The sequence below is a fragment of the Vicugna pacos genome, chromosome 14 (assembly GCF_048564905.1).
Source record: "Vicugna pacos chromosome 14, VicPac4, whole genome shotgun sequence".
NCBI lineage: Eukaryota > Metazoa > Chordata > Mammalia > Artiodactyla > Camelidae > Vicugna > Vicugna pacos.
This window is the reverse complement of record NC_133000.1, coordinates 69,708,641-69,780,729: the sequence shown is the minus strand read 5'-3', so window position 1 is coordinate 69,780,729 and position 72,089 is coordinate 69,708,641. Positions and strand designations below refer to the sequence as shown.

The 72,089-nt window shown below is 42.5% G+C and overlaps 1 long non-coding RNA gene across 1 annotated transcript; it reads right to left on the bottom strand.

The window, feature by feature from the left end:
* Positions 1-14,959: 14,959 nt before the first annotated feature.
* Positions 14,960-48,874, bottom strand: LOC116283184 (uncharacterized). The gene is made up of 11 exons (XR_012080121.1): positions 48,792-48,874; positions 42,552-42,716; positions 38,298-38,393; positions 37,091-37,310; positions 36,088-36,242; positions 33,045-33,193; positions 29,442-29,572; positions 25,689-25,740; positions 24,586-24,728; positions 21,254-21,336; positions 14,960-16,664 (listed from the first exon to the last, which is right to left on the bottom strand). It is a non-coding gene; the product is annotated as an uncharacterized lncRNA (long non-coding RNA).
* Between the last annotated feature and the right edge of the window lie 23,215 nt (positions 48,875-72,089).

Below are 72,089 nucleotides of genomic sequence, written 5' to 3'. Positions count from 1 at the left end.
TGCATTAAATAAAAACATCTGAAGGGAAAAGTAACAGCATGAAGGATTATAGCTTCTTTTCCAAGGTGATTTCTAAAGACCTGGTCTGCAGGTGTGTGGCCTGCCAGTGTGGCAGTTACATAGACCACCACTAAGACAAGCTGCGTGAACACCCAAAGGCTTCTAACGCTTGCCTAAAGGTAAGGACCCAAGTCAAGTTCAGTGATGAATGAGGGCAACTCTAAAGGAAACAGGATAAGAAACTGCACAATCATGCACCATCAACACACCCCAGCAGCCTTCTCTGGCTTGGTGTGATGTAGGTTTTTGAGGGTGTGTCTCCCCTTGTCCCATCCCCCATCCATGGAAGGAGAGCTTCATACCACATACCTTTGCCACATTCAGTAATGGCAGGTGGAAGCGACGAAGTTCCGTGGTGTCAGTGGTCAAGGAACTGTGGTCACTGCAGATGTGAGGAATGTGGACCCAGATGGTAAAAACACGAACAAGCAGCAGATAGACAATATGCTGCAGGACATGCATTTCCATAGATCGTGGTTCTGTGTGTTTTTCTTTAAGAAAAAAAATACTTCAATCAAATTGAGTTAAAGTTCTGTAAGACAGGGTTTGATGAAAGCAAGCTTGTTGATCATAATTTAATATGTAGCAGGTTTTTCCTTCAATAAATCATGGATATGAGTTTACTTTAAATACGTATGTTTTTCTCTAGAGTGTTCATGGAGACAAAGATATTCAGATTTTTGAAGAGATGTTTTTCTTTCCCTGAGGAAAACCCCTCCGCAACATGATTTAAAAAACAAAACATTACCATTTGTCTCAGGGCAGGTTAGTTCCCTTAAGTGAACAGGAACAAAATAAACAGGACTCTGGCCGCAAGGGGCACTTCTTGCAGTTTGGTGTCAAAATGTTTTGTAGCCTTTTTGATTGTGTATCGTGTTCCTCTATTGGATACACAAGTGGGATTTTTCAAGCACTTTCGGTACTTGTGAAATGGAGGGATCTCTCCCAAGAAGAATTCTGTGACATAGAAAAAAGAACCACAAAGCAGAGAACCCCCAGCAGTGGGGGCGGATGCAGTGCTCGGATGAAGAGGACCCCAGGCACAGGGGCCTCCTTCTCACAGGAAGGAGGTCATTCTACCCAATCACAGGCCCCTGCTCTGCCATGAGCCTAGGACACGATCTGAACCAGCGTGCCTTTGGCCAAAATACATAGGACTTTTTATGCAAATAATCAGATGGTGAATTCCGCTTGGGAAAAAGAACAATCCTCTTAAAACATAAACATCAGCAAGAACGTGGGGAGAGGGTAAGAGAAGTAGCTGCCTTCAGGAACGTCCTCTTTTAAAAGCGAGCAGCGAATCTTCCACTAAAACCGCCCGTGACCTTCATAAAGCTGCCGTCTGCAACGCGAGTGTTTCTTTTCGAGGGATTCAAAATGACTGGTTTCGTCTTTCCATTTTCTGGCATTTGGTGATCAGAAAACATGAAAATGTACACGTGGGAACTTCTGTCAGGTGCCTGAGTGACAGTGTGGAAGAATGTCTGGGGACAGAGAAAATCAGTGCATATGGGACTGAGTGACAGCTTCTTCAGGGAAACCTAAAAAGGAGATTTCCAGCCAACACGTTTAATTTCCACCTAATCAAGGCAGGCCGAGCCATCTGTTGGCTGAGATCTTGTCCCCCACCTTGGGGGGTGCCTGGTGATTGGCTGGCCGTGTGTGAGAGAGCCATCTCCAACTAACGTCTGTCATCTGTCAGCCCCCCGACTGTAATGATGGGCAAAGTTGCTAGCGGCTGTCATAGGCCATATGGGATGACGAGGAAAGGGACAGACCACGACCGCACCACAGACGCAGGGTGTTTCACTGGCAAACCAACCCCTCACCGGCCACGCCAGCCGGGATGGGAGCCCCAGGAGAGGCTCTGGTCGAGAAGGTAAGGGGAGTGGGGTCACGTTAGAAGCCATCTCGTCTTAAATCTTGACTGGAAGGGTAAGTGGAATAAGTAAGTAAATAAGTCCATAAATAAGTCAGTCAGTTAACTAACAGATGCACGCGTGTTAGGGTGGAACTACAAGAAATCCACACGCAGAGATCCGCTACCATCAGCGCCAGCAGTGTTGTCAGCAGGAAAAAGTCTGTCTTTATGGCTCTGTTGGACAACTATCCATGATCAAGCCTTGAATATTGTCTTCCTCTGTTTTAAGAAGCTTCATACAGACCCCCAAATGGCCGCAGGAGAATGTTTTGGTCTAAATATAGACAAAGGTTACTTGAATGCTTAACCAATGAGGCTGCAATTTTTTTAATATATAAATTCTGTTTTTAAATTGACATATAGTCAGTTTACAACGTTGGGTCATTTTCTGGTGCACAGCATCATGTTCCAGTCATACATATACATACACATACTCCTTTTCATGTTCTTTTTTATTGTAAGTTACTACAAGGTATTGAATATAGTGCCCTGTGCTGTGCAGAAGAAACTTGTTGTTTGTCTATTTTATATATACTAGCTAGTATCTGCACACCTCAATGTTAGGTTCATGTGGCATCACACGGCCCCAGTAGCCTTGCACACATGCTCACGTTTTAAGATTCATTCAGGAAGGCTTACTACAGGGAGCTACCTAATTTAAAGCGCTCTCCCTAGCCTTTGAACTGTGGTCTGCATTCATGTCACCTAAATTAAGTCAGAACTTGGTATGGCACCCAAGCCAATAGTCATTTCTGGAACTAGCGACGAGAGCAGGTGGGTGGTAGCATCTGTTTATAACTGAGGAATCACCTTTCCGTCCCAAGTTCTTCAACCCCATTTAGTTGTGGACACTAACGAATTCTGCCTGGTGGTTCTCAATCCCGGCTACTCACTGGACCAATTAAATAAAACCTGTAGGAAGTGGGACCCAGCTAGAAATATATTTTTTAAATGTTATGTATCATTCAATGTACAGTTGAGAGGCAATGAACGTAAGTGCAGTTCAGCTGAATTTCGAGCTGAACCTGAAGGAGCTGGAGGGCGGCGTGAGACCCACGCTGGCGTGGCGGCGCGTGCAGGGGCCGGTGCGCCTGGAGGGAACCGGGGCCCTGGGGCTCAGCGAGGTGCGGGCTTCCTCCAGCACTCCCGAGCACAGCCGTTTGGCACAAACCGTTTTCTGCTTGACTGTCCAGTCCTCTCTGTGGGGACCAAAGCTTGTCCCTGAACCAGTCCCGTCCAGACTTGCTCATCCTCATAGCAAATATGAGGTAAGAATTAAGGTAAGGAATATTGTCACCATCTTGAAGACAAGAAACAGACCCCCTGGAGAGGCCCAGTAATTTGCTTGTGTAATTGCAGCGCTAGAATTTATCCCGGGCTTGTCTGACTCCAAAGCCTACACTGGCCCGTTTCAGCCACCGACACTGAGCTCCAGCCCCTTCCCTCAAAATTGGATCTAACTTCTCCTGAGAGAGGCCGTTCTGCAGCTCTGGCCCCAGCCAGCTCCAGCCACATCCAGCGGCCTCCCCTTCCCCACAGTGACATTCCAGGATCCCACCCCATCATCAGCTGACTTATAACAGGGACCAAAACCACACACCACCTTCCTTCCTCACCACCACTGACCAATCCAGCCTCTTCTGACCCTCCTACAGCTTGGATTCTCCTTTTCATGATTGTAAGAACATTTGTTGGTTGCTTTTCAAATGCTTTACGTTGGATCAATTAAATAAAAAGAGCCTCATAAATGATTGCTTTCTCCCTTACCTTTGGAGCAAGATTTTCTCCTACTGAATCTTGATGATTTTCGTTAAAAGTTTTGAGATTTATTTTCCTTAAAATAAGAGAAAATGTAATTCTGGATTAAACATTAATAATAATAGTAATTACATTTACACAGAAGAAATAAAATTCTAAGTTCAAAGTAAACAAGACCATTTGATTTTTTTATTTAAAAAAAGTGAAAGAAATAAACAGCACCATAGGCTGAAAAACCACTTCATCTCTCTCATTAGTTCTGAGCTCTTTCTGGAATTAAAGATATTTGTTTGATACTTTTATTACATTAATTTGCTTAAATTGTTATATAATGTTTTTGTTTTAAAAATGATACAAACTTGTGCTATAAAAATTTGGAAAAGTAGAGAAAAGAATGATCATGAGAAAATAACTTAATATTTTAAAGTATTACATTTCATTTAAAAAAATTATTGAAAAAAACTGAAGAACTTGCTAAACTTAGAATAAAAGTTTCTTCTCAACAATCGAAATAAATTCTTAAATATCCCAATAAAGGTAAAATTTTAAAAACCTTTAGAAAGTGGGTACTTATGTGAAAAACAATAACTCAAACTCTAGAAAAGAAAATCATGGTAAAGTAATTATAGTCGTGGCTCTCATAAATCCACAGTGGTTCTACCTAAACTGAGAATATCTATCAGCCTTCTCTTTTCCTATGAATTCGAATTACCTGGGCAGTGTTTGTTTGAGTTTGTTATTTCAAAAGACACTGTTCTTTAAACCCCATCAGCTATTAAAAAATGATGTCAAAATTTCATTTGGGGACCATGATTTATTTTCCTCTTGCTTTTCTTTAACCTCACTTTGTGATCGCCTTTCTTTTTTCTTGACAGGAAAGAGAATCACTCATTTGGTGTGGCGCTGTCTACTTTCTTCTTAGACATTTTCACACAGCCCTCAGACCTCACATCCCAATTTGGAACGATTATTTCTACACCAGCAGTACAGGAGTTGTTCTGAGCTTTAGCTTTTCTTCCCAGGGTAAGTGAGTTTCACCTTAAAACTCATATCCTCTTCTTTCTCAGATTTCTTTTTGGATTTGTTTCTTGAATTTATCTTGTTTAGTGTTTTTTAAAATGATGCATGGCCAAATAAACTTTCTCTGAGTCTTCCTGTGTTGGAAAGCACCTAATTTTGCTCTCATGCTTGAATGCTACTTACATTTCCTCATACCAATGTTACTCCACTGTTGTCATGCATTAGATTTTGCTAATGAGAAGTCTAGTTTAATGCTTACTCCTACTTTTTTAAAGAAGATGGAATTTTTCTCTGTCTGTGGAGTTCTGTAGTGCCCACCAGTCCACACTTACACGTGTGCTGTTTTCCTTTCTACCTTCCAAAAACTCTCCAAAGTTTTGGTTTGCTAAAATCCCTTCCTTTTCACGGTCTGTTCTGTTTCTGTTACTATTAATATTAAGTAATACGGTCAGTGCCCCATCATGAACTAGAATTTCATGTTTGCTCTTTTATTTGGCACTAACTACTCTAGGAAACACAAAAATTGGTAAGACAGCCCTCTTCATCCACAAGAAGATAAAACAGCAAACAAATTATAAGAATTGCATTTCTTTACTAATAGGATGTCTGAAGTGGGCAAACTCTCTTCCAGTTGTAATAACCAAGAAAGGCTGCATACAGAAAAGATAGCATCTGTGTAGAACAAGCAGGAGTTAAAACAGTAGAAAAGAATCCAGCCTGGACGGCCAAGAAGGGAAGAAGAGAAAGAGGTTGGCGGGGAAGAGGGAGTCGACGGGGGTCAGTGTGGCACGTATTCTTGAGGCAGAGACTAGACTTGCTCAGCTGCGGTGGAAACGCGCGTGTCAGGAACCGACCAGATGTGTAAACTGGGAGGAGTGTCACTCACTCACCAAACGCCTGAGCACCTGTGGGGAAGCAGGCAGCAAGCCGAGCGCCCGGCAGTCCGTGGAGTAAATGACATGTAATCAACATGCACAGGTTTACAAGGTGACACACATTTGTATAACTATATATATGATATTAAAATTATAGATACATATGGGGGTATGAACATAGTGATTTTCTTGGGAAAAAAAGTGGGTTAGGAGTTGGGGCTAGAATGTGGGTGTCATTATTGAGCATAAGGCTCTGAAAGACTTCGGTCCTGAATCAGGACACTGGATGCCGTCAAAGGCTTTCGTGCCTGGGAAAGATGATATAAAACATGTTCAATAAATCTATCAGTGGAATATCACAAAAAGGAAAAAATTACATTAAAAATTTTTAAAGAATTTTAAAAATCATTTAAAAAGCTACCAGGTGAATGAGAGTGCTGTTAGGGAAGTTTATTTCAGAAATTCAAGAGTAAATAAAGAAGAAAGGAGGGGGCAAGTACAAAGGTAGGTCAGCAAGACAGGCAGGTATCAGCAGTGGTCAGGGGTCGGGGAGGAGGACGTGGGAGTGACTGTGGTTAACAAAAACTGAGATTTTTGATCTTAGAACTGGAGGATAATGATGCTCTAAAAACCAGAAAACTCAAGGTACCTCATGATGGAGAGGAAACCACACGGGCGGTGGTTTCCTCTCCATCTGAGGAAAGATGGTGGATCTGATCACGTCATGCCTCTAACTGTTATGGAAGCTTTGATGAGTGCCTGCCATCTCTGGGTACCGTTTTCCTCATCTATAACATCGGTTGGCCGTAAGATATATATCTATATATTTTTTAATTTTCAAATTAAAATTTTATAATTTTACTGAGTTTACACATTAGTTTTGGTGTCATTTCGTCAGTATCTTTATGCCATATATTCATAAGTAACATTAATTCTACTTTATATGAGCAATGATTCTAATCTTTCACCTGTACATCTTAGCTTAGAAAGGGTTATTGTCTTATTTTTATTTTTTAAAAACATAGTAAGAATAAGATAACAGTGAAATAAGCCTGTAAATTATTTGAGAACCAAGGAAGGGTTATTTTTTTTTAAATGTCCCTTGTATTCCTCTTCAAATTCCAGAGCAGGAGATCAAGTAGAAGAACTTTAATGTGGATTTCAGTTTTCTATATAAATCATTCTGTTATTTTGGCACTGCAACTCAGCTGCCTCATATTAGCTGGAGAAGATCATGAATAAATTTGCAGCATACTGCACATGGGATTCTGTGTACATGAAATAATTCTTATTGGCAATTGCTTTCACAATTCACTGCACAGAAGATGTAACATGCGGGCACAGAATTTCATTCCTCACACTAGAGTGGAAACTGAGAGCCACAGACACAGACGCTGAAGAGCCGCTGCCCTCCTGATCAACAGAGCTTCTCTGCAAACCCACTCAGCTAACCTGATTCAACACCAGAAGTGCACAGTTCTGTTGGCCATGATCTCTCAGTGATGCCTGGTCTCGCATAAAATCATGATGCTTTAATCTGGTAATTGAGTTGTGCCACACTCTGACTCTAATCCACTCCAAAGCCTTGCCCTAATTTGGACTGTTCTTGTGCAAGAATAACGAGCAGGTGATGCGTGTGTTGACCTCTGCCCCATGCCCATGGAAGGCACCATCACTTAGCTGTGGCATTTTCACACTGTGTAGTAACATATCTTCTCAAACCTTCTCTCTATCATGTTCCAGGAAGTTACTAGCAATCGATCAGAGTAGGCATCAAGTTTAAAAATGTCTGCTGTTCTTGGTGGCTTCCTTCTCCTCTAATTTTCCAATCCTCGTGGCTAAGACCCCTTAACTTACATCTTGAATTCAAGTCTAGCCCAGGCTCTGAGGTCAAGCTTCCCAGTAAGGATAAAATGTGACGGAGCCCGAGGCTAGTATTTTTGAGGCTCAGAAACAAGTCATCTTCTTAAGTGGCTCCTTTCTGATCTTTGGTCTTTTAGTTCTGTTCACTGGACTTTTGACTTATTCCTTGGAATCCTTTGTATATGGTGCCAGACCTGAGTTTATATCTTAGTTACTCGCTGAAGATACAATATTTCTTTGGGATTTGGGTTTTCCCTTAACTCTTGTCTCTTCAGATGGCCAGAGTCCTTTCCCTTGATGCCAACCACTTGCATAGCTGTGTATTTCCTGGAATCTTAGACAAGTTCCTAGCTCTCTGCTTCTGCTGGGACACACATTTTTGGCCAACCTTGGACCTGACCATTACCTCCCACCAAGCTTCCTGACATTCCAGCTGGCAGTTCAAATCTCTTGGTGAAAATAAAATAACATTTAACACTTGTATGGTATTTCTCAGTTGATAAAATTTCATCTCTTCCCATAGATTATATCACACTGTACCTCATTAAGCCCAATTTTTATACAAATCCACATGAATCTTTATCTCAGTCAAACTAACATCTGAGTGTGTTTGATGATTTTTTTTCCTCCTCTGCAGATTTCCTCTGAACACTCTCCCAGTCCTAAATATCCTCCCAAGTCTTCCTCCACAATTGGTCTCCTGACTATCATGCTCAGAGCCTTTCACCTTCTTTGAAATTTGCTCTTCGGACCTCATATCACAATTAGTGTTATAGCTTAATAATTGGGATTTTGTCTCAAAAACATAAATTCCCAGGTTTTGGAGGAATACTGTAGGCCAAGTTGTTTAAAAACCAACCCGGTGCAATGTATGAGCTTCCTACCCAAGTCTCCACCATGTGTATACCTAATCTGTACTCGAACATGCCAGTGACAAGGCACTCATTACCTCTTACATTTTGGTAAATAGTTAACCATCAATAATCTACTTCTCAGTTACCTTAGATTTATTTTCAGTCCTAACTTTACCCATAGTGGAAACACGCCCAAATATCTAATAAAAGTGCCACAGAATGGTAGTGCCTTAAATATTGAACACAGCTCTAATGTGTTCACTAGCTTCCAGCCTTAATCCTCTAAGACTTCAGTTATTTTTGATATTGTAAAGTTTCTGCTTACCTCATCATTCTGGTCCTGCCTCATATGACTTTTCTTTTTTTTAGTCTTCAGATCGACTTATTGCAGATTGTTCCATTTTTCACTGTGCTCTCTGCAGTGATCATCCTCCTTGCTTGGAATAAAGCAGATGCATATTGTAGAACTGTTGATTAAAACTGACTATTTAATGAGGATCTATAATTCATAGGCTAGTACAGCGTGTGTGTGTTTATATGTGTGTGCTCTATAGGAAGACTGGTTAAATGAGACTTATCAAGGCTTCACTTAGCCAGCCTGAATTTAGTGGGCCAAGACTTTTGAAAAATAGGATGCATTTAAATAAAACATAAGTATGGGTAACTTATCATTACCCATTTGTTCTATATTGGAAACAGAAACTCAAAAGCTGAAATAAGTAAATAGCCTTATAGACATCTGGTATCTTCTAAAAGCTTAAATTATAATGTTCAAACTGGATTAGGCTGGGATAAGTTCCAGTCAATGCATCTGATGAAAAGATAAGTTGAACTGTAAGGTGAATTCATTCTCAGTAAACATCTAATTGAAGAATTATCGTTCAGGTATTGCTGAAACTAAACAGGACATTAAGCCATCAGATAAGTCTCAGTAAATTTAAAAGGACTGAAGTCATACAAACTATGATCTCCAAACACAATGGAATGAAAGTAGAAATCAATAACGGAGGAAACTCTGAAAAGTTTACAAACAGATGGAAATGAAAAGACATGCTCCTAAGTAACCAGTGAGCCAAAGAAATTAGAAAATATTCTGACTGCACACCAGAAATGGACACACTGTAGCTGACTGCACTTCAATAAAAATGAAGGGAAAATTTTTTAAAAGAAAATATTTTGAGATAAATTAAAACAAAGACAGCATACCAAAAATTATAGAATGTAGCTAAAGAAGAGCTTAGAGGGAGATTTACAAATGCCCATATAAAAATAAGAAAGATCACAAATCAATAACCTGACTGTCCTCCTTAAGAAGCTAAGAGGAGCAAGCCAAACCCAAAGCAAGCAGAAGAAAGGAAACGATAAACATTTGATTTGAAAAAAATGGAGACGAGCAAAAATCAACAAAACCAAAATTGATTCTTTAAAGATCAACAAAACTTACCATCATTAGTTCAACTGTCCAGAAAAACAAAAGAGACAAGATTCGAATTACGAAAATCAGTAATGAAAGGGAGGGAATTAGTATCGGCCCTACAGAAATAATGAGAATTATAAAGAGATATTCTGAACACTTTTATGGCAAAAAATTCGGTAAGTTAGGTGAATTGGACAAATTTCTAGAGAGAAACAAACTAAGAAAATTGACTCAAGAAGAAATAAAAGATCTGAATATAACAATAACAAATAGAGATTAAATAAATAATAAAAAGAAATGTTCCTCAAAGAAAATCCTAGGCTTCACTGCTGAATTCTACCAAATATTTAAATAAAATGTAACACCATTCCTGACCAACATTTCTCAAAAAATAGGAGTGAACAATTTTCAACTCATTTAGGAAGTCAGCATTATCCTGATATGAAAACAAAAGACATCGCAAGAAACAAAAACTAAACCCCAATATCTCTCTTATGAATATAGACACTAAAACCCTTAACGACTACCAGAAAAGTGAATCCAGTAACATATTAAAAGCAGTATACACCAGGAATAAGTGGTATCTATCCCAGGAATGCAAGGTTGGTTTAACACACAAAAATAGTCAATGTAATATGCCATATTACTAGACTAAAGAACAATAGCCACATGTTAATCTCAATAGATACAGAGTAAAGTATTTGACAAAATCCAACATTTTTATGGTAAAAGCACTCAACTAACTAGGAAGGGAACGTCCTTAATCTGATTAAATTCTATATATGAAATGCCCACAGTTTATAACATGCTTACTGGTAGAATACTGAAAACTGTCCACATAAAATCAGGAACAAGACAAAGACACTTTCACTACTATTCAGCATCAAGTGGAGGGTCTAGTGAGGGAAATCAAGAAAGAAAAAAAATAAGGTATCCAGATTGCAAAGGAAAATGTAAAATAATCTCTTTTTTCAGATGACATAATCTTGCACACAGAAATTTCTAAGGAATCCACATGAGAAATTATTAGAGATACTAAATAAGTTCATCAACATTGCAGGTTACAAGATCAATACACAAAAATCAATTTTGTTTCTATACACTAGAACTGAACAATCCAAAAATGAAATTAAGTAATCAATTTCATTTACAATCAAATGATTGTAATTAATTTTGCAAAGAAACAGCAAGACATATACACTGAAAACTGTAAAACATCATTGAAAGAAGTTAAGAACCTAAATAAATGGAAAGCTATTCAATGTGCACCAAAGGGAAGACTTAATGTTGTTAAGATGACAATACTTTCCATGCTGATCTACAGATTTGACAAAAACGCTTATCTAAATCCCAGCTGCCATTTTTGCAGAAATTGACAAGCTGGTTCTAAAATTCACATGGAAATGCAAAGAACCCAGAATAGCCAAAACAATCTTGAAAAAAATGAAGAAAATTGGAAGAGTCATCCTTCCCAATTTCAAAATATACAAGAAGCTGCAGTAATCAAAACAGTGTGATGTTGGCATAATGATAAACATACAGAATATATCTATATTATATAGAATATATAGTAAAATGGGATATAATTTAGAGTCCAGAAATAAACCCAAACATTATGGTTAATTGATTTTTGGAAAAAGTGCCAAGATGATTCACAGGGAAAGGAAAATCTTTTCAACAGAATAAAGTTGAACCTGAGTTCTCAGCATATTCAAAACTGAACTCAAAATAGATTCAAAACCTAATTGTAAGAGATGAAAATAATAAATAAAACTAGTAAAATGAAGCATAGATGTATTGATTCATGTGCTCAGTTGAATTCATTATTTCAGAAAAGCCCATGATGCTGTCCATGGTACTCACATCACCACCAGGAAGTATCTGAATCAGTCTGCATTTGTGTCTACCATATTCACGGAGTCTCCACACAGGGGCAAGGATCTGATTTTTTTTTTTTTCACAGTAGCTTGCCTGAGTTGAACCTCAGATATTTGAATCTTCAGTTGGATTAGTTTAATCTTTTGCCTTTCTCTGGGCAAAAGATTATTTTTATTTTATTAATAATAATCCCTACCCTTGAGCTTCTATGATGTCTAAGCATCAAACTATATTCCACATATTATCTCATTTAATCCCCCCCCTACAGCAAACCCAGTGGTAGGTAGTTTCGTCTCTGTTTTACAGAAGAGTTCAGAAAATCTATACCTTAAGTGGTTAAGTCAGGACTGAAGCCAAATTAATCTGACTCAGAGGCCCTGCCTTTCTACCACCCCACCTCCTTTTTCAAGTTGTAGCATCTCAATCCAAATAGACGTCTCATTGGCAAAATTTCTTGCAGAAGCACAGAGTGAGATGATACATTTTATGCACTGTGAGGGCAATATTTGGGAGCAGAATGCATCACAGAACTATGCAATACCTCCCTGAGAAAATCTTCTGCTTAGGGATGGCATTGTCCCATGATCACATGCATCTCAAGTGACATTTTCCACCTCTTCTAACTGTCATATAGCCACAGTTGAGCCAGGAAAGAAGGAGATCTCTGTGGAAAGTCATATAAGAGCCAAGAGGCTCACCTCCTTTATTTACGAGGAAATAAATTAGTTAAATTCTTCTCCCAAATTAGGAACTGCTTATTACTTGAGGAAGAAAAATTAGAATCAAATCATTATAATTAGTGAACTCCAAGCCTCCCATTAGAATCACAGAAATTTTCCCATTTAAGAATTCTGTTTCGTCTTTGTTTTTTCCAAAATAGTAAAAGGATTCACAAAGTAAAGTTTCAGTACACTTTGATGACATTAGTATTGAGAAATGGAAAAAGTAGTCCAGAAACCTTCAACTCCTCCAAACGCCAAGCGACAGGCAAGAACAGGAAGCAGGAAATTGCGACCTGCACTTTCGCCAGTACTGAGCACAGGCTTCGTTCAGCTGCAAATCCTGCTCTGGACGTGCATGAACCGTGTGCTCAAGTTAGCGCCAAACGTATCTTGTTTGGCACTGTTTAACATTTTCTCTCCTGATTTTGTCTACCAGTTTTTCAAAAAGAATATTTTTAACCATCAGTCACTGAAAATCTATGCTTGTGTTTGATTCATAACCTTATTTTGGCATTGCGGTGTGCTGGGTATTCAGAGGACTAACCAGTTTGTGGAACTATTTATATGGGCATTAGATCATTTATACAAATTTGATTTTAATTCAGTACTGGTAAATGGGCCATAAAAATAAACGGTGAGCCAACAACAAAAGGAATATGGTTTACTGCCAGAAGGAATGCCTAGGGACTGTGGTGGCTTGATAAGTTAATAATAGCAAAACATTAGCTTCCCCCCAAGGCTTTGTCATCTGGGAAAGTGAGATTGTGTGATGCCCATTTATAGACGTGCACTTTAAATGTATACTTTTAAAGAGAGAAAATACAAAATGCAGGGAAATTGGGAGACTTCCTGCCTGAACAATGAAGCTGAAAGTTCAGGTGTGCATTTCTTCTGCCCCGCATCCTGAGAGGACATTCCCTCCATTTCCGTCTGATGGAAAAATCCTGGCTGGAGATGGATTTTTGGTCAGATGTGCTGGCCATACATTATAAGAAAGGACAATGACATTTTTTTCATGTTTTAAGAACACCGTATGCACACTTACAATGAAACTAGTTTAATTTTTTGTTTAAAAAAGGAAAAAAAAGGTCATTTTCCCCGAGAGTTCTAACAATGGAGTATGTTCGCACAAAGTTGCTGAACGAGATCTACTCAACTCCCCTGCGGAGCTGACCTCGGAGGTTCCGGTGGAGACCAAGGTATTGGCTGGGGTGAGGGTGCCTCCCCTCCCTCCAAAATAGGTAAAACTTTAAAAAAATGTCCTCTGATTGAGGCTAAAGGGTTGTCCCTAAACATTTTATTCTTAGAAGCAGGAAATTTGATAAAAAGTGGAGAAACAAAATAAGATACTACTTTAAACATTTTTCCTATCAATATTATTTAAGTGGCGTTTGGCTGAAATCAGAGGCCAAGAACGCAGTGGCAGCAAGTAGAAATTTTGGATGGAAGCATTTCCAAAGCCCAGAGATGTGATGATGGACTGAACATAAAATCACAAAGGTGGGTGAACAGTGGATGCACGCAATTTGGTTATGGATCGAAGTTCTTTAAAGAGAGGAAAATAATTTTGTTGGAATGAAAATTGAACTTTAAAGAGTCTCTTTTGAATGTAAAATACTTTGAATACTTGCATTTTACAAAAGATTGGTTTTTTGTATATGAAATAGAAGGAATAGCCCATGACTGTGGGATATTCCCATGGCTTTGTAGCAGCGTCCCTATAAGGCAAATATAGAGACTGAAAGACAAAAACTCACTTTTCAACAAAGCGTTAAAGATGTAGAAAAAAAAATCTACTATTACTAAACTGGAGAGTGTTGTGACAGATTTTTTTTTGGTTCATATTGATATGGAATTATTTTTAATATGATTATCATCTAGCATAAAATAAAAACTATAGAACAATTTGCATGTAATGGTCTAAGGTATTGACTCTTCATTGTGCCGGTAGTTGATTGTACTATGTACCCATAACCTTCACTTTTTATACATTCCTCTGAGTTCCAGAGAATGGAGGACAAGTCCTATTAAGAAGGCATGAAGGTAGCAGCGCTATTTACAATGGCCAAGACATGGAAGCAACCTAAATAGCCACTGACAGATGACTGGGTAAAGAAGATGGAGTACATATATATATATGTGTGTGTGTGTGTGTGTAGGAATACTACTCAGCCATAAAAAGAATGAAATAATGCCATTTGCAGCAACATGGATGGACCTAGAGATTATTATACTAAGTGAAGTAAGTCAGAAAGGAAAGACAAATACTATGAGATATCACTTACATGGGGAATCTTAAAAAAGAGTGACACAAATGAACTTATTTATAAAACTGAAACAGACTCACAGACATAGAAACAAACTTATGGTTACCAAAGGGGAAAGGGCGCAGGGGAGAGGGATAAATTAGGAGTTTGGGATTAGCAGATACAAACTACTGCATACAAAATAGAAAAACAGGAAGGCCCTACTGTACAGCACAGGATCCTACTGTAACGCACCTGTATCCTACTGTACACAGGTCCTACAGTGTATTCAATAGCTTGTACTAATCTGTAACAAAAAAGAATACATATATATATATATGTGTATGTGTGTGTGTGTAACTGAATCACTGTGCTACATACAACACTGGAAATCACCTATACTTCAGTTTTAAAAAAACAAGACACGAAGGGATGAGCATGAGGAGGGCACCCACGCAAGGTGGGTGGAGGCGACAGCCCAGCCCTAGAAGCTGGGACCCCAATGAGGGAAGGAGGGCACCTGGCAGGAGGGCAGCCGAGCGCAGGGAGTCTGAGCCCAGGCGGAGCAGGGGTGGCATTCACACGGGGAACCGGTCCAGCTCGGCATGGATGCTGCAGATGAAGCAACGTGGACAGAGCGTCCTGTGGGGTCTGGCCTGGCAGGGCTGTCACAGCCTGAGGGTGGGCGGGACAGGAGGAAAAACAGAAGATTGGCTGCATAAAGGGGAACTGGTCCTACGGGTAAATTAATTGAAGGGTTGTATAAGGCAGTTTTCTCACTGCTGGAAGAGAAGAATTACAAACATGAAAAGAGATAGATCTAGAAAGAATCCTGTGTGATTGCATTTAGCAATGACGTATCAGAGAGAACTCATGGTTTTCAATAGCTACAAATAGATACCGAAATAATTTACACGTAAATGTGTGTATATGCTTATAATAATTCCCTTCTCCCACCAGTGAGAGAACTACCTCCTGTATACTTAGTTACCTTGTTTATCTGCAGGAGTCCTTACTTCTGTCCACTGGGAGAGCCCAGAATAGCGACACCTCGAATACAGCTGGCACCCCTGGTACCCAGATCTTGGTTTCTAGCACTGTGCTCCCCTGCCGGGAGCTGGGGCTTCTGGGAGAAATGCTTGATTCCAAGACCAGGGTAGAGAGACTGCACAAAAAGCCTGGAGCATCTTGTGCCAGAAAGTAAAGAGATGCGCTAAGAAAAGTCGCGGGGGCATGTCAAAGGGACACCGGAGTCGTCTTAACGAGGCTCTTACTGGTCACATCTGGGACGGTGTGGACGTTAAAATAAATAATGATAATAACTGAGGTAACCCATTGAATAAAAAGAACCTACGAGGACATACTGACATTGTGTATCCCTGAACAGGTGGACGGTGTGATGAGGAATGCAGTTTTTATCTAACCTCAAAAACTCCACGCCCCCCCAAATAACTATCAATTACCAAAAGAAAATGACTTTTCAAAGTGGAGAAGTCTGGCAGACACCAGCTGAATCAACTGATCAATATTAACTTAATCAATAATGCAAGAACTTGAAATTCTCTTCCCCCGGGTAGGACAAACATCCCGTCTGAGATGTCCCAGCCAAAAATACATGATCTGAGTTCACTTATGAGGAAACCTCAGGCAAATCCAAATTTTGTTCGAGAATTCTACAAAATAAATGGCCTGTAATCTCCAAAACTCTCAAGGTCATGAGACTCAGGGGAGTGATGCGGGAACTCTTCCAGATTCAAGGATCAATTACAGCTAAAGCAAGGTGTGATTCAGAACCAAGACATTCTGTCAGACAAGAGCACTTCTGGAACCATTGGAAAGAACTCGAATGGGGTCTGAGGACTGGCTGTCAGGGCAGCAGGAATGGCTCTCTCCCGATTGTGACGCCTGCATCGTGGTTGCAGAGAAAAGCTCTTCGTTCATTGGAAATACACTCTGAAGTACTTCGGTGGCGACGTGCGCAATCACACCGGGAGTGTACTCTCAAATAGGCCGCAGGGAAGCGCTTCTTTGTACTTCACTTGCGACTTTTCTGTGAGAAAAGATTGTTTCAAAATTTAATAAGTAAAAATTAAATTAAAATAGAAGAGAAACTCGATTGCATGGTGTTGTCTCTTCCAGCTCAGGTTAAAACCAGACAATCAGGACAATTTGACCTGGGGGAGAGGAAACCCAAACACTCCAGAGCTCGTGCTTGCGTGCCTCTTAAGTAAGAATGTGTTGCTCTTAAAAAGTGTTTTGTACCCTCCCTTACCTGTTGTCGGGGAGAGCTGCTGCTTCCTACAATTCATGGTGGTGGAATATTAGTATCTGGTGCGAATCACTGTATCTTTTCAGGACTTCCAGTGGGAATTACCATGTGATTACTATACAAGCTGAGCAATTCAAGAATTTGGTTACCGTATTTAGATCTGTATATATCCTACAAGGCATTGTGCAAAATTTAGAATGACATTAGCAGTGTCATACAGTAAGCCATCCTTTTTGTGCCTGAAACTCCTTCGGGGGGGAATATTTATTTGGGTCAAAGTATTCAGTCTCCAGGAGTTTGCATCTCCCCAGCACGGCAAGACCATCCTTCGCCCCGTTCTGCCTTGCTCTGCGTCTCGGGAGGCCTCCCCCTAACAAGTGGAGAATGACTTCGGGGTCACCTGGGCTCACCTGCCCCCAGCTCCTCAGAGGTACACCTGCGGGAGTCCCCTCCCTGACTGCAGTTCTCACGGCGGCTGAATCACTGCTTACTGTCTCTACTGAGAGGCCTCTTTCCAGGGCTCCGGTGCTTCCCCAGGGCGCCAGCGCTTCACTTCATTCCGGACCTTTACCTCTTCAGGCCCAGGTGGTGCGGTGACAGCTCCCGTGGTAGTCAGCTCCTGGTGCCTTCGCTCTCCTTTGCTGGGTCTCTTAACCCTGTCTCCACCTCAGCAGAACTCGCTTATTAAACTCACCTCCATCACACCTTTGAGTGTGCCATCCATCTCTCTCCGAGCCCTGGCTGAATCATGACATGCAGTTTCTCTTGGAGTATCAGCTAACAAAATGTGAAATTTTGGAAATTAGGAATTATGGGATGCCTCATAGAAGGAAAAAAAATTCTACAGCATCAGCCGTGATTCAGAGCATGGGGTGCATCCCAGAAGGCAGAGCAGGGCTGAGGAAGAAATGTAACGTCAGTGTGAATGAGCTCCTTGGGGCAGAAGAGAAGGTGAGGGAAAAAGAAAAACCTACAAGGAAAGCCAACAACATGGGTGGAAATAAACACGGCAGACTGGCCAGCGGTGTTATTTCAGCATCAGCTTTGGTAGTAAACATCCGTCATTAACATATGTGTCCACTCACCGTACATGGAAACCAGAGAGTTGAAAAGATCCTTAAGACTGTTTGCTGAAAACGGTTCATTATTGTGTTGAAAATGCCCTCCAGTTGGGGCAAATCAAATTAGAGCAGGGAACTTAACTTCTGTCCTCTCTTGGCTAGAATGAAAGTATCATACACCAAGAATGGAAAGTCCAAGTAGCTCAAGTCGAGTTTCTTTTAAAGCTGTATCTGTAGATGCTTGCCTGGCCTCGATCTGAGCTTCCTAGGGGTGGATGTGCTGCTTTACATAATACTGAACAGCCAGCACTCATTTTTTCTAAACTGTAGTAGATTTTTTTAAAAAAGGAAAAAAAATATGAGGACCCCATCATCTACTGAAGCAACCATCTTTTTTGAGATGGAAACTAAGATGTGGGTCAGAACTTGGAAGAGCAAGGTCACATAGAAATGGGCAGAAACATCAACCAGCTGCCAGGAATTCTTCTTAAAACATTCATCAAAACTGCCCTTAAATTGGGTTCAGGTGGAAAGACATGAAGACACACAGGTGAGTACTCATATTTCATGTCTTCTGTGATGCTACGATCTTTTACAATTACTAACGTTTAGTACCAACACAGATAGGTGAAACTATCTCAATGAACATAATTTTTGATACAAAATTATTCGACGACTTGGCTGTAGGCATGTTAGGCTTCTCCACCACCCTGTTTTCAGAAGGAAGGAACTTGGTGGTTTGGAAAGTCACGTGCCTTGTCAAGAACCTGGTTTGCTGGTGGAGCAGGCATTGGGGACTGCAGCCCAGGCTGCCTGGGTCTCCTGGGCCTCAGTCCTGATGCTGACACGGGAGAGCAGCTTGTCACAGTCCACGGCAAGCCCCTCAAACTCCCTGGGCATCCGCTTCCTCATCTGTACAACAGGGATCATAATAACCCTCGAGTGGTTATTGTATCAAATCAGTAACGCATCACATTGGCTCTTTCTAAAGCTACATAGTCGTAGTCGAAGACTCTATACCAATGATGTTACTATTCTTATCCTGATGCTATGTAATATTTTCCATGTACCTGAAGAGAAAGCTGGAGCCCAGGGTTGCAAACTGACTTGTTAACAGTCACTCAGGAGGTGATTCCAGAATTGGGTCTCAGTTCCAGTGTGTATAGAGTATGTATGGATTCTGCTGAAATTTTACTTCAAAATCGCAGTCTTTCTGAGAAGTAGAGTCAGTTATTTTTCCTTCTATTTCAAGGCCCATTTCTCCTAAACCTACAACCCCCGTCACGCCTCCTTACGGAGTCTTACAGCATGCCTTGCACTATTAGGAAGTAGACCCTGAAAGAAAGTTTCCACCAGGTCTGATATTTGAATATGGTTCCTGAAGTTGTCAGCTTCCTGTTCATGAAATTCCTACCAAAGCTTTGCTGCGACTCACGGTAAAGACCTAGACTGCAAGACGGGGCAAACCAATTTCACACAGCGTCTGGCAGAGCACACCCAGAGGGAGGTGCGCAAGGGCTTAGCAACGCTCGTGATGGCTGTGACAGCCACAAAGATGGTCTCTTGTCTAGACATCATGACCTGGTCCATGAAATGTCATGATATAACGAAAAATCTTATTAACACCTAAATAGTTATATAATAATGGAGGGATTTCACATTTTCAGACATCTTAAGATGTCACATGTCACCTCCCACGGTTAGCCGGATGGAGTCCCCAAAACATGTGTCCCAGGTACTCTAAAATAAATAAGCATCACAGAGCAACTGTAGTGCAGTATATCAGTTATTCCTCAAAAGCATTCGTTTCCCTAAAATAGATCTGTCTTTCTCTTATGCCTTCATTTTGGCTACTAATAAACATCTTGAGATAGATGGACCTAAAGACAGGGCATGTTGGACTTCTGAACTCCATCACGGCCTCGGATAATTAAGCAGCAGACAGCACCCCGATGTTGTAAGTCTGGGTTAGTCCCAATATCTCCTGTTCCTTCAACATTTCTATATCACAGTCACAGCGATATGAGAGTGACTGTCACCTGCATCTGGTACACTGCAGATGCGTGCCTCGTCACCCTAGCAAGAACTGTTAAATGGCTCTGGTCTGGCTTGACATGTCCCACGGAATGCGCAGTCACCAGATTCTTCTTGAAATACTCAGTCGACTATAAGGATTCATTGTATATTTTGGCCAAATTTCACAATAGTCTATAGTTTCTAGAAATTCCAGAAGGTTTGTAATATTTGCCATTCTTTAGTCAGGGAAAAAAAAAACCCTCAGAGAATTCATATATTTTTTAAAATTATAAAGTTTTGCTGAGATTGCACACACATTTAACACATTCAGACATAATTCTCATGTACATAGAGGTTTGGATGTATTTACACTGGTTGGTTTTGCTTTAAATATTCTTTGTAGCTAAGTTGCATTTTGTTTTTTTTTCGCCGCCAGATCTTTGCAGTTTAGGACCCGCCTCTGAGCTGAAGGCACCAAAGCAAAATGGGAATCACACAGATTTGGCCAATGTTACATCCTATTTCCCAAAGGCCCAGGCCTCTTTTGTTCTTGCACTTTTTTTTCCAGCACTTTTCATGAACTTCATTTGTCACGGGTTTGAGCCTCTCCTGACATTGTTCTTACAGGTTTGTTTTAGGCTCTCATGTCTCCGTTTCATTTTGCATGTCTACACCACACTTTTAGAGGATAAACACATTTCGTGCAGTTCATCAGAAGCTGAGTCACGGATGAGTACAATCAAGTCAACACGAGACACGAAAATTCTTACGGGATTGACACAACTTTCCAGACCCCATTTCCTGATGTTCGCCGCTTCCTTCTTCTTTCAGGAGTGATTCCTCAGGCAAGCCTTTCTGGGAAAGCTCCTGGCAGGGGCCCTGAGCATTCTGGCCTGGGAAGCCCCTAGGGTTCCATGAAACACCTCCCCAGCATCACCCCTTTTAGCTGCTGGAGTGTTTGTTTTCACGAACTCCCAGTGCTGCTCCGAAGAAGCAAAGTGAGCTGGGCCTTCACTCACTCACTCATTCATTCATTGAACAAATATTTATTGAGTGCCTCTTACGTGCTGGGCACTGTTCTAGGTGCTTGTAAAATCTCAGGGAGCAAAGAACAAGAGCCCCTGCCCTCCTACAGCTTGGCATTGTAGACCTTCTAGCGGGTCACGAAGGTCAAAAAGACAGAAAACTTCAGGCAGAACTAACAGCACACGTGAGAGCCAGGCTTCAGAAGACAGCCCAGCAGCTTACAGGAAATGTCTGCAAATTCTTCAAAAGTTCTGGAAGGGAACCTACCAGGTGAGGAGCAGCTGGGTGCCTGGAGGGGTGGGGCTGTCCCATCTAGAAGGCAGTGGGTGTTCTGGGGTTCGCCAAGGTTCCTGTACATAATAAACAAAAACTTATTGAAATCAAGTAAAAAAGCTCTGACAGTTTAAATTTTGAGAGGTACACTAGTTCTTATAAAAACTATGAATATTGGGGAAATTGGTAGCCTTTTGATGAATGAATAAATGAAGGAAGGAAGGAGTGACAGAATGAACGGGAACAGTCAGGTATGAATTTTTGAAAGACAACTGTTGTGTCAGTTTACAAAGTAGAGTTGGATGGAGAAAGGAGGTAACTAGATAAAAAAGGAGCACGAGGCCCAGGAGGGAGTGACAAGGATGAAAAGTCCTTGCCTCGGCGTTGCCCCAGGCGCTGCACTCAGGGAGTCCAAGGGAGCCATCGCTGGACCGTACGCGAGCACTGCCCCCGGCGATGGGCGGTGGGCCAGCCTTGGGGGGAGCTGTGGCAGGGACGATGGCAATGAAAAGTGGGAGCAAGACGAAAGACACTCGGGTCATACAAACAGGTCGGACTTGCTGACTGGTTGTTCTTTCAATTTTATGGCTAATGATTGAAGTACTGAAAATTACTTACAGTTTTCCCTTAAATTTTATTTGAGTGATCATAGTATTCCTTCTTAGGTTAATATTCTCAAACTATTGCCTACAGATATGATTTTGGAAAACTGAAAAAGCATTTTTCTTCACTCGCTAATTACTGAAAACCTAACACAACAATTTTATCGCTGTATCGGTATCTGCCAGTTGAATCCAATGTACACTTTAGGTCCTCCGTGAAGACTCTGAATTTACCACGGTTGCCCCATGACTTCCCATTGCCCTCTCTTCACCTACTCAGCTGCTGCATTCAGAGTCTTTAACATACCGCTCAATGCATGATCCTATATTGCTTTCCACCTATTTCTCGCTAGCTACTATTAGGTCCACAACACTTATAATTGCCCCGAGGGTTATGAGGTTAGAGGTCAGAGGTTGGTTAATGGAAAATGGGGGTCATGTCATAAAATTTATGTAATTCATCTCATCATTCAAGTTTTGCAAAAGCCAAACCTCCCTCCTAAGGAAAATCTTTAATGTTTTAAATTTATCTTTTCAGTCAAACGATTTTTGAAATGTCTTCATATAAAAATTAATGTGTGAGAAAAGATAGTAAATGTCTTCTCATCTTAGCATTAGAATGATAAAAAGTCACTGATCTGTTCTTTTGGGGGCCATTTCATTTTTTCATCTCTAAAGTTTATTGCAAGATCGTAAGATTTCATGTTTCTCAGTTTCTATTTCTAATGTGTGGATGTTATTTCTATATTTGTTAAAAATGTGTCTGCATTTTGCACATTTCTAAGATGATCTGCAGGTGTGAAGTTTCTGTTCAGATTTTTAAGTGAGTTGGTTTTTGAAATCTTATCTTTACATTGGAAACGCCAAGGTGCTGGGGGCTGATTTATTTTTCAGAAGGCTGGCTTGACTTTTAATGGGTTATTCACTTTAAAAGCAAATTTTAAATGTTTATTAAAAGTCTCACTAATAAAATTTTGTTGCTCATCTTCAGGTCATGATTCGAGACCTTTGGCGAGATGAGGGGACTGCAAACCAGGTGGCACAGTAAATCTGGTTAGGAATGAAAAAGGGTCATTTATTTCCCAGCCATTACTGAAATTTCTTGGAATAATTCTGGAGCAGGCAAGGGTAGGGGAGCATATTAACCGTATTGGCTGTAAACTGACTTGATACTTGAGATGCATGCAGTGTTACTCTCAGGTTTAGGTTCCATTAAGGGGTCCCAGGCAACAAGCAAAACCCTCTTCAGTGGATAGTTATAGGTCAAGGTCAGATCATGGACACAAAGGTCATCTGATTGCAACCTCCATCACCCCAGGGTCAGAACGGTCGAACTTCGCAACATCTTCCTTCCTCACTAACCACTCCCCATGCTCTCCTGAAACGGAGCTTGCAATAACAGCACACGGCCAAGAACAAGAGGGTTGCTATATGGTCAAGGCTGTCTCAGTGGCTCTGCAACCCCACTAGAAGTCCGGGAAGACCTACGCACAAATTTTGATCTCATGCCCAGAATCATTCCGCTAACCCACCTGTGCTGGCCTGATAAAGCAGAGGCAGAAGCCAAGACAGCAGGAAAAGGACTGGGAGTCAGATAATACATCTCAGCTCAGCCTCAGTCCTATTGACTTATGATATTGACCTTTCTGATCTCTGCTTCCTCATCCTGCGAACTGCTCGGCCACGGCAGCTCGGGAAAGAGGTCAGGACCAAAAAACATTGGCAAACGTCTGCAAGCTATTTATAAGACTCACGAAAGCCACTTCGTGAACTGCACTTTAAATGGGTTTTTTTTCCTATGTTCACGGTGATTCTCTTATTTGATGGTGGACTCCTTGAGGACATGTCTCCTGGCTTGGTTGTACTCAACCATCTTACTGGCATTTTGCCTCACGTGTAGAACAACATAATCACGGAACCTCAGAAAGGTCTCGAAACTGTCAGTCACCAATCAGATCCTTGCCACTTGGCTACATCGTTGTGGTTAACTTTACATGTCAACTTGGCTAGACCATGGTACCCAGTTTTTGGTCAAACACCAGTCTGGATGTTACTGCGAAGGTAGTTTTTAAATGAAATTAACATTAAATCAGTTGACTTTGAATAAAGCAGATTACTCTTCATAATTTGGGTGGGTTTCCCCCAGCTATAAGTCTTAAAAGATTGAGATGCCCCAAGAAAGAAGGAATTCTGTCTCTAGGCTGCCTTCAGATTCAAGACTGAAAATTCAACTTTTCCTTGAGTTTGCAGACTGCTGGCCTACTCTGTAGATTTTGGACTTGCCAGCCTCCATAATCACACGGAAAACCCTGCCTAAGACAATCATTTAACCACCTCTCAAATACTGCCAAACGATCAAAACTGTCTTTGAGACTGGACTTCGTAAAACTGCAGTCCTGGGATTGAGACGGTTCAATCCAACAAGTTACAAACTACGTACAAACTACGGTTTTGATCAAGTTTTCAGAGCCTAGCTCCCCATCTCTGAAGCAGTTATAATAGGACATCTTAGAAATTCCAAGTGATATGTATGAAGCGCTCATAATATAAAATGATTCTCAGACAGTGGCCGTCACCATTTTGCTCTGATGAACTAAGTGGGATTAAACCCTGCTACTGGCTGTTCCAGTAGCTGATGGCCAGGCTAGTTGAACTTTGAACTTCTCAAGTGAATTCAGCTTTCTTGGCCAGAAATTGACTGTGTGCTCCATGCTTCAGGATTACCTTCACTTGCAATGTTGCCGTGCAGGCTACAAAGAGACGCTTCTGGAGCTGAGTCAGCCTTCTTTATTCTGAAGCAACTGGGCCCTCTTGGAGGATGTCTCCCCTGAGAGGGTGAGAGCAATGGCCAGTAGCAGAACCACAACCTGAGTGATCAAAGAATTGGGAGATAATGGTTTACACTGCTGATCAGCCCTTGGAACTTGACTTAAAAACAAACAGTATAGGAATTCAAAGGACACTCTTTCTAAGAATACGTTCACCCCATTAATCAGTTTCTCAAATGAGTCACATTTTTTAAAAAAACGTAATAATCACTAACCTAAGGTGTACAGGCATTGGGGAATAATTTTTTCTCTGTGAGGGCTCACATTTTTTCTAAAGACCACAACCATTTTTTTTTAATAAAAGTACTAGGAATTTCAAGGGCATATCAGCATAACTGACATTTTGGATATGAAATCATAATAAATTATTAGAGATAATTTTTAAAAGGAAAAATTTAAGCTTTTGTGAAATTGAAAGCTTACATTTTATATTTAATTTAATGTTGCAATAGTTTTAGAAAGATGTATTTCAATCAGTCGTCACCCTGCTAAGTTCATACTGTAACCGTTTTTCACAAATTTTCTTTCAGTTCTAGGTCCCAAACTATTTCAGACAGGACATTGGGACTTTCTTATTAGTCAGTATCTAAATTCAGTATTTCCAAGAAGAGACTCAAGAACAGCTTTTAAGGAAGATTTTATCACCTCTTGCTAAATCACATTTCAAATTGCTAACAGGGTATTGCACAGCACAAATGGGACCACGTGTTCAACAGTCAAGACAAGCAGACGTGACTGTAAAACGAGAGTCAGGCATGCAGGACCTTGTATGTCAGGATAATCTGGCTACATAATATAGACACAGCCAGAGGTTTAACTGCTCAGCTGTGCTGGAAGCTGTTAGTGAGAGCCAGGGGTCACCTCTTCAACAGCAGAAGCCGGCGGTCGTGAGCTCCTGGCACACGGCCCGGTGGTCTGAATAATCAAACAAGAGCTGAAGTCACCCAGAGACTCCCAGCCCAAGTCCAGGACGTTGACATGCAGTGACAGGACACTCACTGAAATCCAAGGAACAGCACAGGAGGGTCAACCAGGCCTTGTCTGGAGTGTTCTGGAAACAACAGACAGGACAGGGTGTAAATTAGAGAATTTTAATAATGCTTTCTTTGAGAACAAAAATACAAATGCTGATAAAAGTTTGTATTTAGCTACTCCCTATGTTTCTTAAGTCTATCGCTTCTGGGGGAAAATTATGAGAAATTGTATCACTTTGTGTTGTCTTTGAAAATAACTGAAAATGTTTCCGCAAATGACTTTAACACCCATCACTGCGAGAGTTTATTCAACCCTAACATTTATCATTTTATCTTCTTCCTGTTTACTTTGTCATTTAGCATAACTTCTCTAGAAACTTTTTTTTTGATTTGTCAACAACATGGGATAAGACTTTTTCTCCATGACCCCATGAGAGAGTTCATAGGACCTGGAGAGAGATATGTACCCACAAGGATAAAAGCCAAGCTCCCTAGCCTGACCTTGGCAATCAGTGTAACATTGTTTCTTTTCATGACCTTCTGATTATTTGGGAACAAAATTATCTTTCTGTGCCTAAGCTTGTAAGGCACTTGATACGTTGGCTTTCGCCCGGTCTGTCAGTGGTTGGCTTTCGCCCGGTCTGTCAGTGGAAGCCAGTGTTATCTGCCTATTCGTGGGAGCTGTCTCAGCAGTTAACTTTCGTTTTAAGGAAACAGAACGAAATTCCGCAGTAATATTTTATTTTGCCATCACAGATAACAAACAGATTATGAACGAGCTGTAGCTTCATGATGTACGAAAAGAGAATAGTTCCTTAGGATGATCATTTTAAAATAATACTAAAAAGAGGAAAGCAAGCTTAATTAGTGATTTTGAGAATTACTAGTTCTTGCTTTGATCTGAGTTTAGAAAAACTATGGTCAATAATACTCTAATACCAGTATCACAGACAGTCTTGAAACTTTATTAACACTTGAAATACATTAAGAAGCAAGAGTAAAAATTTTACAATTTTACTTTTGTTGCCTCTACGCTTGTTTCTTTATGCTATATAATGTGTGTTACTAAATCTGAATTTAATTCCTGGATCTGCCATCCATTCACCATGTGAACACACTTAATTTGAGAGCTTCTCCTCACATTCCTTGTCTTCTAGTTTCTAGTTGGCAAAACAGGAGGATAAACAACATATTTATCCGTAGGAGTTTTAATGAGATGAGCACAGATCACTGCAGAAAGCTTTTTTTTTTTAAAGCATTTATATTTGAAAGCAATACAAAGTGTTTAAAAGCGAGGATTTTGAAGTATAGTTAGACTGCTGTTTGTGACTGAATTTTGCTAAATAGGACGTATTGGCCTGGAGGAAATAACCTCTCAAATACGAATTACTTACCTGTAAAATTAGTATAACAGTCACACCACACACAGCGTCGTCATGAGGACTGTATGAGATTCAAAAGCATGTTTAGCACATAACCAGGGTCTCAGGGCTCAACTGGCTTCGGCAACCATTTATTACTGCAGGAATAAAAGCTGAGGGATCTGTTTTCATCTAATTAAAACAATTTCCTTCAAGCTGAAGAGTAGAACTGATTCCAGTCTCAATCACGTCTCTGAGAATTAGGTTGTGTGTCTAGTGGGAGGCTAGAAATGCAGACTGTGGTCCTGGGTGGTAAGTCTTAGCAGACATTGCTGAGTCATCAGCCATTGTGCAGTGACTGAAGCCAAACGTATGGATGGAATCACCCAGTAAAATACAGACAGAGACAGAAGGACAAGTCCATAGGGAGCACAGACAGTGAAGGCCAGGAAGACACAGGAGAAAATTTGTCCTTTCCCCTGAAATTAGAGGGATGGAACTAGGGGCCGGGGACAGACACAGTCAAAATTTTAGTGAGGAAGAGCATGAAGAATGGCCATGTTTAATTATCTCCACATTCTCTGATGCAGGTTTTAGGCTAATGGAATATAAGGAAAGAACAGAAAAAAGGGCAGTCAGTGAACCAGCCTTGGTGACACGGGTAATTCACAGGTGGGAACAGACAACAGGTTAGAAAGAGACGTAGGCCAATCAGGGAGGACCTTAGCTGTTGGAATAATGTTTATCCTCCATCACCGAGGGAAACGATAAGATGGAAACAGAGGCTTTGGGAGCTTAAGTTGCCCATAGAGTTCAAGATAAACTATAGGAAAACTAGACTCAAGGAAACCAGTGAGCATGCTATGGTGACAAGGTGCTCTGAGCGCATTTTCGAAATGGTCTGAGCCTCTGGTCTGCTCTCTGCCACGCCACCACTTTCCACCACTTTGAACCCCATCGCTAACCCCCTTCATCCTTCAGTTCTCAACTCAAGTATCACCTTTCCAGGGTAGCTTTCCCTGACACCTGGTCTGATCTTAATACCACGTCCTCAATACTGTCATGGTCCCCAATCAAGAAACTTATCACTCTGTTCTGTGACGCTCACCTACTGTCCTTCTCCCCAACTAAACTGCAAAATTCCTAACAGATGGAAACCACGCCTCCTTGTGCTCTGGCATCTGGCACATAACCTGGAACATCATCAAAATTCAATGAAGGTGAATGAATAAATGAAGGAAGGAACAAAGACATAGATCCTGACTAAATACTATTACTATAAATCACAAAATCAGAAATGAAGCATGGACAGAGCATCTTTTACAGTGAGCTATGTGAAAATGGTTCTTCTAAGAAAATGAAGGGTAATTAATGAACATTTTTTTTTGGCAGTAAAGGTCAATAAATTCTTGTTAAGGCATTCTAACCATAATTTATAGTCAGACAACCAGCGTGCTCCCCACAATTGCTTCCAAGTTATTCTGTGAAGCAGTTGGCAGATGTGCTAAGCCCTTCCCTGCCAGCCGAGAGCCAAAGGGTGAGAATGTAATGAAGTCGTTCTCCTTCTCTTGTGTTCTTGAACCGGCTTTTCTATTAAAGAAAATCAGGAATCAGCCTGACCTTCCTTGCAACGAATGATGCTTCACAGAATTTTTTTTTAAATGCCACACGGAAGGCAGTGACTTTCATATGGTGAGGCTATGCCTAGAGTCCCACCAAGTCAGTGATTTCGCGGAATTGGTTGGCTAGTGACTTGTCGGAGCTTAGATACGGTCGCCAAAGACGATTAGGTGGAAAACTCCCAGGCCTTTTATCTGGACCTAGAAGAAAAATTGTCTCCTAACCGCAAAAGCATGATTTATTTTAGCATTCCTCTACATCAGTGTTTTTCAGACCATCTTAACGTGCACCCATGTGACCATGACCTAGTCCCTTACACATGTAGGAATGTATCAAGCTTCGTGAATTTTCTCTTTTCCCCTCTTCACGTCACTTCACGGCTGTTCTATTCTACTGGCTTTTTAAGAGCCCTCTGAAGCCCTGATACTGGTGTCTTCAGCCGCTGATGGGTCTCAGCCACACATCATTTTACAACACGATGGACGTAAGCAGCAAAATTACAGACTAGAGAGTGAAGTCCGCTTTCACCTTTGTGTTGGTTTTTACTGTTTTGCCTAATTGATTTAATCCAGCTGAAGATCCATTCGGTCAAATTTCAGACTCTCTTTATCTGTGTCTTAAAACATTTCATCTTTCAGCTTCTTTTTGCTTTGTTCTGTGTGTGGTGTAGGGAGAGTGAGAGAGAGAAAAGAAGGACCACAGACCACGTGAGCTCTGTCTTAGGATAAAGATAACCTTTGGGAAGCAGAAAGGGTGAGACTTCAACGTCATCTAGCTAAACATTCCTGGAATTTTACCTTGATTTTGGTCTCATTCATGAATCCATTCAACACACATCTTGTAGCCCTTACTGTCCGTCAAGTTCGGTGCCTGGCTGTTGGCGAGTCAAAGATGAAATATAGGTTTCTGCCATAAATATGTTTAGCATCTGGGGAGGAGGGAGATGGGAGAAAAATTATGAAGTAATTATTTTGAAAAACCAACCTATATTTTAGGTCACCATTTCCTGATCTGAGTTAAACTGCTATCTCAGTGCAATAAACTATAATAAGAGATGCTGTGGATCTAAAATTCAACTTGATAGAAAAATAAACCTCTAGGCCCAGTGGTTGCACTCTGTTTGTGGCAGAGAGTTGATTTGAGCTTAACTTTATTCCCCCTACCCCTGAGCTAGTCAAGGCTTCCTCCAAACCACTGGCTCCTTGATTCCAGACCCTCACCTCCTTGGAGGAGCCATTAAAAAGTCTTGCTTGTGATGCTCTGTGCACGTGAGGACTTGATACCCTGATAAATCCATCCTGCTAATCTTAGTGCACACACTGCTATACTCTTGGACTAGGATTATCTCATTTCCTCATTGATAAATAATAGGAGTGAGTAAAAGACTTAAGAAAAGCCAAGGTGTAGATAACTTCAAGTGTGATTCAGTACATACTTGCTTTTCTCCTGTGGCTAGCGGGAGAGAGATCATCTTGCATCTGATATCATTTGCTAATAGTGATATGAAAATGCACATGAGAAGAAAGAAATCCAAAGGCATAAATAAACCCTTAGTTATTTTCAGAAAAATTTGTAAATAGGCTCTGGCTGGGAAAGAATTACACTTTACCTTCTAAGTCACTTTAATGGTCATGTTTGAAGTGAGATGTGAGAAACCTAAATGGGTGACTAAACATACACAGAAAGTTCCCACCAGGACAGGAAAATTCAGCAGGGCAAGGAACAAGCAGTGAGACAGTGAGAAGAGGCGCAAAGCACTGTCTGCTGTCCGCTTGCTCTTACAGCCAAAACCAGAGAAACCACCTCGCATCTGGAATTCTCAGTGATGACCGTAGATTCCGTGTCAGTTTCCAATGTCTCCCCATTGGGCCTTGGCTCTGGGGCTGCTGTGCCCAGGGTGGGGGACAGAGAGCGCGGGGTCGTCCTTGCCACAAATCCTGTGACCCTCAAGAGGCCATGTTACCGTCCTCAGCTCCCTCCTCCGCTTTGTGCGCAGTTTCAGCGCCCATCTCATAAGGCTGTGCTGCTGATCACGTGGGCTCGTGTAAATCTCGACGTGCGGTGTGAACCTAAGTGGTAGTTGCGTTAAATCTGAATCTGAATTTGCTCTTTCTAGACTAGATCTTCCAGTCCCAAGACTTCATCTGTTGTCTTCATGCCAAAGGTGACCAGCTCCCGTCTTGGCAGCCCTGACTTCTCTCTGGAGCCACGCTGCTGGCTGGCTGTTTTCTCCTGGGCAGAACACCCTCACTTCCACCTCAGTGTGTTTAAAGGACTGTATTTACCCCCAGGCTACCTTCCTGTCCCGTAGCTTCTTTTCCTCTAAATGATAGAATTACCCTTTCCAGTTGCCTAAGGGCAAAACACTGGTGTCACCTTCAGGGTCCTCCTCCCCTCGCTCGGCCCACACCTGCCTATTTTCCACACTGTGTCAGGCCCTGCGTTAGGACAGGAAAGGCACACAGTTGCCAATTGCCCAGGCAGTCAAACCCCATCTTCTCACTATTTCCCTCCCCTGTGCCTCTGCCAACTCAGCTTTCCTGTTACCATCACCGCAGCTCAAGCCCTCGAGTGCAGCGGGAGTTAAAACGAGACTTTCCACTCTTCAGCGCCTCCTGCACACTCTTGCCAGACTGGTACCTTTAAGCTTCATCCTTGCACAGGATTTGCGATGTCTCCTCTGGCCCCCAGCAACGGGCATGAACTCCTCAGCCCTCTGTCTTGGACCAACATCACTTTTCCGGTCTCATCTCCAAGGCAGATCTTTGTCTCTCTCCCATCCTGGCTCACAATGAGCTTTTTTATTCTTTTGCTTTGACTCAAATCTCTTCCCTCAGCCCCCAAACCACAGAGGAACATTCTTTACTCTACCCCCGAAACTCTGTCCATCTTTAAAACAAGCTCTATTCTCTTCTCTTCTCTGAAACCTTAGCAGAGCATCCTCGCCAGGGGCTGGAACTCACTCACTCTGACCTCTCCTTCATTTCGTGGGAAGAAAATCTCAGCATCTTCTCAACTTGTCAACTAGCGTGTTTTAAAGTTGAAAGTGCATTTGTTTTCCTTGGTGTCTCTGCAAATTTTTGAATAGATGGTTTAACGTTCCTACTGTTCCCCTCTCTCACTCTCCATATATATGTAAATATATACTTACATGCCTATATTTACGTATCTATTGGCGGATAGATAAAGTTCAGAGCATCATCCTGCTTGTATAAGAAACACAGTAGAATTTGGAAATGTTGTACATGTGTCATGTTTCATGTAAATAATTACTTGTAAAATCAAAGTGAAAATGATCTGCTTCGATAGCCCTCAGCAATACACCACCAAAACAGCCGAGCTGTGCAGGTAACAGAGAGGACTCTAAAGAAATCCATTATTCTTGAATAAAGATGGTTCCAGGCCTTGTAGGAGCACGGTTTTTAACTTCACTGAAATTTCACACCAAACTTTTTTTTTTCTTGTAGCTAGGTAGTGATTGATTTTTCTCAACATAAACAGCAGTAGATTAGGGAATTAATTAAGGGAAGCCTAGAATGTCTTCTCCCTGACTTCACTTCACTCACAGTGCCTGCTGGGCAGATGCAGGCAGCACTGGTAAGGAGATTATTTCTCCTTAGGGCTTGCAGAATGTAACAACTATTGTGATTAAAAGGCCTAAGGGATTTATAGTGAGAAAAGACTCAGCTATGACCTGACAACTAAAGAATATTCAACAAAATCAATTGTAGTTAATCCTTCCAACTGGTAAAAAAAAAAAAAAAAAAGGAAGGAAGATGTTCAAGGATTTCATTCAACTCTGTGATGGGTGAGGGAGCCAGGAAGATGGTGAAGCTAGATTCAAAACCACTTGAGGAAGAAGGTTTGAATGCATCCCCAGGAAATGCATTTAAAAAGCAGAATATTAGAATGAGATATGGGTGAGTCCAATACAGAAATGATTAATATCTTAGAGGGCAAGAAAACTGAAATCTTTCAGGGTTAATTTTACTACTGAACAGAAATCTACAATTACCAGGTAACTTCGTGTTGTCTACATGGTAATCAAAGACGACCAAACAACCAAGTCAGATGTGCTGAATAAACATTGGGTGGCTTGACGCACAATAACTCAGTATGATCTAGAAAAGGCATGCCACTCACCTTTTCCCTAAGTTTCAAAAGCTTTCCCTTAATCGCAGTTATCCTCTCCAAGAATCTGACGAAAGCTGTGGACCAGTCACTCGTGGTATTATGCTATTTTAGGAGGTTGGTGATCTCCCAGAAACCCATCCATATGCCCCCAGGGGTCCATGCCCTCAAGAGTGGAAAGGCTTGGTCCTTATTCTCCACGGCTGAAGCACAACCAGGGTGACCATTTATCTTGGTTTTCTTTTCGGGGAAACATGCAGGATACTCACGACAAACAAGTGGATTCCACCTCCAGCGGACTGGCCTCCAGAGCAGTAGGGAAGTATCTGGCACTCGTGTGTCAGCCTGCCAGCCCCGGACGGCCACCACGGCCTCACGCTATGAGAGGTATGAAGCCACTGAGCAGCAAGACGTCTGGCTAAGTGGGAAATGTGAGAAATTCGAGGTGAGATGATGTGAAAAATGAGTAGGAAATAGGGGCTGAGCAGTCATGACAGCCAGCAGATAGAGATGCTTGTGCCCTCTTCAAAGTCCAGGGGAACACAGAATTATTCTTTACTGTTTTATGATGCAGTTTCCTATTTTTAAATACTTCGGGCAACTATAAACTGAAAAAAGAAGTTCATTTTCAGTGAAAATAGGGCCCTGGGTTTCTGTTTTGCAAGAAAGCTGATGACGACCCTGCATGGGTTGGACTGTTTTCCACCGTTTACTATTCATAGAGGGGAGAGAAGCAGGCTCGTGATTACACCACCAGTGGCTCCTGAAGAGCATCGGTATCTATTTCAAAACCTATATTTTATTTTTTAGACTTGACACAAATATTATTTAAAGGCTTTAGAAAAGGTCCGTTTTATAGTATTCAGTGAAGCATAATGTTTCATTTAGATCAGTGACTCTTGTTTCAGTTAATTTCACTCCTTTTTTTTTAATTCCAGGTTTCCGTTTGCACCTACAAAGAGTGAAGCAGGTTCACCCGCTGGCTCCGTTGGCAGAAGAATGTGTCAGAGTTAAACGGTGCCAGTTTTGTATCAGTGCCGTCGGATGCTACGGAGGGAAAAGGCGTTAGTCCCAGTGAGGTTCCAATTTCTCACCCAGTTCACAGGATCAAAGGAAGGCTTCAGGAAGTTACTTCTGTCAAAGGTGACTCATGACTGTAAATGCTGTTACAAAATCGAATGAAAAGTTCAACGTTGAAGATAAGATAGTGTATTTTTTGTTGTTTTTTGGTTTGCTTGCTTTTAGTGATAATACCATATAAATTTTGGTCAAGCACCAGCACTGTGGTAAAACAATGTTTTTACTAAATTAAGAAGTCTGTGAATTTTGTTGTAATGTATACATAATTCTTAACAGGCATCTAAACAAGCTCAGTAGTTCAAAGACAGAATGACAACAGGTTTGGTATCGTTCATCTCTAGAAACTCAACTCCAGAATTTTTGAAGAAAGCTGATGGGAACACAAAAAATATTTCAGCGTGGCAGTTCATTCTCTTTGCTATATGTCATCATTCAGGCTTTGAAATGTTTGAGCCTTTGAAGACTCCCAGTTTAATACCTAAAATGGTATTGAATTTTGGTAGCTGGATCTCTCATATGTTGGTTGCAGTTTTGTTCAAAATCACATGAAAATCTTTAATCACGTTGTTTGAGAAACTGAGAACCCAAGAAAAGTCAGTTTGCAGAGCTTATAGCAAATCGTGATCATTCAAGGCAAAGCTTCTGAACTGGAAGATACTGTAAACTGTTCCTATAAAAGCACGGGAGGAGCCAAACACATTAAAATGACGAGAAGTCAAAAGATATTTAAGATTAAAGTGTGATATTTTACAACTGCATTTTGAAACAAGTTAATTTAGCATAAATGTCACTTGATGAAGCACCTACTTCTAATTGAGTAAATCAATACTCTAGCAAATTAAAGTAAACTGAGAAGGGCCGCACGTTTACAGCGTCTGAATTTAATTCCCCTGAAAGACATTCAAAAGGAATTTGTGAAACTGTCTGTTGAATGAAAGTAACCTAAATGGAATTACCTGGGAAAATATTTAAAATGAAATGTTTGCATATCTTACTAGGAAAACAAATCAGAAATGAGTATATTATCCATGTAGAATAATTTATTTTCAGATCACCAGCTATCTCAGCTCCTAGAAAAAGTGTATTTTCTCATTTCAAAATATCAGAGGCATATATATATTTCCTTGCTCTGTCAGCTGCAGGAACTAGAAGCAATGACACTCCAGGAGCTACAAGCATATCTAATGCCCAGATCTTGGTTTCTAACACCATTCTCCAGGAAAAGGAATCAGGGCCCCTGGGAGAACTGGCTGGATTCATGACCAGGGCAGGAAATACACATGGTGAGCCTGTAGCATCTGGTGGTGCCAGAAAACAAAACACAAAAAACATTAACGGGGGGGGGGGGGCAAAGGGACACAGGAGCCAACCAAAGGCGCCCTCAACGGCCAAAACTGTGACATTTTGAGCAACAATATAAAGCAGCATTGGAATATAGCCCAACGGATAAAATAAACACCCAAACAGCTGGAGCTCTTACTGGTATAAATAAAAGATTAAACAAATAAACAGGGGAGAAGAGACAAACCTCTCACGCAGAAGAATTCCAAATAATTTACGTGGATACTCTACCCTCAAGGAAGTGGGGCATAACTTCCCTCTGCTTAAATATGGGCTGTGGAGAGTGACTTCCTCTCAAAAAGGACAGTAAGGAAATAGAGGGGAAGGACCTTTCCAGTGGAGAGAACTGACAAACCCGCCCCAGCATCAACGGTGATAAAGCTTGTTGATGGCAGGTGCCCATGATGCGATGCAGGAATGGGGTTTTACCCTGGGGTCTTCCTCCTCCCAAAAGACACCGTCCCAGCCAAATCCCGGAGAGGAACAGAAGACAAACTCCAACAGCGGGACTGCCTATAAAATGCCTGACCAGTTCTTCTCAAGACCGTCAAGGCCACCAGAACCAGGTCTAAGAAATGATCCCAGTCAAGGGGAGCCTAAGGGGACCTCAGGAGGAAGGGCTGGGCGGCCTCCTGCACGGGTTCCTGGAGTAGAAAGAAACCAGTAGGTTAAAACTAGGGCAATCTGAGTACACTATGGCTAATGAAAGAATAAGCTTTAGTTAATAGTCGTGCATCAATAGTGGTCCACTAATTGTAACACATGAACCATACCAGTGCGAGATATTAGTAACAGGGAACGCTGGGTGGGATGGTGGGCGGGAACTCTGGACTGCCTTGTAAATTTTCCTCTGATTCTAATAAAAGCCCGGATACAAGCCACACACTTTACCTTTCACTTTGGGCTCCAATATGGCCGGGCTGGGTTGGCTGTGTCCCCAGCTCATTCGAATGGAAGGTCCCAACACTTTGTACATTCATTTCGGGATTGCAGATGTGTTCCCACTGAATTTCAGTTGGGACTTCTCCCCAGAAACAATCCTGAATCTGTAAAAATATTACACTATGCTATGATTTTGAGCAGTCAAACTCCTCAAAAAATGAAAATTTTGTTTAAAAAAATCAATCATCTACAAAGAAGACTCTTTGTAGATGGACCGAACTATACAATAATTTGGAAAAATTGCTGGTAATTTTATTTTTAAAAATTAAAAATAACAACTATTGAAAAAAAAGTCTTCAGAAAAAGTTGCATCTATCAATCTTACATATCTTTGTAGTTTTTTAAAAACATGCTAATACACAAAATATACACTGAATGCTGCCTTTTTTTTCCTTCTAAATAAATATTTTATACATACACATAACCCAATCTTAGCTGTGCTTGCTGTCACTCCTCACTCTTGGTAATGTACTTTTGATCATTTAAAAACTTTTCTTTTCTCCTCAGCATGATGTAATATTTGTTCATCTTTATAACTGGTGAGGGTACCACACCACACAGTAGGTCTCAGCAAAACTGATTATAGAAGGAACCATAATTTAGACCAAAATCTATTTGAAGAACCATTGTAACAGTAAAATTGAGGTTAGATGACAGAAATCAGTCATAAAAGACTACATATTTCATGATTCTGTTTACATAAAGTGTCTGTAAAGGCAAATACATAAAAGAAAGATTGGTGATGCCTGGGGCCAGAGGCGGAAATGGGGACTGACTGGAAATGAGTACAGAGGACGTCTGGGGGGTGACGGAAGTGTTCTAAATCTGGATGATGGTAAAGTTTGCGTAATTCTGTAAATTTACTAAAATCCATTGACTCACATACTTAAAAGGGTAAATTTATGGGTCATAAATTATGCTTCAAGAAAGCTGTTTTTGAAATGATACTTACCAAGATGGCGGTACACCCAGATGGACTCAGCCAGTCTGGTGTCATTGAGATAAATTTCTAAACTTGAGAATTATTGTGGTTATTTTGCTTCTGAAACTGCTCAGAGGCAGCACAGACTCTCACAGGAGGCAAATTTCCATCCTGGTGCGTAGGAGCCAGTGTGTTCAGGGCCCTTAATCCATGACAGAAACTGCACAAAGTACTTCGCAATGAATAGGTTCTGCAGAGCATTTAACAAATCAGTTATTCTGGGTCTTGTAATTACTCTCTTTTATTCAGCCACCGCTCCCCCAGTTCTATCATTTCTGTTTGACAACTTAAAAAAAAATAGCCTATCTTTCTTCTTTTCATAGTTTAATGTCAGCTAGAGTTTGAGATGCCCCCTTTCTTTTCATTTATGCAAAGTTCTTCTTTTTTTTTCTGTATGTGAGACTACTGAGTTCAAGCAGTTAGCTGTAGAAAAAGCAATGAAAATTTTTATATTTCAATTGAACCGAACTGAAGATCCTAACCTGTGAATAAGTATATGTCATTGATGGGTTAGAAATCGATGAAAAGGAACTACAGTGGAAACACTGTGGAAAAAACAGGCACTCTTTAGCAATCCTTAATGTCCAGATATTTATGGGAAGTATCCATGAATGTAAAACAAGGGTATTAGTCACCTCTTTGTATGATTAGGGGAAATGGCCAGAAAGGAGCCAGTTAATAAAAAAAGTAAGAAAGAAAGAAAGAAAATTAAAAAGTCCAGTGGTGAGAAATTGAACATATCAACCATGAAATTGTGTTAATTTGATAATTAGAGTGTCTTAGTTCAAATGTAGATCCCGGACACTTAACAAAATGGTGACAAAATAATTAGGAATGAAGGCGTATTATACACACATTAATAGCAGAAACGGATGAAGTATAAAGCTCCCTTCAAGAAAACGTGTTTTGAACAGCACAGAGCAATTATGTACAGACTTGATATGATTTCATCATTCAAAGAGGATCTGGGAAGAAAGACAAGGAGCCTTTCCAGTTGGGTTGAGCTCTGAAGGGCACAGTCAGAAGCAGAGGAGGAAGGGAAGATGAAAGAGGAGGACGGGGATGCGGAAAACTAACAAATGAAGAGAGATGAGCACCACGAAAGCCTGCGTCGTGGCCCCTCCCCCTCATGTTTAATTTTCTGATTCTCTTTGCTTTGGCTCTTTCTCCTTCTCACCTTTATTCTCTCACACTTTGGCCGCCTTTAAGATGTTCTCGAGTCTCTTTGTATATTTAATCTCCACTCCTTTCTCTCCTTTCTTCTCATAAAAACCTTCATTAAGGCAAGAAAACTCTTGAGAAAGATGAAAATGAATGGTTTAATTTTTATTCCAAATTCAAAAGGTGGGGATGAGGAAAGGAAGCCAATGCATTATTTCTTTACAGCTCAGGCGGGATGGCAGCCTTAGGAGACAACAGCAGAGCAGGGGATAGAAACAGAGGTCTTTTACGGAAAAAGGTAATTCATTACAACGCCTGTTGTTCTGACGCCGGTATTTGTAGTCTCAGCCAGGTAACTGGGTTCTCTTGCTTTGTCTTTTTTCCTTGAGGAGTTTAAATTTTTTCCTTTCATAGCTATAATACAAAGATGAGTCAGTGGCCCAGTTTTTTAAAAAGTAGATTTTTTTTTAAACATAGTTTACAGTACAGTTAGAAATGAAATGGCCCCAATTCATTCCAGGGTCTTCTCTGGTGCATAAAACATCCAGGGAATGCATGTAACTGCTAATTTTGAATGAGGAAGGGAAAAAGGCAACTATATGTTATAATATTATATCACACATCAAAGTCATTTTATTCATCAAGGCGTTTTAGATCATCAAAACAATCATTTCACTTATCACCCCGCAGCCATCCCTGGTGCTCAGCGTTGTTATTCATTATCTTGATGATAGGTTCTTTATTATTTCTATTTTTATTATTATTATGCACATAAAGCAATTGAAGTTAAATCATTTTTGTCAGGTCATTCAAGTCATACATTTTTAGACCAGAAAAGATCAATGTCTTTATCTTGCACAAGAGGCACGGGGGTGCAGAGAAATTAAGTGCCTCGCCCAAGTCACACTGCTAATAAGATGCAAACCTCGGGCTAAAAGTCAGGTCTCCTAGAGTGCTCTGGTACCAATCTGTCTTTTATTTAGCCCCACAATGAGCCAACCAGCATGGAAATGCAGATATTTTATACACGTCTGCATTGCTTTTAACTAGGCTGCGCAGCAGAGAACTCTGGCATACAAACTACTTGGGAAGGTGCTGGCCCTCCTGAGGCGTCACGAGTCGTAAGGGTTAGGTAGTTATGGGACGTCAAGGCCGGCCCTCGGCCTCGCTAAAGCACCCCCAGCATTTCAGGAATTGTGTAAATTCGCCAGGATAGCAATTAGTAACGGATGATGGAGAAGCAGTCTCAAATTTGGTCCATTCGTTCCTGACCTTCTCACAGCAGTTGCTGAATGCAACTGACACTCCCTTCTGTTTTTTGTTATTTTATTTTATTTACTTATTTTTATTGAAGTAGAGTCAGTTTTCAGTGTTGTGTCATTTCTGGTGCACAGCATCATGTTTCAGTCACGCATATACACACACGTCTTTGCTTTCATCTTCTTTTTCATTACAGGTTCCTGGCACTCCCTCCTTCACGCTCCCATCCCTGGTCAGAACTCAGATTTACTTCCAAGCTGGTACCTCAATAACCATCCCGCATATTTTCTTAAAGATAAGAGTGTGATCTCATGTGCTGTCCCGTGAGGACGTGGAGACTTTGAGGCAGGCGGTGGGCATCTGTTCGACAATTTTTTCACGGTCAAGCCTGAAAGCGGATGCAAACCACAAGTATGGCCAAAAAAGAGAGCAAATCCCTATTAATATTCCCCATAATCAATCTTCATAGAGGTGTTTTGTTTCTATGGCGCTTCCCAGACAAAACTGATTAAAGACTGCAAGAAGGTTCATTTTCTAATACTTCCTTATTACTTTCCTCTGGTGGCTTCAAGCAAGTGATCTAACCTTTTTGGGCTCAGTCTCCTCTTCTGTAAAATGAGGCTGAAAACAGTACTGACCTCAAAGGCCAGTTGTAGGGTTTAAATGAGTCAAAATTCAAAACCCTTAGAGCAGCGACTAGCACGAGGTCAGTCCCAAACACCAGCTGCTGCCTGCTTTTCCCGGGAAGAATACTAAAGTGGTAGATGAAGTATCAAACAACTTCTAGGTTCTCTTTTTAGAATAATCTGACCTGGTTAGTCACGAACAACAGACCGACCACAGTGAACGGTCTGTATTTTTCATAAGAAACCTGACAGCCTTCCGCGCCCCAGGTTGTCTGGGCCACACACTAACTTTCAGTCCCACGTGCACAGGACGTCGCCCCAGTAATGGGGGAATTTGAACTCAGATCTCGGTCGTTCAGTCTCAGAACTCAATCTGATGCTCTCAGAGACGGATGGCTGTCACATTTGAGACCAGCGTTCCTTGGAAAGAGTTAACATTTGGGGGTTATCTTTATTATAGAAATTACTACTCTCACTGTTTTATTCATTAATATTTTAATATGTTTATGATGAGACGCAACCCAAACCAATTTCCAAATCAAATCTGTCCCTCAGTAATTTCATTTGTTGGAACAGAGAACAAAAGCATTACCAACAGGGTAGTTTGAATGAAATTCTAATTAATTAGGCATATGAATGCACTGGCTAATTCTGGATGAGTAATTAGATGACTAATTACGTTGAAAACAGAGCTGTGTGCTTAATGAGATGACCATGGCCAATTGTACCCACAGAGAATTTCTTTCTGTTAGTTAAACTTGTGATTGTTCTTGATGAGCCAGGGTTACCTGTTGCACAAAGTTATTTCGAGCCTGTTTTGATTGACAGTTTCCACTCTTCACCCACAATTAAGGCTTCTTTCCAAAACATGTGTTCCATGACTGTGCTTTGCTGATTTCTTGATATTCCATTTCTTTCCTTTCACAGGCACACATCTCCCACCACCACCTGAATCCCAAGATAATTGCTTTAAGTTTCTAAATATAGTGATCGTTCATTATTTCCACTTAAGTTTCAGAATCTACCCAGTGATAAATTAAATGAGAAGAGAAATAACACACTGATTGGGCTACAGATAAATCTTCATCCATCCTGGAGAACTATCTGCGCTGGCAGTTTCTCCTTTGAAAGGGCTCTGTCTGCGATCGGCGCAGACCACAGGCAGCCTTCAAGCATTCAGAAGTTCCGCTACAGGCAGCTGGTTCTAACTAGCACCTATTCGGCAGAAAGCTGCACTCAGGATTTCTGGTTTTAAGTTCAAACCAATATTTCATAGCAATTGTGTTGTCAGAATTCAGGTCAGGGAGACGGCCGATGTTAATTTAAACCAAAGAAGCAAAAACAAGCTCTTTTCACTTTTTCTTTTTTTTTTAATCACAGAATTGGCAGCTCTATACAAATTCTGAACACAGAGTAACCTGCAGCTGGCAGGAGAATCGCAGGGCGGAGGAGACCTTTCCAGGTACTTTGGTGTCTAGTGAACGCTGAATAGATTCTAAAATCAGACAGATAATTTAATGGTGGGAAAATTGATGGTCTTTGTCACAAAACAACACTTGATTTTCTTTATTCTAAAACGGAAGCTGAAAACAATAATGATCCCAGTTTGTATGAAAATGCTTGACCTGGTCCATAGCATTCAGTGAGCCAGACGGTGAGATCAGCCCCCAGGGAAAGGCGTTTATCTGGGTCTGCTCTTCCCTCCTAGGCCTCAAATCTACTCCACGGCTGAAACTCAAGATTCTCCGTTCTTTGACAGTAAATGCAAAATTGCTGGAAAAGCCTACGAATCTACATGAATGTCTCTGTTCTGGGGGCATTTGTGTGTATGTAACTCGGGACTTTACATGTGCCCTGCCCTTCACCTGCTTTTACAGTTTCAAAAGGCTAAGAAAGACCCAACACGGAATGTCTTCCTGATAAAGATTCCTATCTTTACCTTAAAAGAGAATTATGATTCGACCATAAAATCACTTGAACTCATCATTCAGAATTCTTCAGGCTGTTCAGGGCTCAATCTACTGAAATGGCATTTTTTTTCATACTGAAGGAGTTATTTTAAAATGATCTGCTGCAATCTTCAAATCAGTCACCAATTATTTGAGCAGCGTTTGAAGATTATCAAGCAGAACTACCTGTCCGATCAATGTTTGTTTCCGTGAGACCCATAAACGACGTGCACCCTGCTTCCTTTTATAGCTCCCTTGTTGACCAAACATTCTTACAGAGATTGACCGTCACCACCGAGCAGGTCTCAGGTCTGTTATGTGATAAACTTATCTGGTCTGCTGTTTCATTTGGGTTGTTTTTGCTGACGTGTTCCTTGCCCAGCAAAGCTTTCAGGAATGTGGGTTCTCGACTGGAGGATACTGAGACTTATTTACCTTAGATCAGGCACTTTGGAAGGTCCTGCTTAAGCGATCCCGTTGTGTGTCCGCATCCTGCCCGGAAGAGGTCACTTTGGATGTCATAGTTTGCTGGTCCTCATTTCCATGCGGGTGCTGTTAAACCTCAGGAAAATAGAGACCCTTGGCTTCTGCCAGTTTAACCTACAGACAAAAAATAGAAGCTGTCACTGTGGTTTGTTTACTCCTCAATGAGAAAAAAATTTTTAAGAAAAAACACTTTGGGAGAGAAATTTAGGCTCTACAAAGGACTTTATGCGGAAATGTAGGCCGATTTGGAAATTCACAGAACGAAATCCTACGGATTCCTTAGCTTGTCCTCTTTTCATGGTAGCTTTTCCCGGGTTTTGCAAATCGATGTGCTCTGCTTTAGATGCTTTGTTAACAGTGGCTCCCACTTCCAGGAGGCTAGGCACTGTTTCCTTCCTGCACTGGAGATTTATTAGAAAAACTGATACTGTGTCAGAGAAGCTGAAAATAGAACAAAACAAAGGGAATCAAAAGAACCATTTCTTTTCATTTTTTACAGGTATTACTTTAGGAGCCAACGATCTGCACGCTGTCACAGCTTTGGAATAGTCTGTCCCTGGCATCCGCGCCTGTCTCTGTGCACATGTTGCACGTAGCAGGGAAATAGGAGGAGCACCCGACTCTAGGACTGTTTACTTAGTGCAGTCCATAAATCAGGGATTCTGTTACAAAAAAGCTAGCAAGCATTTACTGAGTGTCCTTCATGTGCGCTGAGCATACGTTTGGTCCTGTGGAACAAAAATGCCAGCAAGTCAAGAGAAAGAAAAAAGGGTTTGCAATGTATGGCTGACCTACTAGCCTATGTGGGTATGTAAATGTATGTTGCGTACATGCCCTGTGTATGAGTGTGTATGTTTGCATGTGTGTCTATGCATATGTATATATTCCATCTTTGCTGAAAGCATACACTTTTTAAACTACAAATAATTCAGGTTAATGTCATTTTCCTCCAAATCTAAAGCAAAAACACTTTTGAATCGTTATGTTTGGTTTAACTCTTTCTACATCTGAGTCATGTGTTGCTCATTAGGGAATTCTATTTGGTGATATAATTTGTGTTGAGAAATTTATTTCCCTAATTTCTTGCCTGACACAGTACACATTCTGTCAAAGCAAATGCATCAGACAGGTAGAACAGGTTTTACATTTTTGCCCTTAAATGAACTAACTGGGCTGGCTGTGTTTGTTTGACCTGCCAATATCTACTTTTTGGTCCTTTGCGGAAAGGACATTAATTCACGTTGGCCACAGGGATTCGTGTTTCAATAGAGTAACTTCTGTAGGTAGCACTGCATGATTTAGAATGCGAAGTGTGTCTTCACTGCAGGTTATTTACATGAGCATCCACTGAAGTCAGTGTCCTCACTGCGGTGGGATTCCTTGGGCAAGTTACATGTCAGTACACATTGATAAAGCACATGAGCTTCAAGGAAATGAATTGAAAACAAGTCAAGATAAGGGTCTCACACTTTGTCTTTTACCAAAGGTTTTCAGATGTAGTTGGCCAGTGAGTTCTGCTGTTTCTAAAATCATTTAAACTAAGATTAGAATGACTTTATTATGCTTTATGCCTTTATAGTTTGTGGGGTTATGATAAAAGATCATGAAAACATACATGGGTACGATCTTTCTGATAACTTATTAACTACCCCCCAGTTAAGCTAACAGACCACAGAGGCTGTGAAGAGGAGGACAGATGTGAGGTCACTTTTATCCACATAAGGTCCAGGACTGTCACACTGATGTCAGGCACAGGTAGGTGGTGCTGAAGGGTAACTCTGGGGTGGACGCTACCCAATGCAAAGATGTGGTTTCTCAAAAAGCAAATTCAGTTAAATGGCTGTACACTATTAACATCTCATGAATTGAAATGTCTAAGAGCCAACTGTCAGTTCTAAACTAAATATGGAGAAATAGAGATGAAAAAACATGAGGCTGGTTTCTGATTTCCATCCTTTGTTTCGAATAGACCTTAACACCCTCTCCCATCACGTGTAATCCCATCAGAGGATTAGTATCATCAGCGCAATTTTGATTTCACTACCGCATCTCTGTCCACGCACAAGAGCCGTGAAGAAGTACGCGGTCCAAGGTCAGTGTCAGTGCAGCTGTGGAGGTTCCTCTACCAAGGCAAAATTGTGATTAACTCAAGATGGCTCACACGCCCTCATTAGCTCAGGCTGGGAGCACAGGCAGCTGGGTCACAGCTGGGAGGCACCTGGCTCTCCACCCATCCAGCACTGAGCCCCGCTCGCCACTTTGGAACTGTCGCCCTTCCGCGTGGGTGAGGTGAAGGGGAGGCTGGGAACAAGTTTCAGAAGTTGAACTCTTCCCTCCACACCAGGTGGCCACATAACAAATGCCATCCCCTGTGGATCTAAAGTATCCGTTTCCAACAGGAATTCTTCAAAGCGGTGATAGGCAACGTTACTTCCCCCACCCCCCAAAATTTTTAAAGCCCATATATCATGAATGTATTTTAAATGCTTCAAAAATATTGTTTTTATAAAAATTAAATTTTACCTGCAAGCCTTGTCAGTTGAAATAAAGGTAGTTAAATCCTGTATTTGTAAACAAGTTTTAACCATGTGTTTTATACAGGCAGAAACAGTGAAAGTACATGATAAGGATTTGTTTATTACGCTGTATGCACTTAGCCAAGAGATCTCAAAGAGTCCGGAGCAACAAGGCTACAGTGCGGTCAACTAGGGATCAAAGGAATGTAGCGAATTCTTGAAACGTAAACCGAGGACAAGCTTGAGATCACGCCAGTCCAGGTCTGGAAACAAATTGTTTAGATGAGTCTTAGAACTCAGCATTCCAGGAAGGCGGGGAATGTGGGAAAATGTGCCGTTCCTTCCCTCAGAGAAGCAAATGGTCCAGGATGGGAAAAAGTCATGCCCGCGAGAAACACAATGGGAAGAGAGAAACCAGTAGTTAGAAGAGGGTGGTTTGATCTGAGGACAACTGTGTCTGTGCTACCAACACTTAACAATCATGTGAAATAGTTCAAATCAGAATACCCGCATTACTACGCTCATACCTTCTTTTTTATCTACTAGGTTACTGGTTGATTGTAGAAGGGTGTAACTCGGGAAGAGCTGGGCGGAGAGAGGCCGAGGGCAAGGCGTGGGCTTTCCCTGGGGCTCCCCTCTCCCGGAACCGCCACAGAACCCGGAAGCCCCCGCTTACAGCTTTACCACAGAAGCACCGTGCTCCCCCCACTGCTGTCATGGATCAAGTTGTGCGCAACTTCTACCACAAACAAGCGTGAGACAACGGAACAGCTGTTACTCTGCCCATTTTACAGGTGAAGACACAGAGGATCACAGAAGCCTGGCAGCCGTCCTGGGCAGTTCTCGAGGGCACTGCTTACACCGCAACCACCGACCGACCTTCTTAAGACATCAAAGTGGGTTAGTGACAGATGTGGATCTTGCTGGCAAAACTCACAACACAGCCATTAGAGTCACACGGGCATTTGCCTGCCAGGGGCTTTCGTCCTGATCACTATCCTCATCCTCACTTATTTCCTTTGTGCCTCTATTTTCTAATCTTCAATATAGGATAATAGTATTGTTTCACACATTTGCTGTGAGGATTAATGAGGCATGGACGCAGAGCACTGAGTACAAAATAGACATTCAATAAACAGTTGCACTTATGTCAGCGTAACCACCTAAGAACGCATGTTTACTGATTTCTAGGTGAGAATTCGTTCCAATACATCAATCTGTTTTTTCTAACATGAACTGATTCCATATAGCTGTATCATTTAAGCTGAGATTTTACGTGTAAACACAAACTGACACACAAGGTCACCCACCCACACAAGAAATTTATGCAAACTTACATATACAGAACTTCAAAAAAATCTATAAGAAAGTTTGCCCATTTGGAATTTGCATAGTAATTTTTCTGAAGAACAAAAATTGTGCTGTTGTAAAAGCTTAACTATTATTCCATTTTTTTGAGCAGTCTAATTATGAGTTTTATACATTTCTTTCACTAAATTATGTCCAAAAAATTTGTAACAAACACTGAAACTAGTATGTTTTTAAAAAAGTTATTTCCTCTCAAAACTATGTGCTACGGGCTTTTTAAAGAAAACGTTGCAAGTTTAACTTACTTAAACCAAAGATAATAAAATTAATTTAAAAAGTTAACTTCTAATAGGAAGTATATCTACCTATGACTTCTATATATTGGAATAGGGGGGAGGAAAATTTTTCATCTTGAAAGTGTTCCTCTTAGCTGTGATAATGTAAGTTTTCAATAAATAATCTCTTCTGAAGAAGTTCAGTCAGATGCAAAAGTACCCAAGATGTGTATGATTAAAAAGTAAAAGCCTATCCATCAATGTGCATTCGAGGTTTTTCTGGTACGCCCGAAATAAATCCCTTCCAGATTTTGTACATTCTTCCTGTTCCCCAAAGAGCACAGTATTTTTCATTTATTCTTTTTTCCCCCTTTATTCATGTCTTCATTCAGTCATTCAACAAGTATACACTGAGCAAAGAGCAGTGATGATACGTGCCAGGGGCTGGACAGGATACAGCCTTTGCTTTGGAGGGATTAAACATACGTGTAAGTTAAGACACATAAATACGCGAGAAACAGGGCATGACATGGCAGGAGTTAGTCTCTGGAAGAGGGAAAAGCACTTCTCGCAGGTGTCATGCAGGGACTTAGATGGAGAAGGAGCAGCTGGTCTGAGCAGGACAGGCAAGGATGAGCAACAGGCGTTCCAGGTTTAGCAGAGCTTAAGTAAGCTGAAGGAAGCCATACTATGAGGGGTGCAAAATAGGATTATAGATGCTTAAGAATAGATTTTTGAAATCTTTTTTATCATTCATTTTGCCAGTATTTTTTGGGGGGTGCATATATGTGCTAGTCCCTTTACCCCCAGTGGCCGTACAACACCGGTAACACACAAGACACCTCTGCCCTCATAGAATTTACATTCTATGGTGGCCACTGGGGGAGGGGGAGACAGACACCACGTAAGTCCCTAATGTATGTTAACTGTGTACATAGTGTGTCATATGAGGGCTGAAGTTTCTATATAAAGTGGTCAAGATGGTCTCGCTGAAGGGAAGTTTGAGTAACAACCAGCCAGCAAGAGGTGAAGTCGCAGCCCTAATGGTGGATGAGGGGAGAACGTTCCAGGTGGCAAGAACAGCACGTGCAAAGGCCCTGAGTTGGGAAGATCAGCAAAGGAGCCAGGGTAGCTGGAGAGGAGGGAGAGAGAGCTGGAGAAGAAGAGGGTGAGTTTAGAAACATGGAGGCAGTGGAGGCACAACTTGAAGAGGCAGCCATTTTTGAGGCTCTGGCTTTTACTTGAATTGGTGTGAGAAGTCTCAGAGGATTGAGCAGAGAGGAGTCATTCATGATCACTCAGCTCATCTACTGAGTGTGGATCCAGAGGAGTGAGGGGGAAGCCAAGGGAAGACCCTGGACGCTTCCGGGACGTCCAGCCAGTGTCATGGTGGTGGGGCCAGTGTGGTATGAACAGAGGTGCTGAAAAGAGTCAAGCTGTGGATACTTTGAAGGTAAGCTGATTGGATTCACTGTGAGAGGAAAAGAGACATCAAAGGCAACTCCATTTTAGACCCAAGCAGCTGAAAAGAAGGCGCTGTCATTAACTGGAACAGAGGACAGTGGGAGGAGCAGGTCTTTGGGGGTGAGGGCGCAGGAATATGGCTATTTTGGTGCCTGGTTGGTTTGAGTTAGTAATTCATTATTTACCCATATTCACTATGCTTAATAATTATGCTTTTTATTGTAGGATTAAGTCACAGAACCTACAAAAGAAGACTGTTTCATGAGCTGATAGTTAAGGAGTTTTACTTCTTTAAAGAACCCAATAGTGCCTGCATTAGTTACTGTATTTCATTTTGGTCGTTTTCTTTTTAGCATGACCCAGAAGTGATTAGAAGTTAGGAAACAGAGGTGGTGTACACAGAGAGAGAAACTATCTGGGCAAAGCAGGCTAAGGGAATTCCACGACGCCAAAGCAAAAAGACCAGTTTCCAAAGGGTCCAGTCAGTTGCTGAAGGAGACGAAGCGCCCGTCAAGCCCCCGTGTAGCCAAAGTTCCCCCAAACCGACGGAGAAAGAAGGCGGCCTTAAAAAGAGAAAAAACATTCATTCCAGTCCGTCCCCCACACCGGAATTAAATCTTAAGTACCAATTCTGATTCCAGTATTTCAAACTCTGGCAACGTAAATTACGATGAGTGGCCCTGAGATTTAATAACCTGCCATTTACGACGCAGAGTGTCCCGTCACTATCGACAACCGAGCAGACGCGGAGCAACCGCCACCGCGCGGGAACCCGCGGCGCACGGCGCCCTGCGGCCTTCCCGGGCTAATGCACTCTAAATGATCTTAGATGCCTCTTTTTTCAGTTTTGTAAATGGCCAAGCATCTAATTACTGCCCTATTATTCGGCCAGTGTCGGACTTACATCAAGAAATGTGCATGTGCGTTTTCTAGAAGAAATCTTTACAGTATTTGATGGTCAACTCTTTGAAGCATGCGATTAAAACTTTCCTCTCGGAGGGTTTAATTATCAGTGCTGCAGTAACTGTTGTCACCTAAGCCTCATGCACCCTCAGGTATCATCCGTTAAATAGCTGAAACAACGCGGATGTAAAATATTATACACTCTCATTTCTGGTTTGACATGCTGCATTCTCTCATTCCTTAAATGTTCATCTTTTAACAGGAAATCATTGTCTAATTCATATTCAATTTTCTGCATATGGGGCTTTTTTCTAAATTAGAAATAGAAAATTACAAATTAATGAACAATTGGATGAAGGGCTGCCTAAAGCCCATTTGCCATTAATGGGTTTGACCTCAGGAAAAACAAAAACAGAACAGCTTTTAGTCCATTAATTGCAAATTGTTGATGCCAGCAACAGAAAAGAAGGAAGAAAATGATAAAATAAGAAAGCCTGATAAAATAAGAAAAAGAGAAAAAAGAATAGGGAGGGAAAAAAGGGAAGTCAAAACAATATAATTGTTCTCATATTAACAGGGAGTGACCTGCAGGTGAACAGAGACCGAAGCTCAGCAGTGTTTGTCTCTGGCTTTGGTCTTGCTTCTTGCTGTGGACTGAATGTCTGTGTCCCCTCCCCTGTGCCCCTATGTGGAAGCCTTACTCCCCAACGTGATGGTATTTGGAGGTGGGACCTTTGGGAAATGAGTAGGTTTAGGTGAAGTCATGAGGGTGGGGCCCCCAGGATGGAAGCCGTGCCCTTATAAGAAGAGAAAGAGACACCAGTGCGCTCTCTCCGCCATGTGAGCCACAGCGGGAAGGCGGCCATCCGCAAGCCCGGAAGAGGACCCTCACGGGTACCTGACCTTGCTGGCACCCTGATCTCAGACGCCCAACTCTTCTTTGCCCCCCTGCACCCCAGGTCACCACCCCTGGCCTGCTCCTACAGTCCCCCCTGAAGGCCCCTGCAGCATGCTCGGCGCTTGCCCTGCTGCATGTGTGAAGCTTCAAAGGGCTGCATCCTGACCTCAGTGTACGTGGACCCAGGCACTGGGAGGGAGCAGTGATTTTTCCTTACTCTTGTGTGCATCGGCACACATACGCAGAGAAGCGTGCCCAAAAAGGCCTCAGACTCAGGGCAGGAAAGCCAAGGAGTGCTCTTCCACCCAGCACCCTTTCTGCAGACATCAGACGATAGGTGGTTAGTTTACCAGTCTTTACAGTGGCGCCCTGATAGAAACCATGACGTGAACATTCTTCCTATTCTGCATGGCTACTTGGAATATGTATTACTTTATCTCCCTCCAACAAAACACATGATTCAATCTTCATTTTCACCATGTGTTCTAATCTGTGACTGTGTAACTCTGAGGATTAACTTCCAAGTGCTTTCTTAAAACAAAAGTAGTTCAAGTCTTGAGCCTCCAATATTTTGCTGCCCACCTGGGCAGCTTCAGTTTTAGTTCACATTTGGAGCTCGTCACAATCCAAAAACATTGCTCGTGTTAGGCTGAATGAGAGTGGCGGAGAGACACAGACTTATTCCTCGGTTTGCGATAAATTGAATGAACGTTATTACCTAACTTCCGCAATCCTGACACCATTGCAGTTGGATTTATCCGGTACTTCTTCTTAAAATCTAAAACATAGGCTGTTTCTTTATTTGATATTTTTTAAAAGATGAGAAAACAACTCGTGGGATGGAACTAAATGTACACTGTATCATGCAGAGCTATGCTTAGCAGTTTCCTTAAATATAAACAAAGTGTCCGTCAATCTCTTTCCACATGAGTAACGGTCAAGATCTGGGGCTGATCCAGGTTTTGTAGCCTGAAGCTTAACAATTTTTTATACCCCTTTTAACAAGAAAGATACAAAATGATAAACATTATATTGCTAGGGCCCATCCAGGGCCTTGACAGGGTCTCAGGCAAGACAGAGGCCTAGAAGGCTGACCTCATGGGCGGCACGGTAGTAGCACCCCTACGGAACAGATCGAGGTCTAGAAAATGTAACTAGTGTGGTCGGGGTCCATTTCTTCCCTCAGTGTTGGCCTTCTGATGCCATCGGCCACTCACACAGCTCACAGCAGCAGAGGAGAGACCGGCTGAGTCCTGGCTTCAGCGCGACCCTGCACAGAACCCCCGCCTCCCTCGTTGGGGCTCCAGGTTCAGTCTGTTCATAGCTCAGAGCCTGCTGTAACCAGGATGCAGATAACCCCCAAACCTCTCCCGCGGACACCCCACGGGTCGGTCTCTATGCCTGCCCTGTCACGGACAGCATGGCGGCCGGTCCTCCTTGCCTCTGTGTTCCCACCCCCTCTTGGATTCCCACCCCTCTCTGTCCATCTCCTGTGCTGCCTTCACTTCTTCAATTTGCGTATCTTGAAGGGATGTTCTGGTTAACCCCATGACTCCTCACACAAACTCCCTGACCTACTTTTCCACCCAAACCTCTCTTCAGAGCTCTAGACCCAACTATGGAATTGGAATTTTTAAAGTCACTCAGGATTCTCATGCTGGAAATGTCCAGATCTGAATGCCTGGTCCTCTCCTCAGTGCCCTGTGAACAGCTCTTCAGATGCAACCACTCAAAGCAGACCCAGGGGACTCAGCCGGGCCGCCCCTGTTCTCACTCACCCCTTTCCAATCAGCCACTAAGTGCCGTGGATTCTACCTCCCAAACGTCTCTTGAGTTCCTTCCCGTACTGCATACTCCTCTCACACCAGTGTGGGTTATGATTATCAAGATGATTGATTCTTTGAAGCACAGTCTTATTTGAATTTATCAAATGCCCTTTTGGCTGTTTCCTAAATTTGAATAGAAATGGAAGGCTTTTCAGAGCCATATGCTCTCGCTTACATTTTCCCCCACGACTCGAATCGATTTTCCATCATGATTAGCTCTGGACTCTCAGCAGGTAACTCACCACCTCCTAGAAGGAAAAGGGAAAAGATCCTGAGGGAGAGATGATGGGCTCCTTCAGTGTCCAAAGACCAAGCCTGTAAGCCTACTGGCACCTGCACCCGCTTTTACCTTCCATTCCTGTTACAGGAGGGGCCCTCCCCGGAACCAAGGCTCGCCCCCCGTGTGCCCGCCTGTGAAGGATGCCGACCCTTTCTCTGTTCTCACGTATTTCATTGATTGTGCAGCATCTCCATCTCTACCAGCACTTTCCTGGCAATCGTCTCTTCACCATCCGCCCCGCACTGCTTCTCCTAAGCATTCGATGCTAAATTCCCTGAAGCAGTGCCTGCGTTAGCTGTCTCTTTGCTCTCTGCCACCTGACTTCAGCATTCTACTGAATTCCTAGCATTCTACTCAAATAGCTCCTGTCACTTAGTACCCCAGCAAAGGACTTCAAAGGACACCTACCTACCCTACCAAAGGACATCACTCAGCTACTTTGGCTTCTAAAGGACACCATGCACCGGATTTTCTTCCTGACTCTCTGGTTCCTCTTTCTCAGTTTACTTTGTACTTTTCTTTTTGCCCGTCCCAGCTCCTCTGCTCTTCTAACCTTACACACCTTTCTGCTCCATCATCCTCCAGCTTTAATTAACCAGTGATGGATTCTGATTCATAAATTCACATCCTTGGCCAAGATCGTTATCTGGAGATTTAGATGAATATATCCCTTTAACCAGTGAAATCTGCCACTTGAATATCTCCCTGTGGGTCTAACTCCAATGTCCCTCAATAAGTTCATCCCCTTCCCACCAAACCAGCTTTCTCTTGGTCCCACGTTTTGGTGGCAGGCATCACCATCTCCCAAGATGCTCAGGCAAGAATCCTTTTCCTTTTGCTTCCCTCACCTCCCTTGCTTCCCACATCTAATCAAATTCCCGTCAGTCATACCACCTGAGTCTCTTTTGAGCTTGTCTTTTCTCCCCATGTCCACTGTCAGTGCTCTGCTGTCCACCAGTACCTCTCACCCCATTCCCTGCAGGATTCTAAATTGTTCTCTCTCGTCCTAGCATTGCTCGCTTCTGATACGTTCTCCACATTGCAATGTAATCCCTCTGAGATGCACTGAAGAACCATCATGTCATTCTTCCGCTTCTGACTCACAGACATAGAACACAGACTTGTGGTTGCCGGGGGGGAGCAGGGTGGGAAGGGAAAAACTGGGAGTTTGAGATTTGCAGATACTGACTGGTACATATAAAACACATAAACAAGTTTATACCATATAGCACAGGGAAATATATTCAATATCTTGCAGTAGCTTAGAGTGAAAAAGAATATGAAAATGAATATATGTATGTTCATGTATGACTGAAGCATTGTGCTGTACACCAGAGATTGACACAACATTGTAAACTGACTACACCTCAGTTATAAAAAAAAAAAACCTTACAGTGGGACAAAACAACAGCAAAACCTAACAACAATCTCCCCGCATTGCTCCCGCCACCGCTCCCCACCTGCTCCCCACCTGCTCCCCTCACACTACGTGGTGCAGCTGTGAGGACCTCTTTACAACCTGAGACTCTCCAGGTCTCTCCCCGCGATGCACAGCCCTCCTCAGGAGCTCTTCCTTGTCCCGGGGGCCTCAGATTAGCAGCAAGTTGTCAATGAGCTCCAGAGTCATTGGTTAAGTCCTCTTTATAGCATCCTTCACAGCCTCTTTTGATGCTTATGACCGCAGGGCACTGTGTTCCCTCTCTGCTTGTTTGTAGACTCTTAAGTCTTTTAAGGACAGGACCAAAGGTTGGGTTGATCAACCTGCATTTGTGGGGCATGGCTCGGTGCCCACCCCCTAGCTGATGGGCACGTTGTTTACCATGTGCCTGAGCTCTAGCATGGGGGTAATCGTGGTACCTGCTTCCTTGGTTGTCATGGGAATTGAGCGAAGTCTTCCCTGTAACACACTTGCAATAGCACCTAGCACACAGATCATGTCCAATAAGTGATAGTGATTGTGATTTAATGGGTGGGCAAGTAATTGTTCTGACTAAAGGAACTTCCTGCCCTGGGACTCAACTTAGCTCAATACCCCTCTTATGGATAAGAACCTACAAATATTGAGTGTCAGTATGTTTAGCTTAATTAATATTTCATCAGGCAGATTATGAGAGGTGCAGGGAGCAGGAGGAACAGCACCATGTCCCAGCCCTCGTCACACCTCACACACTCACTTTAATGTAACCTAGGAAAGGCAGAGTAGGAAAACATGGGTTGTTATGGAGACCTGCAGGAGCGGGGGCTTCTAGGAGAAGTCTGGTCAGAGACTGATGAATGGATCTGAAAGTTTATCTCAAAGTTTTAAATTTGAGGGCAGAAAGATTGCAATAAAAATAGGTATCACTTGGAAAAGATAGAGACATCGAGTTACTTTTCAAACCAGTCAGGACACTCTGTTACTGCACTGCCTAACCAATGTTTTCATAGAAAGCATGCGTTTCTATATGGGCGACCTAAGGCGTAAGTCAGATTGAGGCTGAGCAAAAAGTCATGCCATCTGAAATTTGAGATTGCATTGGTAAATTTATATTTAAAAAAAAAGATGCAGCCTTCCAGATCTTCATCTCTCTGGAATTGCAACTAATGTTCCCAGACTAAAAGGATTACAGCTTGTATCAGCTTGAGTAACATGTCATGATGCCTAGAGTCCACATTGCAGACACCAGCGCTCAAGACTCACATTTGGGTTCACATTTTCTTACTTGTGTGGGTTGAACTGTGAATCTAATTTAATGATCTTCTGACACTTCATCTCACAGAAGAAATTGCCACTGCTCTTCTTAAGTGTGTCTGCAAACGCAGTGATAAACGTGTTTGCCTTCACTCTTGTGTTTCCCCTCCATACGTTGTACACTCCCCTGACGGGGACTGGTTGCTTGTCCGCCTTGAGGACAAGAGCTAAATCCAGCTCCTATGCTCAGCGATGCACCCAGGCGGGCCTTGACTGACACTGTTAATAACAAGAATGGTCCCATCAGGGGTTCTAAACTCGGCACCTCTGACTTCTGGGGCTGTGCGATTCTTTGCTGCTAGGGGGCTGTCCTGTGCTTTGTAGGATGCTAGCAGCATCGCTGGCCCCAATCTTCTAGGTGCCAGTTCACTCTCTCCCCATTTGAAAACCAAAAATGTCTTCAGACTTTGCCCAATGTCCCTGGGGGGCAAAACCACCCCTGCCTGAGAACCACTGCTCAGGATACATGCAGATGCAGGGGCTTTAAAGGCAACCATAGCAGGAAAGGGACGCAGCCCACACCATGTTCCAGCCATGTGATCTTGGTGTTCCCGGCCAGGGAGGTCAGAAGGAGGGTTAGGTACAGGCAGGCCACAGATTCCACCCTGAATTTGATAAAATTACCCACTGGATTCAAGATTATCAGGCCATCTTCAATTTTGAAAACTTCTTCTACAAGAAGACAACTGAGGATTTGTGTCCTGGTGGTAGCAGGCATAAAAGAGCTTTGTAAGGTTGTAGGTGGATTAAGCTTTTTATAAATCAACAGTGTAGTGGGGCTAACTGCCAGACCAAAGCCAACTTGATCTTCAGCTGCATTAAGAGTTGCATAATTTATTAAAGGATGAACTTAACACTCTGTACTTTAAGATCATTTTTGGAATGTCTTGAGGCTACGTTTTAAGAATTTCTAGGTATGTGCTAGGAAGTACTCAAGGAATCGTAAGTTATCAGAGAAATTGTGCATCTCAATACAGAATAACTGTCTGGGGAGGCCTGAGATGCTTCAGTAATGCCGAAACTCAAGTACACACCTAAAGACCATTGATAAGGATATTATAGAAAGGCCTTAACTTTCTGGTGAGCAATTAAACTTGAATATCACTGCCCTTTCTAAGCCTGAGAGGCTGTGATTCCTTAAAAGCGGTCGTTCATTTTTTTCTCTCTGGCCCCTTTAAGACCAAGACCAGAAGGGAAAGGAGGTAGAGGGCCTTCCCAGGCTTTGGTGGGGGACGAAACAGACCTGCACCCGGTGTTTAGATTTCACATGGATCTGGACAGCTCAGTACTCCTTCTCATACGTTTTCTCGTGATCTTACTCTCTTAAGAGCAGGATAAATGTCACGCCCCCCCCCCCCCCCGCCCCCTGTTTACCCTGCTTGGCTCCTGCAGATATGCAGAATGTGTTTCAAGCCAAATAAACTATTGTGTATTCTGCCCTAATACCATGGAAGTTATCTTTTTTAAATAGCCTTAATCTTCGTTACCTAGTACATCATTATTTGTACAGCTTGGGTTGATCCATGTTGTTCAAATCCATGGCGTGATTAGACAGAACTGGGGTTTCCCACCAATAAAGCTGTTCTGATTCAGCTGACTTACGAAGATGCCTTCAAAGACAAATTTCCAGAACGACCTCCTGGCACTTGCCATTCCTTACTTCTTGAGTCAACCTACTCACAAACAGGGTTTTCTTATTCAATTATTTCTCAAGCATTAGCTTTGATTCACTTCTGACCCCAGCGTGACTTAATGTCGCAGCATTAGTGAGCCCCTATCATGCAGTAGACTGCCCCAGAATATGGTGTGCCCTTAACTCAAAATGTAGCCTTGTACTTGTTTCAGCTTCAACCTGGAGATGGGTAACATGCACCAGTAGTAGCATTTCTTACAGAAAGCACAAAGCTTTCATTTTTAAAATATAGCATCATGTCTCCAGTTGGACAACCCTCCAAATCTTTGAATGCCTCTCCTTTGTTTCAGTATCACCCATAGTCTCTTATATCATCTCAACCTTTTAATTTTAAATCAGTCTACCAAATAAAATGTCAAATCCCCTCTCACTGCAAAGTCACACATAATGTGAAGGCCAAAAAAAAAAATTCTACAAATAAACTAACCTGATAAAAGTCTGCCATCAGTGTTTTAGATGGTTCCATTACTGAGATCATTTCCTTTGGTCTTTTCAGCAAGTCCCTTCACTTTGTCCTACATGAAAGGAGCTGCTTGCTTGACTCAATACAGTTGCTGAGTTGAGTAGATGGTGTTGAAGTTAAAAGTCAGGAAATGTATTTCTCTCTCCATCACTAACTGTGAATCCTTTCCTTTCTGTACCAGGTGTTTCTTATCTATAAAGTGGACTCTCTGGTCTGAGAGAGGACATGATTAAGATGAGTACATAAGTATCTAAGGGTTTTCAAAGATATTAGGCATAGAATTTTTACATAGCTTCAACAAGCTAACATGAGGCCCTAAAGGTCTATGGTTATGAATACGGGAGCTAATAAAAGCCTGTGGAGAAAAGTAAACTCTCCTACCCTGTGGGTGGGAATGTAAATTAAAATCAGTGCAGCCACTATGAAGAACAGTGCGGGGGTTTCTCAAAAAAACTAAGAGATACCATGTGACCCACGGATTCCGCTCCTGGGTACAGATCTGAGAAAAACAAAAACACTAATTCAAAAAGATACATGCACCCTAATATTCATAGCAGCATTATTTACGATAGCCAAGATATGAAAGCAACCTAAGTGTCCATCAATTGATGAATGGGTAAAGAAGATGTGATACACATACACACATGCATGCACAATGGAATACTACTCAACCATCAAAAAGAATGAAATTTTGCCATTTGCAGCAACATGAATGGGCTTGAAGGGTATTACCTTAAGTGAAATAAGTCAGACAGAAGCAGACAAATACTGAATGATATCATTTACATGTGGAATCTAAAAAATACAACAAACTAGTGAATATCAAAAAAAAGAAGCAGACTCACAGGCATAGAGAACAAACAGTGGTTCCCAGTGGGGGGAGGGAAGAGGGGAGGGGCAGGATGGGGTAGGGGATTAAGAGGCACAAACTCTAAGGTATGAAATGAGCTACAAGGATGCACTGCACAACACGGGGAACACAGCCAACATTTTATAATAACTATAAATGGAGTATAACTTTTAAAAATTGTGAATCACCATATTGCATACCTATGACATATAATATTGTACATCATCTATACTTGCGTTTTAAAAGTCTGTAAAAATGTAAAAACATGGCAGCATGCGTTTTTTATTCTTTGAGGCGGTGGGAAAGAGGTCTTATTGCCCCCTCCTATCTCTAGAATGCATGTGCCTGCAGTTGTGAATCTGCTTATAGTTCATTTTCTTGAGCTATGGCCCCCTCTAAAGAGGCTACTATCAGCTTGGGTGGAAGAAGAAAGACCGCTAACCACATCCACGACATCCATCTCTCTGCCTTCATCACAGGGGGCTGGACAATGCGTCCATCCACTGGCTACCTTCTCCAGGCCTGCCTCTGCTCCTCAGTCGGCCTTCAGTCCATTGCAGACGCTATCACACCCCACGCCACCTCTTCTGCCCACTGCTGGCTTCACTGCCGCTGGATGGACAGATCCCCGCTTGCTAACAGCTTCCCTGACTCAGCTTTTTCGTCTCTGCGCTTTCCCAAAGGCCCTGGCAGGCAACCAAGGAATGATGGGGTGTAGACACCACCCGGACAGCCATTACTAGCGGGTGGGGAGATGGCTAGGTAAGTGCACCAGCCTCCCTTCCACTGGAGGAGCAGTCTGCGCTGCAGGTGTTGCAATTTCCCAGGGGTCACAAGAGGGCTTGAGCCCCAGGTGCTCACAGCGAGTGCACCCTTTACTGGCGCATTATCTTCTCCTTTGGCTTTTTCCTTCCCTATCTCACTCCGCCATGCTCTCTCTTCTGGAATCATCCTCCTAATAGACCACCTGCACCCTAGACCTCATGTCAAGCTCATTTTGGGGGGTGAACCCAAATAAGGCAATTCCCCAGATCACTTCAGTTTAATAAACTTTGATGAGGCATGAACTCCGAGCTGGGAAATATGGTGGGTTTAAAAAAAGATACGTCATGCAGCAACACACTGCCGTGATCTCAAGGAGCAGTACCTTTTGCAGGGGAGCAAGACAAACAGAGCCATCGTCACAGCAGAGGGCTATCGGCGCTGTGGTAACAGCACGTCCAGAGGCTGACGAGAGCTCAGAGGAGGGCAGCAGCGCACTTCTGCGGGGTGGGAGCCGCGGGAGCGAGGCGTCTGTCCTCGAGTGCTTCCAGGAGAGGCGTCTGAACTGATGCTCGATGTATCAGTTAATAGTGCTCTGCGTGAAAAACAGAGGAAAGGCAGCAGTGATCTGCAGGAAGATGAAAAGCATGGGCTATTTATTCCTTCAGCATGAGTCACCGAGCACCTCGTCAAGGCAGGCTCTCCGCTCGGCCCTGGGACCTTGTCAGCGAAGAAGCCAGCATTTTGTAGGACCTTCTGCCAGGACTTACAGGCCATACTGAGCGCTTCGGCGACTTGCCACTGCACTGTGAACATCTTGACATCAGGGACTATGTTTTCGTGTTTCTTTTTTTTAGTTTGGTACAGAATTGATCAAAATTTTCCCCTTCTGAGTTTTCCTCCGTGTATACATCACTACCACTCAGCCTACTTTCCTGAGCCAGTTTGAGGGGTGACTTAGTGATTCCAAGAGGAGGGAATCCACAATGATGTGTCCAGGGAGCTTAAAACGGCTTGGCCTTTCCTTGGACTCACATTCCTAAAATAAACTGAAATGTTCTTGGTCCCAAACGTCCCCTCAGCTTCTCAGCCCATGCAGCTCTCACCCTTGAAAAGAGAGAGCGTGTTAAATGCTCAGCTGAATGAGGACATTCGCCACCGATAATCACTCAGGAAATTTTGGTCTGTAAACACGACCTGCAGTCATTCAGAAAACCAGCTAGACCTCGCCTGGAAAGCTCTGCCAGAGCGATGGAATCAAAAGGAGAAACACTGGTGAAAGGGGCGCAACTGGCTCCCAACTTAATGAGGTGCACAGCCACCTGTGTCTGCAGGGACAGATCTATTTCCTGCTAGAACATGCACTTCCTGTCTCATAAACACAACTGGGACACACCTTTCAAACACCCAAGGAGAGACGAAGGCCGCGGGGCCAGGGGGCACAGTCGGCCGACCACCGCGCCCAGGGTCATTTCCATCCTCAGAAGGTCACGTTTCTCGCTCTCAGTCTGGCGTCCGCCTAGCTCCCCTGCAGCCCAGCACCCAGTCCCTATTTTTAATTGATGATCCGGGGTTCTTAGCTCAGTAAACTGCCTTGGTTAAATATTCTTCTCATCTATTATTTTTTTCCTCTCCTCTGGGGAGCAAAGTATTTCCTGACATCTGTTCTGAATTTGGGTTTTTTTTGTAATTTCTGTGTAGGCCTTTTTCCTATCATTTACACAGAACTGAAAATAGCATTTTGGGTTGAGGTTTTTGTTTGTTTGTTTGTTTTTGCCATTTCTAGGATAATATCACCATTCACCTCAGGGAACTCCAAAAGGGCACTGGTGCTAGCTCTTCAAGGATCCTGTAGCCACGGGACAAAGCTGTGTGTCCCTGAACTATTTCATAAGCCTGGAATACTTACTGGGATAGAGCTGAGGGCAGCTGCTGCTTTGAATGTTTGTGTCTCCTCCTCCCCAGATTCACATGTAGAAGCCCTAACCCACCTTGCGATGGTATTGGGAGCTGGGGGTCTCAGGGAAGTAATTAAGGTTAGAGGAGGTCAGAGGGTGGGGCCCTCATGCTGGGATTAGCGTCCTTGTAAGAAGAGGCACCCGAGGCTCCTTCCCTCTCTCTCCTTCTCTCTTCCTTTTTTTCTCTGTCTCCACTCCTGTGAGGACACAGCAGGAAGGCAGCCGTCTGTCAGTCTGGAAAAGAGCCCTCACCAGAACTCCACCACGCTGGCCCCTCGGTCTTGGACTTCCACTCTCCACAGTGTGAGGAAATCAATTTTGATAGTTTAAATTTAAATTTAAATCCGTGGCATTTTCTTACGGTATCCCCAGCAGACTGACAGGCTGGTTGCATGGCGGTCACGGTTGCCCCTCTGTACACCCCGTAAACCCCTTCCAGGACATGCACGGGGCCTCTCCTTCACTGGGTCCCCCTGACTAGACTGACCACAGTGAGCTGCTCCTCTTGTTTCTCCAAACTCTGGCAACTCATGACAAGGACAAAGATTACTGCCATATGCAATAATGCAATTGGGGGCATGTTTTTAGCATATCCATTACAGATTTTTGGAGAATAAATAAAAATAGAAATTAAATAAATTGTCTACAATCCCACCAGTCCTAAGGTAAATAACAAGTATGTGCTGCTAAGATTACTCCCAGTCCCCTTTAAATGCGTATATACATCACACTGAAGCACACGTGTGCGTGTTTGCATGTTGTGTGTCCATGTGTGCGTATTATTCTACATTCATGGAGGTTTTATGGGGGCAAGTAGTGGGTATGTATGTTTATACATGTCTATGTCCACATGTCTATGAGTAGTATCACATCTGCATGTGTGTCGTATATAAATAAATACACACACACACACACACACACACACAGGTACAATACACCTAAGATGTCAGCCAAAGATTCTGCCAACCTAGATTCCTTGTGATTCAGAGTCTGGAGGAGTGAACACCTGGAAACTGGAGTGAGGGTTCTTAGGCAGTGTTGCTGAAAATTAGAAAACAGATTCCCTTCAATGTTATTTGCGAAATGAAAGTAAAAGCTAGAATTCCCTGTTACTTGCTGCTTGGCAGCTGGACTCTTTTTCTCATGACTCCTTGCAAAGATGTGCCATGTGGCTCCTCGGCTTATGTTTAGGATAATATAAAAATACTCCACCAAACAGTACCGAGCTGGTCAGTTCCATCCAGTGTGCGTCGCTCTTCAAAGGAAAAGTTTCCAGGTTTCTGCACTGGGCGTCTCTTTAAATGAACTATTTTATGAGTAGGCACTTTTTAAACAGTAAAGTAGTACGTGGGTATGAAATATTGCTCTTAGTAGTGATGGGGCAAGACTCAGAAATCAAGGTGAAAAGCAGATAAAGGGGGAAACCCCTCGCATCACCTCCCCCAGGATGGCCACGCCAGCCGCACTCGGACGAGTCACGGGAGGACAAGTGTGCTCCGAGGGCGCTCACCTCCAGCTCCAAAGGCAGCTGGGTGCTGAGTCAGGGGCCAGCTCTGCCATCCCTGAGTGGCCATGAGGAGTCTTTACGGGTTCTCGTGGCCACTGGCCCCGTGCCATCTGTATTTTGAGATGTTCACCAAAGAGTGGGAAAATACTTTCTTCTCACATCTAGCAGAAAATAACTTCTGGAAGTGATTGACCGCTCCAAACAGCCCTCATTCTAGAATTCATGTTGACTTAAATGGGCATCTCCTTTTATAAAACCAAGTATTTGATCAGACTGTCTCACTAGTTCAGTTCTCACGACCCCCGTGACCTTGGAAGGGAAGAATGAACTTCTAAAACTACTCTGACAAAGAAAATCTTGGAACATTTCCTGAAGGTACTTATTCTGTGCTTTTTAAAGACAGTTCAGAATATGGTGTTCTGATGAAGCAGTAAGACAAAGAGTTTTAAACATCATGAGAGGTTTTTCCAAACTAAATGATTACATGATTCTTTAATATAAAAAAAAAAGCCTGCAAATGTTAGGCTTCTTTACTAGTTACCTGAAAAATAATCTCCTGAAGTTGACCAAGCAAAACGCCCTGTTATTGTTTGCCTCAGTTCTAGAGGCTGTGGGGGTGTCCAGCTCTGGTGAGGAAGGGGAAGAGGGGTGGGAGGGTATAAGATCAAAGCACGTACACCGTAGGGAAAATGCTTTTTCTCTGGGGCTTTGAAAATCTCTTTTTAAAGGGACCCCTCCCCACCTACTTTGGGGGTTGGCATACGGTTTGTGCTACAGATGGAAAAGCAGCGATGCAGCTGTTCAGGACCCGGCGCTCCTGCTCCGCGGTGCTCCCTGCCAGCTGGCGGCAGCGGCCTGGGCTTGCGCGGCGAGCTGAGTCCTCCCAGCTGTTACGCAAAAGAAAGCAGAGGAATGTTTCTGCTCACCGGCCTTCCTTCTCAGCCACCTTAGCTTAAGCTCAATCCCAACAATGACAGCGCTCCCCAGAAGGCCACTTCTGTGACACCGCACTCCTGGGCCACGTTACGGGAAACTCCGTCTGCGAGGTTACGTTCGGACGAGGTTCAGAGCCGGCGGGCGTGCTCGCTGCAGCCGGCGGAGTGAGGGATGAAGGCGGAACCTCGGTGCAGAGCAGGGGGCCTGCGGGGCGCTCACCGTGCTGCCCGCGAGCCACCAGCCCCCGCATTCCCCGCAGACAGGCAGCCAGGACGTTCACCTCGCTTGTAAATGAGGGAGGCCCAACCCGAGGAGATCGGCTGGCTGAGTTTGTGACGAAAGCTGCATTAAACAGTATTTAGGTAGATAGTCAAAAAAAACCAAAACAAAAAGCCTCTGAATTAGAAATGAAATCTATAAAAGACTGAACGTGTTGCAAGAGCAGATCTTATCCGGAAGGCTAGAGCTGCAGGGAAAGGGGGGGCCACAGGATCAGGTTTTCTGGGGAGGTCACAGTGCATCCTCTTAGAAAGTGCAAAGGTCACATCACCTTTTAGAAATGTGAGAGAAAGGGTGCAGCAATGTATATTTTTCTCAGTGAAGATGAATGTATTTTGTTGTATACAAGTAACGTTTTGTACTGGCGTTTTTCTTCTCAAGGGCGATTTAATGCTCTAACTTTGGGCGGTCGCGGGAACAAGCCCCCTCCCCTCCCAGACCGGAAACTCGCCGGACACCCTCTCGCTCCGGCCCCACGTCATGTGTCATCGCCTGCGTCACGGCGCGTTTGCTCGTCCTGCCCTGCTGATCCCGGCGGTTTTATGAGGTGAGGAGGAAGAGGGAGAAGGGGGATAACCGACTGGAAAGTGGGGTGTTTGCAAGATTCTCGGGGAGGGGCCTGAGGGGCTGCCCAGCCTGCGAGGAGGTGACCGCCCGGCCTCTGGGAGGATGAGCGGAGTAGCAGGAAAGGCACCGGCCACCCGGCAAACCTCTCATTTGCTCCCTATTGTTGTTTCTGAGACACGGACCCTTCGAGCTCCCGAATCCAACCTGCACGGCAAAGCCGCAAACCCACTGGGTCTTGAGCAAGTTCACATGAGAAAGTGGAGGGCAGGGCGGCAGGCCTGAGCGACTGGAGAACCTGCAGATCCTGCAGGGCACCATCCTTCCACCTGCTTCACGGCTCTGCTGGGATTCATTAGCCCCTGATCCTGCCATGGGACAGGCCCTTTTATCTTCCCCAAGGGCAGCGAAAAGCTATCGTAAAACTTAGATATGCTGCCCTTGCTGGGGAGAAGGCAGGGTGACCAGTAGCATAATTATTATAGAACATGGAATGGAAAACAGATGAGAAACCAATTCATAATTTGCAAACGTCAGGAGTGCATTGCTGAAAGGAAGGAGAATGAATGAATGAATGCTGAGTTCCCTCTTAATATCATAATCATGAAATGTCCCAATTAAACAGAGTCGGAGGAAAGATAATTAAGATTTGAAAAGTAGCACTTTTCTGAAACGTCGAGGTGAAATTAATGAGCAGCATTTCTCGTGTGATACACCTTGTATTTCTGCAGTTCCTCTGGGACCCATGGATAAAGCGCTTCCAAACGCTGTCTCCCCTGGCTGCCAGTTTTACCACCAGTGGAAGTACTGCTTTAGGAAATAACAGCACACTGGCTAACACATGACGTCTGACTCCGTAATTTATGTTCTTCAGAAGCTACAGCCGTCTTCCAGACGATTCCCAGTGAGTGTCACGCATTCATTTAAAATATCTCAACAGGAAGATTGATCTGTGAACCTGTGAAGCTGCCACGTTACTGTAAAACACCCTCTCATTTTCCCCCTCTACTGGCAGCAATAACAGCAACAACACACCTCACAAATGCTGCCACGCGCTCAGCACGGTGCGTGTGCTGGGTGCCTTCCGTGTGCAGGGTACTGTGCGAGGAGGGAGACGGAGAAAGCAAAGGAAAGTCTGGGTTCAGAAGCAGACTTTCTGCTCCTGATGATCTCCATGAGCTAAAAGTCCTATCAGTGCTCAAATAACCTTTTGACTGAAGTGAAGGGTTTTTTGGGGGGGATTAAGGGAGGAGAGTAACCCCCATTAAGTCAGAACAGACAGGCTGAGATAAAGAGGAGTCAAGAAGGTAGAAACAGGGGAAGAAGTAAGTTATGCCTGATATGCCTCATGGCTAGTAAATTTACAAAAACATCGAAAGAAATAGGCCTCACTGTTTTATTGATAAGATAAAAGTCATGCATCTTCTAAAGAACTATCCGCACAATTGAGTTACCTGGTCCTAAGACAGTCTTTCTCATACAGTGGCCAAGTGCATACACGTCATTGGACCAGATGATTTTATCTCGACTACACTGAAGGGTTTGAGGATTATGACAAAGAATCCTAGATCATCAATTAATCTCCTGCCTCCACAGGCACAATGCTCCCTCCGTTAACATTTGTTTGGGGAGCTTCTCTTTCTCTACTGCCAAAATCCGAGCACAAGTCCATGCTCTTACTCAAGAACAGTGGTCTTGGAAAGAAGTCTTATGTAGGAGGCCGTGGAAATGTAAGTAGAAGAAAGACCCAAATAATGTCCAGGGCAGCAGGGAAACAGGACTTGCAGACGGTGCCTGTTGCCATGGTAAACCCACCTTCCTTTCCCAACCTAATCTCCCTTGATTTGAGAGACAAATTCTTAGTGCTAGCTGAAGCTGATCCCTATTCGGCAAACTCACGGCCAGCATCTCTTCACGCACGTCCTCCCTCACGCCAGCTCCCCACAATGTCGGGGAGCGCTAGGACATGAGACTGTGCCCGTGTGGCTCTGAGCGCCAGGCCTGGTGCTCAGCGGTCAGTCAGGGCTAGCAGTTAGCCGTGGGTCTGATTCGGCTGCTGTCCTGTGAGGAAGTGCTTTTCCCCTTCTTTCCCGAGTGTGTGTAGGACACTGACTGCATAACCAGTTCAAGATCCTCTCTTTTTTAAAAACAGTTTTTTGGAGGAGGCAATCAGATTTATTTATTTATTTAAATGGAGGTACTGGGGATTGAACCCAGGACCTCGCGCATGCTAAGCATGGCTCTACCCCTGACCTATCCTCTCCTCCTCCAAGATCCTCTCTTGAATAATACCTTACGTGTCCTTTGAGCCGAGCCTTACACATGACAAGAAGGTTGGGACTATTGGAATGCTATGATGAAGCGTATTAATCAGGAAACTAAAGAATAAATACGTGGGACACAAGCCATAAAAAATGACCTGCCACTAAAAAGCTCCTCGGCCTTAGGACATCTTTCTTCTTGTTTTGGTTCCACTGTTAGTTCTCCCAGCAGCCTTGTGACTTGGCCAAATTTCTTAATAAGGGTGGACATGTTAATTGCAGAGGGTACTCAGCCCGTCTTCCATCTCAAAGTTGTCTTTAAATTTTATTGATTTCACCTACCGAATTTCTGTCACTTCAGCACTTTCTCCTCCTAATTGCTGTTCCGCATTTCCTTGAAGTGCCAGAAAAACTAATCTTCTCTAATATTAATGCCCTCTGAAAAAAAAAATCTGTTGTAAAAAGATGGTGATAAAATAAAATATGTGAGAGAGACTTTATAGAAATTCTCTGGTTTGGGCAAAGACAGAATCATTCCTGGGTGGAGAATTAACTGGAAGTGTTTCCTAATTGAAGTATTTTGCTGCATGTTTGTGACAAATGTTTTCTGTATCCCTCCCATCTCTGAGGATCTCTTTCTCCCACTGTAGTATCTGGGGTAAAAAGAGATAATTTTGCTATTTCTCTGAGATTTATTTGCTTAACTGTGTTAATAGCACTTACATTTAGTAAAGGCTGTCTTCAGTGTAATGTATTGTTCATTCACCCTTTTTTTTCCCCAAAAAAACATCTATTTGGCAGCCACTCTGTCAGGCACTGTCCCTGATCTAGGGATACGGTCGTGAACAAAACAAACAAAAACCTTTGCTTCGATAGAACTATTTGACTGGAGGGAGACAGGCAACAAGGTGAAAGGTAAATACGTAACATGTGAGATACTCCTAAATCTAAAGGGGGAAATGAATACAAAATGCCCAGATGGGGGTTGAGATGACACTCAGATAGGATGGCCCAAGGAATGAGAAAAATAAAAAGAGGGGTCACAGGTGGTGCCATGGCATTTGACCTGAGCGCCTGGAGGAAGAGTCCATTACCTGAAAGGGGCTGGGTTGGGAGTGGGGTCAAATGTCAGGAAGTATCAGGGTCCTGTTACATCTTTTCAGTATGAGAGTAGCGTGGGGACGGCCAGAAGTGAGTTGGACACGTGGGTCTAGAGCGAGGAATCTGGGTTAGAGAGACAAACATGGGAAACAACCTCTAGCTGAGAGTTACAGCCCGAAGGTCACCCGGGGCTCGGACCGGAGGGAGGCAGGGCGAAGCTCCGAGCCTCTAGGGGTCAGGGAGACGGAGAAATCTGCAGGGGAGCCCGGGGAGGGCAACGGGGAAGGTGGGAGGGAGCCCAGACAAGGTGGCAACCTGAAAACCAAGAAAAGAAAACATCTTAAAGCAGAGTGCCACCTCTGTCGGATGCTACTGAGGGGAAAGAGTGCAAGGACTCAAAAGGCCAATGGATGTACAACATGGAGTGAGGACTTGAGGTTGGGGGTGGGGGTAGGAAACCAAACTGCAGTGGACTCAGGGAGAAAGGGAAGAGAGGAATTGGCTTCTAATGTGCACCAGTTTTCCTCCAAAGCTTTTTTTATTGAGTGGATTGGCAATAAGGACTTTTTTTTTTTCCAACCAAAACAATAAACGGGTTCTTTCCTTGCAAAAAATGTTTGAAAGACACAGGGACACTTGTTTAGCTGAGGTGTTACTTAAGCAGCTGGCAAATGCTGTCTCATTTACAGCAATCCTAGTGGCCAAGTTCCTTCAATAGGGATGTTCCCAAACAAAACTCGACTTAGCTTTCAACCCAAAACGCTTAAGCCACTTTTTTCTTGAAAATTGTAGACCAGGGTATGATTAGTAAGAAATCCTGGAAGCTGGCATTTGCTTTCTTTTCTTTCTCTCTTTCCTTCTTCCTTTCTTTCTTTCTTTTTTTTTTTTTGGAATAATCTCCTAAAATCTTTTTCTCATGTGTAAGTACCAATATACCAAAGTCAGCATCATTTTTCTCTTAGTTTCTGTAGCCCTGCATGGAAAATATTTGTCAGCCTGGGAGCGACTCAAATTTGCACTCTGTAAAAATAAAAGCTATAGCAACCTCAAGGACTGTAGAGAAAAAGTCAGAAGACATATTTGTAAAGGAGTAGTTACTAGGTTCAATTATTAGCTTTTGTGCCAAAAGGAACATAACATGCTGTGGACTCTGCTGGAACGATCGATGTATGTGTCTTTGCTATGTCAGACAATTAAAAGGATCATATTGCAGTAAAAAAAAATTTAATGAAATCTTTCAAATCATGGCCACTGCTTGGCTTTCAAATAATAACTCATTCTCTTTCCAATGAGTGGTGCATGGGTGCCTGCCAGAGTCACCCGCAATCAGTTTCTGACTACTAGAAAGGTTCTTTTGCATGGAAGGGAAGATGAAAACATGGGCTTTGCAGCAGAATTTTGATACATCTAAGAAATCATAGATCTGATGCTGGTTAACTCCTAAAACACCAACCAGCGTTATCAGAAGATATACATCAATACGAAACGGGGTCCTCTATTCAATCATCATTTGAAACCCACATGGGCAGCACCTTTGTACTTGGACTGTCATCCATCAGCTCGACTGTGATCAAGGAGCACCAATTCAACACTGAGTTTCTGGAGCCTAATATTTACCAAATGTGCAGCCAGGATCTGCTGCCATCCTGTCTAGCGTTAGAAAGTGGAGATCACCGGCTTCCTCCCAGTCCTGCAGTGGCTTGTGATTACGGCTGATTCGCATCTCCGATTCTCCAGGGCTGCCGCTGTCTCTCTCGTTCTGCAAAGCTCTCTGGTGTTCTAAACCTCTTTAAGTAACGTTAAATCAGTTTGCTGATTTACCACTGTGGCACTTGCCTTAATTTGGGGAGAGCCATTTTTAAAGGACACTTAAGAAATAAAAGTAAACCTCATAATCAACTTAAAGTGGCCATCTTGCATTTGCAGTGTTATTACTTAAAATACAAAATGACCTCAGATTTTGTTTACACTTTCAGACGTCATGGAAATTTTAATATTGTCATAGACTATGCATACTATTTTCCATTAAAACGCCAATGTGCTTACTTGAAAAAATTATTCCTGAGAACAAAACAAATAGGCTATGATCTAACTTTTTATGACTCAATGTAGGGTTTCCAAATTTAGCAAATTTATCCATGGGATATACTTTTAGACTGAAAAGCTATTTGCTGTTTATCATCAAGTCAAATTTAACTGGGTGTCCTGTATTTTATCTGGCAACCCAAACAGTGCCACAAAAACAGACAAAATACATAAACAGCATTTTGGAGATTCCTTTTTCAAATGAACAAAGGAAAAAGCTTTCTTTAAGATAGCACTTCTGTTTTTCAAAACAGTGAGACAAAACTGTTTCCAAGTATAACCCAGAAGCAGCAGGTGATCAGAGCAGTGGTTGTGGAGTGTGGGACGGGACCTGCAGGGTCCCTATCACCTGCGTGTGGTCAGAATGTCAAACTCTCAGGTCCCCCCAGACCACTGAGTCCGAAACTCTGGGTGGTGGAGCCCAGCAATCTGTGTTTCAACACAGATTCTGATACACATGCAAGTTTGAGATCCACTGACAGGCAACTTGCATTCACATCTAAAACCAACCCGAGAATGCGTATAAACTCAAGAACCTAGCTTTTGAATGTTGTTGGTTTTGTTTTCATTTTTCATGACAGACACGGAGCATTTGCGTCCTCTCTCAGTTAAACAATGAGGATGTGGACATGGGGACGGGGGAGCAGCAGAGAGAGCGTGAGGTTTTCACATGCTGTTCTTTTCAGCCCTTCATGTAAGGACTGGCCTAAGGTAGCTTCCTCAGCACCAAGATTATGTACTGACTGCAACCTAAAGCCATTTAATCAGATCCGCTCCATCGTAAGTCAGTTTTGCCGATAGCGGGGCCCCCTTATCTAAACAATGCTTGGTAACGGCTGCTAAGTAATGTCAGGCGATGCACATGGACGCTGCCGGGTGAGACGCTGGATATAACGCTTTGCTTTCCACAGAGAAGTTTGGATCCAAGATGTCAACGAAGAGACCGTAAAAAGAGCTTCTGAAGCTCCGAATGACTGTGAACTACAGTCTCTCTCACACGTAAGAGCATTTTCATTTGGGGGGTTTGGTTGGGCACCGTATTATCTTAAGTACGTTAATAGGGAATTGCACATCCATGGGCTTAACATGTACATCTCACACATCCTAATGATGTTAAATTAGGATGATACCACATGATAAAAAGTTATCATCTAGCTGAGGTTCACGGTTTTTTTTATCTTCTCATTTATGGTAAACTTTGGCATGGCCTGAGGTTTTTGATCAAATAAACATATGCTTTGTTTTTTTTTTAATAAAGTAATAAATATGTTAGATTTGATGCTATTAACCTTGGTCATTTCTTTCAAGTTTTCTCTCTTAGGTTCTAAATGTGAAAAATAAGTAATGTTTATGGACAATGTAATTGTCACTCTTTCCAATATAATATGATAACTTCATTTGGAGACATCTGATTAAATGTTTCATTAAATATTTATCATTTTAAAGAGGCACAACATATATGAAGACAAATAAATACAGCTGTGTGTAACTGTATTTATAATACATATGTGTAAATATATATATTACATAGATACCACATCTGTCAACATTTAAACAAGACTGTAATCATCTAGATGATATCAGGGTTCCTCACCCTAAGTGTACACGATGGCTATTACAGAGCTGTTCAGTAAGCACACGGTCTGCCCACCCAGAAAGTCTCGAGAAAACGGGTGAGCTCTGTGGTGCCAGAGAAGGTGCCTTAAGTGACCCTGATGACAAACGTCCACTGACGGATGAGTAATTCACACACAATGAACACTTTTACTAAAACATAAGATGACAAAACATTACCCATCCCGATTTGAGCCAATAACCAATTTTCAATACAGACCCTTGAACTAAACCCTGATGGACGTGGCATTCATCCTTGACAGGTGGGCGAGTGCATGAATTAGAAAATGGTCAGTTCTCCAAGAATTTGTAAATTTCTCCAGGACAAACCGAGTCCTAACCAAAATTCTGCAAATCTAATCTGACCTGGGGTCTTTAAGAATGTGGAGACACAATGAAAACTTGGCTAGTGGGACAGATGACCAAGCAGATGACAGTCAATCAGAGACTTTAAGTAAGCTAACCAGGTGCTGATATATTTGTATTAAGAGATGTGTTGGTTCATCTTATTGTGAAATTTGAGAAGTTTAAAAAATAGAATGGTGGCTATTGTGTATAAACCTGTTCTCTTCACTCAAAAAAAAAAAGGAAGAAGAAAGAAAAAAACCACTTCCCTTTTATACACTGACGTTAGCTTAAAATAATGGGGAAAGTAATAAACTATATCTATTTGAAAATACAATTCCCTAATTCTATCTCCTCCCCAGGCAGCAGCAGTTATGACGAATAATTATCTTTGTGCTTCTCAAGCATAAAGAGCCCAACATTGTACTGAAATCTTATTTCAGCTCACTTCAAGGAGGGGTCTCTAAATTCCCTCATCTGTGAATACATTACTCTGTCTTCTAAAGCAAAGGAGAGGAAAGTATTCTAGAAGGTTCAAGACAGATTTGTTTCTTAAAACTCATTTCTTTGGGTCCCAAAGATTTCATGACAAATCACAAACCCATTAATATTCTTTATGGCCCAACAAATCAATATATGCTTTTGTAGGTAACATCAAAGCAAAGGAACTGGCTTTATTTTATTAAATAAATGCTTCAATATTTGCAAAAATTTATTAGACCTAAAAATGCTTCCACTGAAGAAATAAAACTATCATAAAACTAGAGAAAGAGTCATAAACAATGGAATCATTGCAGTATTATTCCTAATATTTGATTCATGTTTAAGAAGTTCCTCAGTTGAAATGTTCAGATGGCATAATTGCTAT